Here is a 72089-nt window from a genome sequence, read left to right on the forward strand (position 1 = left end):
TAAATTATTAGTTAAGAGTGAATAATGAAGTTGAAGATTAATGTAGGTCTTACCTTTCATAAAAGCAACTGTTCAAAATGATATCCTTCGTTCTCGATACAGACGTTTCAACGGCGTAAAAACATCTGAAACACGATTATCTCCGCCTCTGAAATTTCACGTATCAGTCGTCTGATTTAATTCTCCAGGGCTTCACGAGTACGTGGATTGTTCTTGTACACTTTCTATTGCAATGAAAATGAAAACCTACAACCTGTTTTCCAGTCATTGACCGGGTCAGGGGTGGAATGAATGAAGCAGATATAGGCTATTAGTACGATGGGGTCGCCACTCCCAAAGTGATTTATTAATGACTGATAGATGCTATGAAATGAGAATGGAGAGTGTTGCTGGAATGAAAGATGACAGGGAAAACCGGAGTACCCGGACAAAAACCTGCCCCGCCTCCGCTTTGTCCAGCACAAATCTTACATGGAGAGACCGGGATTTGAAGCACGGTATCGAGTGGTGAGAGGCCGACGCGCTGCCGTCTGAGCCACGGAGGCTCTTCTATTGCAATGTTCCCCACAAATAAAATCCAGACATTTAAATTGGAGGAACGATGCGGCCGAAGTCCTGATTGATGAGCTGTGTGGACAGTTTTCTTCAGTCAACATTTCAGGGGATGGCTGCACTACAGTATGTTATGGACATAACGTTTCGAGTTAACTTTTCCATAAAATAAAATAGGGCCAATTAATCTGCGTGCAGTAACGCCACACTCAGCATCTGATCGTGAAGAGGAATTTCATGCACTACATAAAGATTGTTTGTGTCCCAATACCTTGAATTCTGAGAATTCCACATACTCGCTTAAATGGGAATAAGTTCGTCTGTCATAATTGAAAGAGAATGATTGACATTACAATAATGAACAGATTGTTGCATCCACCGAGATAAATTTACGTGGGCGGCTAGATCCCATCGTGTTAACTGATGAACCACCGACACTGATAGAAGTGCAGTATTTTCAGTCCCCCTAATGCCGATCTTTGTGGAATACCACATTCCCGCGCCAATCAGAGTGACGATTTCGTCAGGATGATATCCATTCTTACTTGAATATCTAAGAGCTTCTCTGTTAACACCCTATTCTATGGCTCTCTCTTTGTGTTTAAAACATACCCTGGTTCTCGCCATTTCCTGAATAACTTGGTTGTGTATTGTCTCTAAACCGGTCCAGCGCCATAGAAATTAGGTAGAAATTTGCCGGTCATAAGATTCCTTAGGTAGGATAAATGTTTCGACTATAAATATCCGTAGTCCAATATAATACGTCACTGTGAACACAGCGTTCAGCAGTAAGGCTCCTTTCACACTACATTGTTTTTACAGTACGACAAAAGAACCGTATGGTCACATTCTTTTAGTGGCGTGAAGAAGTGTGTCGTGCCATTTCGTCCAGGTGCCATTTCGTCCAAATTCCACGAACAAAGGCAGGTGGTTAACTCTCTACCGGCCTACGAGTGCTATTTCTTCCAAACACCTATGATTGACAGTTTGACAGGTCTGCAATAACTGTTTAATTTCATTGCGTTCCTTGTTAGAAATACTGTAAGTAATTTTTTGATGTTTGTAATAATGGGCGTTACTCGCTCCGCTCGTTCGCAACCAGTCAACTATATTTTATAATCAAATGCTTATAATGTAAACAACATAATGAGAATAAAAGCAAATATTTTCACAAATGAGGTGATAATTAAAATATATCCAAATTGGCATTGCTAAAACATCTGTTTAAATATATCTTGCCATATATCAAGCAGGAATATTTCTTTACTCATTAAAATTACATGGGGACTTTGTCTTTTCGAAACATCCAGGGAAAGTTCCCTTTAATTTGACACCTCAATCATCAAAATCGGGCCTTGGGACATTGGCCTACCAAGCAACCGCTGCTCAGCCCGAAGGCCTGCTGATGGCGAGGTGCCGTGTGGTCAGCACGGCGAACCCTCTCGGCCGTTATTCTTGGCTTTCTAGACCGGGGCCGCTATCTCACCGACAGATACACCCTGCGGGTGGGGGACGCACATGTAGAATACACCCGCGGTATCCCCTGCCTGCGTAAGAGGCGACGAACAGGGGCCCAAGGGGCTCTCAACTTGGGAGTGTGGATTGGCGACCACGGGGCCCTTAGCGGAGTCTTGGCATTGCTTTTACTTACTTGTGCCAGGCTCCTAACTTTCGTCTATCCTGTCCGACCTCCATTGGTCAACTCTTGTTCTTTTCCGACCCCGACGGTATTAGAGCATTCGAGGCCTAGGGAGTCTTTCATTTTCACGCCCTTCGTGGCCCTTTCCTTTCTTCGTCCGTTACTTCATCTTTCGAAGTGACGGATCCCTTCTTCTTCTTTTCTCTCTTTCTTTACCCCCTGTGGATGGGGGACGCAGACGAATAATACGCCCACGGTATCCCCTGCCTATCGTGAGAGGCGACTAAAAGGGGCGACCAAGGGATGATTGAATTAGAACCATGAAACTACTTTTGATCCGTACCATCACGCGGGGAACACCATGGGTTGCCTGTACTTGCGAGTAGTACCACTATATTAGATACGAAATAGGTTTGTGATTAGTAGCAGCAAAGAGGCTGGTCTGTGGGTTTCCAGTACCCGTGCGTCGTACCCACGTGAGCGACACCGCGGGTTTAGGCGTTGACTGTGAGTTGTGTCACTATATGATCGACACCGTGGATCTGAGTTGCCTGTGATTAGTACCCACTATGTGAGGAACACCACGGGAATACCGGCACCCGTGACTAGTACACTTAGGTGAGGAACCCCATCGGTTTGCGTTGGCTATGAGTGGCGCCATTGTGTGAGAAACACCATAGGTCTGCGTTATCTGTACGAAGTACAATACTTGTGAGTAGTACCATCTTGTGTGGAACACCGTGAGTCTTTGCTACTTTTGATTAGTACCCCAACATGACAAATAACATGGTTCTACTTTACTCGCGACATGTACCATTCTGTGGGGCCTTAGACATGGATTTTGGACCCCTTTAGACATCAAGCATCCTCGATTCAGGATTATGCCTTATAAGTGGTCTCTTTGTCAGTAATAGTATTATTTATGATCTTTTTTTTGCGTCGGATCCACTGTTTTTCACATCACAGCCTGCACGGTTTCTAGGTAACATTACGTCACACATTTTACTGAAAGACATATTTATGATCATTAGATTTTCCCGAAGGGAAATTTAATAACATTTTAAAAAGGATTTCTGTGATTTTGAAAACTATAAACGTTTTTAAGAAACTATATCCTATTTCGGTGGCATAATGAGAGCACTGACATACCAAAATTAAAAACACTAGCAAGAGGAAGTAATCATCCACAACAATAATTTAACAAATAATAATAATAATAATGATCACAACCACCACCTCCCACAAATGGTGCTTCCATCTGAAAGCTGCCACGAAGTTCGGACTCGTTCTAGATTAAGGAAAAGCGTCGCCGACAACCAACAAGAGCAGACGTCATCACGTAGTTGCTCTTGGGAGCCGGTGTTACTTGCTCCGCTCGGGACGGGTGTTTGTCACGTGACAAGAGAGCAGCAATCAGGCGGGTTGCATACCGTGGCCGTGCTGTACTTGCCCCACTGGCCTTCAGTACATACTACGTCATGCACTTCCCCTACTTGCTCGCTGAGCTGCTCTCGTTCCTCGAGAGCGGGGAGCAAACTGGCTCCGAAGGCATTTCGCTCTTGATTGACGATGCCTGAACAAGAGTACAGAAAAGTCTGCCAGTTGGCTACACGGTGCGGGTCTTTTAGCTTTAAAGTTGCATTCACTGAATACTGGGTTCGACTTCTTGAGGACTTTCATTTTCACACTAGACAAATGCTGGCTACTGCTGGAGTTTTATTTATTCCAGTTTTATCGAAAATCTGCTTGCGTTACCTTGTACGACTTGAAAGGAACTTGGGAATTTTATTGAAATTTATCTGCGATGTTCGCATTTAAAGCACCTTAAATTCATATACTGTAAATCTTGTGATCACTCTTTCAATCTGCCACTAGCGGTCCGGAAATTACAACATGTTTAATGGATGAGCTCTCGACAGCTCCGACATTCATATTTCTATGAGAGTACGGTTTAGCCATACACGTAAATATTTGGGAACAATCGAGGGATGAAAATAAATCTACTTATAATTCGGAATTCTCCGTCAATAAATTGCCTCCATTGAAATAACAGTGCATGCTTTTTTTTTTTTTTTTTTTTGTATGCAGAGCAGGCAACCGTCTGGAGCAATTCCTTGTTTTATTAATTCTCCTGGGCCATGAATATTTATGCAAATGTAAAAGAAATACATAGAGAAGGAGAAATTATTAACTTCGGCTGGCTATTGCTGTTCATGGACTTACGGGGATATGATTCCGTGTACTTGTGTACTCAGTTCAGAGTAATTCGGATATATCCGCATCTCAGACTAAAGAGAGACCTGCGATATTGATCACGTTAATAACATCGCCATAGGTGAAATAGACTTCGCAAACATGAGGATCCGAACAGCATTCTACAATGCTTACATTGAGCCAGTTTTTCCCTTCCATCGCCCCTACATTTACTCTTTTTTTCTTTGTCACCTAGACCACCGCCTTGTTCTAACGAAATTTCACATTATTGCACTTGTTATAGCCACGATTAGGTTGGTGAGTGAGACTTCAGTGAACGAGTCCCATCTCTCGTTCTAAATCTGGGGCGTGTTCGGCATTTATTCACTCGTATCGAAGATGAATCGAAAGGCTGAGTCAAGGTTCTTTGACCAGTATCTCGATTACCAAGCATATTTATACGGTGTCATCGAAATAACTTTCACTATTATACGTACTTAGCTACAGAGCGTGTTGGTCAGATAACTGTAAGCTTCCATTCGGGAGATGGTACGTTCGAATTCCACCGTCGGCAACCCTGAAGATGGTTTTCAGTGGTTTCCCGTTCTCACACCAGCCGAATGCTGGGGCTGTACTTTCATTAAGGCCACGACCACTATCTTCCTATTCTTTGCCCCTTATCATTCTTACTTCGCCCCGAAAACCTTCGATGTGTTTATGCGATGTTCAGCCACTAGCAATATTCCATGTCTCTGTGTTGACGTCGCGAATAACCGAGCTCACGGGGAGGACAATGGCAGTGACATTACGCTTGAGGAAGTGGAAAGGGGGTTAAGTAAACTCCATTGTCAACTCATTAAGCAACAGGAATAGATGAAGTTACACAAGAAATTGTGAAATGTAGTTGGAAGGCAGGGGTGAAATGAATTAGTATGGAATATTAGTAAGGTATATTATGATTTGACGAAAGCAGCAATTGCACCTATCTGTAAGAAAGGAAACAGGAAGAATTGCAACAACTTTCGAGGCGTTTCATTGATCAGTGTACCAGGCAAGGGGTTCAGCGGCATTTTGGAAAGGAGTGTTGCAATCAGAGGTTGAATGTGTGTGATGAAAACCAGTGAGGGTGCAGGCAATAGAGGGGCTGTAAGGAACAGATTTTGAGTATACGCAAACTAATTGGAAAAGTGCCACGAGAGGAATAATAAACAGTTATGATAATGTTTCGTAGGTCTAGAGAAGGAATATGACAGAGTACCGAGCGAAAAAGCCAGCAGTACTAGGGAATTATGAGATTAAGCGCAGATTATTAAAAGCAATAAAATACATTTATGCTAACAATTAGGCTGCTGTGAGAATTAATGGTAGAAAAAGTTCTTGGTTCAAGGTACTTATAAGAGTTAGACAAGGTTATAATCTTTCACTTTGTTGTTCGTAGTTTACATCGATTATCTGCTGAAAAGTATAAAGTGACAGGGAGGGATTCAGTTCGGCGGAAATGTAGTAACCAGTTTGGCCTTTGCTGACGACTTGGTCTTAATGGCAAATTGTGCCGAAAGCCTGCAGTCTAATATCTTGGAACTTGGAACCTTGATGGCAATAGGTAAGAAATCAAAGGGAATTGATTGTTAGATTGGTGATACAAAGCTGGAACAGGTAGATAATTTCAAGTATTTAGGATGTGTGCTCTTCCAGGATGGTAATATAGTAAGTGATATTGAATCAACATATAGTAAAGCTAATGCAGTGAAATCACAGTTGCGATCAACAGTATTCTGTAAAGGAAGTCAGCTCCCGGACGAAACTATCTTTACATCGGTCTCTTTTTAGACCAACTTTGCTTTACGGGAGTGACAGCTGGGTGGACTCAGGATATCTTATTCATAAGTTAGAAGAAACAGACATGAAAGTAGCGATTGCTGGTACTGACAAATGAGAACAGTGGCAGGAGGGTACTCGGAATGAGGAGATAAAGGTTGAGTTAGGAATGAACTTGATGGATGAAGCTGTACGCCTAAACCGGCTTCGGTGGTGGGGTCATGTAAGGTGAACGGAGGAGGATAGGTTACATAGGAAAATAATGGAGTCTGTTATGGAGGGTAAGAGAAGTAGAGAGAGACCAAGGCAATTGTTAGACTCGGTTTCTAACAATTTAAAGATGAGAGGTCTAGAACTAAATGAGGCCACAATACTAGCTGCAAATAGAGTATTTTGGCGACGTTAGCAAATTCAGAGGCTTGAAGACTGAACGCCGAAAGGCATAACGGTCTATAATGAAGATGTATGTATGATGTATACACCTTATTGTATCGCCTTGGAATAGTTTGAAGTTATTTCAGTAATTAAGAGTGTTTAGAATCTGCAGTATAAGAACTCCTTTCCAAGCGTTTATTATTATTATTATTATTACTATTATTATTATTATTATTATTATTATTATTGTTACCGTGTTTTGGTGGTAGTTATGCATGAAAGAAGGTGCTGGGTGGTGAATGGGTCTCAAGCTACTAAAGTGAAATTAATTTTAAAATTTAACAAGGTTATATTTTCTTTTCAAAATTAGGTAACAACAAATAGAACAGGTACTTAGTAGCCGAAACACGATTGACAAATACATTTACATAGGTACCCCATTTGGGGTTTCAAAAGTCAGAAACATAATTCTTGAGCAATGAGCCCAACCTTACAATGAACACCATACAACAAAGGGGCCGAAAACCCCCAAACATGCCAGAAACATCTGCTTCCAATTACATCCAAAAGCCTCCTTGAGGCAGAAACACAATTTTCAAAAAGGGCAACTTCCCTCTAAAATACAAGCCTATCATAGGCCACTCCGAACTCCACCTTTAAGCCGTCCTCAAAGGACATATACACAGGGGCAAAATACCCAACCTACTGAGGTCTGTTAAATAACAAGAAGATTAATACATGACCTCTAAAATACAATTTGAGAGGAGGCGAACTTGCACTCCTAATACACTTTGCTTAAGACCTACTTGGCACTAGGCCGTTAATACAAGGGCTAATCCCATACTACAGAGGTGACTTAATAGCAATTTACATTACATTACGGAAGAATTGGTTGAGAAAAATAAGTTCACCTCAGGACGATGTGAGTGGGAGCTCGAGAGGGTTAAGCACTCTCTATCCCGATATGTCGTTTTAAAAGAGAATATATGAAAAGAGTAGTTACATTTTAGGAAAAGGTTACATGGTTGAACGCTTAGAACCCGCCCCGAAAGTTAAACTGCTGAGCTAGCAAAGAAAGAAGTTATTAATCGGCCATTACCTTGTTGTTGACCGCTGCCGAAGAAAGAGGCGCTTCCCGCCCCCTGCTATGTACTTAACACTCGGAAGATGGAACACAAGTGGCCCGGAGACCCGAAAATCAGCAGTTTATATCCTCTCGCGGAAGGTTCTAGGCGTTAGGGGAAAGAAAACACCCTCCCACAAACTCTTTATTGGGTAGGACCCCGCAACAGATTCAAGTTGGGGGAAGATACACCAGATTGGTCAGAAATTAATAGAAGAAATTCGGGATTGGATACATTCATAACAAGGGGAAGAAAGGGGTAAATATTGCCAACTTAAACAATGACAGAAAGAAATTTAACAAAGAACAAACTCTTGAAATTAAATTTTCTCCAAAAAAATAGTTCTTTGACTCCGCACTAGGTTGCACTATTGTAGATCTTCAGTAGTGTCCTCTAGAAGAGAAAGTTCACACTTCTTACTTCAAGCGAAACAAAAACACATCAAAAGTGACACAGTTCTAAAACTCGAAAATTTACAGGTAGTGACATCTTCTGAGAAGGTAGAAAATTAATAACGTCAATAAAGTTCAGACTTCCTCCAGCAGAGGAGTTTTAACTGGCGCGCATTTAAATTAGCGGCGTGGAGGTGTACCACCCGGTACAGACCTCCCCCCCCCCCCAAAAGTTCCTCCAAGGGGTAACACAGAAGAACATAAACTTTTGTTTGAAAATAAGGTCCAAGTTTTGATGTTGATATTAAAATAAATTGCAGAAGTATTTGAGAAATTTCTTAATTCAGTTCCAAAATTTTTGTTGTAATTGGTAACGTAAGGTTTTTATGTTTGTAGAAGGCGAATTTCTGAAGATAATCTTTTAAAAGGTGATGAAAATTTTTGCAATGTCCACCAAATTTGTTGTTGAATTCCCAAGTGTAGTCATCTCTTATAGTGACTGTCCATGTAGTTGATGTAGGCTAAGTTGGATGGCCAGACCGGCCGTTGCAGCTTGCGTCCAAAGGAGGCCGCTCGGACCCCTCAAGTACCCTGAGATACCGCTCGCCCGCACTATGAGGGGAGCAGAGGTGTTGAAGCACGCCGCGCCCGCGGTGAACATATACAGGCCGCGGGCAAGTAGCAGGTCGTGCGCCGCACATCAGCCTTGGCCGGGAGGAGAGCTCCGGCTCGCCGTGCACACGTCGTCCTCGCTGGGGCCGAGGGGGCCCGTCCTCTGCTCCAGTAGCTGCACGGCGTCGCGCGGCTGCGGGGGCACTGAAACATTAAAGCTTGGCGGCAGAATTGTGTTGGACTATCATCTTCTTTGAGGGTACAGGCTTGTGGAGAGGTTGAGGGGCCAGTGGCGTGCAAATATCCATGGCATGAGTTAAGCCACTGTGTAAGGTGGAGCAGGAGACGGGAGCGTGGTAATGGCCGAGGCAAGGACAGAATGGCAGTTTAACGGATCGGGGAAGGTTTTACAAGAGGCTTACATATAAGACAAAATATTATAGAAGGGGCAGAAAGCCTTAAAAGTTGAACTCAAAAAAAAATATAACCTTCATATTCCTTTCAAATTATATGAAGCAAGTTGACACAAAATTTACACCGGTTTCACCTGGGACAGGTGAACCCTAAATATCCTCTCGGTGGCTGGATTGCTTACTAACAATGTAACCGGTGTGAGAAAATCGAGAATGATGCATGGCCCATGAAATCTGGGGGCAAGCTTGCCCGCGGGAACAAAATTTTTGACCATCACCTGGTCACCTACCTTCAAAGTGGTGGGTCTCCTTCCACGATCATACTTTTCCCTAACCTTTTCATGAGACACATTAAGATTTGCTTTAGCCTTCCTCCAAAGATCTTTAATGTTATTCGGATCTATTGTCTCGGGTAGAATGTCATTCAGAGACCAGAGGTTAGAGAGCGGCGTGTTGGGAACAAACTTAAACATCAAAGAAGCTGGAGTAAACTTGTGAGATTCATGAACCGCCGAATTCAAAGCAAAAGCTATCCAATGCAGGGACGTGTCCCACCTGGAATGATCTTCATGATGATAGGCAATAAGTGCGGACCTGAGATTACGGTTAACCCGTTCAGCCAGGGATGGTTGAGGGTAATAAGCAGAAGTTGTTACATGAGAGATGGACAAGTCAAAACAGAATTTACGAAAAAGATTAGATGTAAAAGCCTTAGCATTATCAGATACAATATATTGGCACGGACCAAAAGAAGCAAAAATAGAATTTAAGCAAGTAATTGTAGACTGAGCGGTAGCCAGCTTAGTCGGAAATAACCACGAAAATCTTGTAAAACCATCTACGCATACAAAGACGAACTTGTTGGCATTTCCCTTTGACTGGGGGAAGGGTCCTACATAATCAATATACAGGCGTTCCATGGGGCGCGATGCTTGATGCGAAGACAAGAGGCCTACCTTGGTGGACATGGTTGGTTTACTGAGCAAACAAGATTTACAAGCTTTTACAAGTTCACGGATTTCACCGTCCATACCTTTCCGGATGAACATTTCACGAATCTTTTAACGGGTTTTAAAGATTCCAAGATGCCCTCCTAATGGGGTCTCATGATAATACTTGAAGATCATAGGTACAAGAACCGCTGGAACAACAACTTTCATCAACTTATCATGCCTCGAAGGGCAACATAGAACACCATTCCTCAGAACATAAGGGACAGCATGTTCCCCAGAAGAAAGGGCTTCCATTATCGGAGCCAGCGTTGGATCTTCACGTTGGTATTTCTCAATATCCCTAAAAAGCATGGGAGCATCTGTTAAGATGGCATTAACACCAGATAGTATGGACTCGGAAGGTGATGAACTGTCGACCGGTTCGTGGGTCTCGACGTCGTTATGAAACATACGGCTGAGTCCATCAGCAACAACATTTTCGGTACCTCTGATATGTCTAACATCAAACTGGAAGGCGGAAATACGAATAGCCCAGCGGGCTATACTACCAGTACGACGCGGCCTACCTAAGACCCAGCTTAGGGCTTGATTATCTGTTTCCAGGTCGAATTTGACATGTTCCAGATAGAGACGGAACTTTTCTAAGGCAAATAAGACTGCCAACCCTTCGAGCTCATAGATGGAATACTTGGCTTCTTGAGCCGATAGAGTCCTAGATGCATAGGCGATGGGTCGCCTCCCTAGTTCAGTCTCTTGAAGAAGGACTGCAGCTACAGCTGACGATGACGCGTCCGTTTGGACGATGAATTTCTTTGAGAAATCAGGCATAGCAAGGACAGGGGCATTACAGAGAGCTAATTTCAGATCTTCAAAAGCGGCTTGTTGAGAAGGTCCCCACTCGAATTTGATGCCTTTCCTACGAAGAAGGTTTAAGGGCGCCGCTCTATTAGCAAAGTTAGGAATGAACTTTCTGAAGAAATTCACCATACCAATGAACCTGGCGATACCTTTAATGTCCTTGGGAGGTTTAAAATCACGGATGGCCTGTGTTCTAGAATGATCGACTGCTACACCATCGGGTGACACAATATGCCCTAGGAATGACATAGAGGGCTTAGCAAAGGCGACCTTGGACAACTTAACGGTTAACCCAGCCTTACGAAGGCGATCGAGAACTTCTCGCAGATGATCTAGATGTTCTTCAAAAGTCTCTGAAAATACGACGACATCATCTAAATAGTGATATAAGTACTCGAATTTGATGTCGGAGAAAACCCTATCTAGTAGCCTAGTGAGCACAGCTGCTCCCGTAGGGAGCCCGAAAGGCACGCGGTTGTATTCATATAAATTCCAGTCCGTGGCAAACGCTGTAAGGTGTTTAGACTCTTCGGCAAGGGGAATTTGATTATAGGCCTGATTTAAGTCCAAGATGGTGAAGAACTTGGCCTTACGAAACCATGAAAAACAAGAATGAAGGTCAGGAAGGGGCACAGATTGCAACACCACCTTCCGATTGAGAGCCCTGTAATCAATGACAGGCCTGAAGCCTCCTTGGGGTTTCGGGACTAGAAAAATAGGCGATGAATACGCCGACTTAGAGGGCCTAATAATACCATCCTTCAACATCTGATCGATAATTTCTTTCAGAGCCTTCATTTTAGGTGGAGATAGCCTATACGGTGGAAAACGAACAGGAATCGAATCCGTGACCTCAATTTTATATTCAATAAGGTCAGTAACACCAAGAGTATCAGAGAACACCTCGGGAAACGACTGACACAGTTTGCGAATACTATCAGCCTGCTCCTCAGGTAGATGTCTAAGGTCTAACAACATCTCATCCTGGGTAGGCGAAATAGAAGAACATGACACAGAATTACACTTTAATAGTGGTATTTTACAACTAGAAGCAAATTTGAATGTGCACGACCTAGACTGGAGATCGAGCACAAGACCAGTGTGAGAAATAAAGTCAGCTCCCAATATAATGGGGCAAGACAATTGCTTGGCCACAAACAATTTAATTTTCCATGTAAACTTAAAAATACGAATCTTGACCAGTAAGGAACCTAGAATTTCTAATGGAGATGAATTAGCCGAAATGTATTGAACAGGAGAAGAGACATAGTCAGGAAGTTTACAAACCGATTTCAATTTAGAATACCATTCAGCCGAAATAATCGAACAAACACTCCCTGAATCTAAGAGAGCTGTTATAGGCTCGTTATTTAACTCAATCTTAAGAAAAGGAACAGGTGCGGGGGTATCCGCCGCAATCCTAAGACATTCTTTAGGGCATTCAAAAGATGAATTTGAAGGCTGATCGTTCTCTGCATTTACAACCTGTTTACTAGGGGCTGAGTCTCGGGAAGATGGATTAGTCGACTCAGCCGGAGCCACTAGTCACTTTTTATTATTGGCATAGGTGGAATTTGCACCAGAAGTTGAGCAGGAGGGGGTGCTATTTGAGTTGGGACAATTCTTGGCAATATGTGAGAAAGCCCCACATTTAAAACAGCCTTGTGATGACCCGGCTCCATTCCTTGTCCCACTTGACTTGATCAGCGGACACTTGTTGCGCAGATGGTCAGGCGACCCGCAAGCATAACATTTACGGGGATTGACTGGTCGGCGAGGTGGAGGCCGAGTGTTACTAAAGGAAGGCGGGGGTTCTTTCGCGACACGCAAAGAATCGGCGTATCTAACTCCTTCCGCTGAGACGGCCAATGCTTCAAGTTCAGAGAAGGTTTGCGGGCACGCCGCGAAACACAAATATGACCTATAGGGAGGTGAAATTCCCTCTACAATAGCCTGTACAATCTGATCTTCAGGAAAATGAAGGGCAAACACCCTAGTATAAAACTTAATTATCCTGTATGAAATCAGCCAAGTTTTCATCCAAGCGCTGTACACGATAATAGTACTTCTGAATAAGGGAGGACCTGGCCCTAGCCGGGATGAAGTTAGCTAGCAAATGGGCATGGAAATCCTCAATAGAAGATTGCTCGGCAATGGCTCTAACTATTTTGTCAGAGAGAATACCAATAGCATACGGATAGATAATTTGCAAGATTTGACATGGAGAAAGAGAAAAAACAAGGGCATGATCCTGAAATTCCACTAGAAATCTTAAAAATGAAATTACGTCACTGGTGGTATTAACGGAAAACTTAGAAATACCTCTGAGCAACATTGCCAATGGATGAGGCAAGCTACTAAACCCGGGTGACATAGTAGGTAAAGGTTTTAATGGCAAGGAAGTTAATTCAGAACGGATGTTACTCAGCGATGCACGGCGTTCAGACTCGTTGTCCAATGGGGCAGAGATAGTTTGAGCAGCGATGGTTTTCCTATTTACTTGTCCGTTAGCAGGTTCTTCCTCGCTACCTACATTCACTATGGTGGGCTGATCAGATTTGGGAGGATCTTCCCCAGTTAACAATTGAGTGACCTTACTAGATAATTCGGAAATATTTTCCAGGAGCTTACTAGCTTCCTTCCTCTGAACGTCATTCAGTTTTAGAGACAACAGATCGTTAACCCTATTCGAAAAATGATATAGCCTGCCTTGCACACGCTTAATTTGATTCGGAGACGGATCATTTTCATCAAAAAAACTAACTACAGAAGCTAGCCCAGTAACATTCTCCGTGATCGTGGAAAGAGAATCGTCAATTTCTTTCTCTCCCAAATTGGGGATGGAAATGGGCAAATCCAGGGACTCTCTAAGCTTGTTAGTGTCTATTGCAACCGTGCCTCCAGATTGCACATTTCTGATAGTTAATTCATAGATCAACTCCTCCTTGCGCAAATAGTTAAGAAGGAGAACATCGCGAGGGCCGGGCATGGTGACAGAACAATTTTGAAAAACTCAAAAAATTCCAGCAACTGGGAAAATAGTTAGAGTTCGGAACAAACAATATTTAGCCGTCAAAAGGGGCTAAATTGAGACCCATTCAACCACGCTCTGCTACCACTTGTTACCGTCTTTTGGTGGTAGTTATGCATGAAAGAAGGTGCTGGGTGGTGAATGGGTCTCAAGCTACTAAAGTGAAATTATTTTAAAATTTAACAAGGTTATATTTTCTTTTCAAAATTAGGTAACAACAAATAGAACAGGTACTTAGTAGCCGAAACACGATTGACAAATACATTTACATAGGTACCCCATTTGGGGTTTCAAAAGTCAGAAACATAATTCTTGAGCAATGAGCCCAACCTTACAATGAACACCATACAACAAAGGGGCCGAAAACCCCCAAACATGCCAGAAACATCTGCTTCCAATTACATCCAAAAGCCTCCTTGAGGCAGAAACACAATTTTCAAAAAGGGCAACTTCCCCCTAAAATACAAGCCTATCATAGGCCACTCCGAACTCCACCTTTAAGCCGTCCTCAAAGGACATATACACAGGGGCAAAATACCCAACCTACTGAGGTCTGTTAAATAACAAGAAGATTAATACATGACCTCTAAAATACAATTTGAGAGGAGGCGAACTTGCACTCCTAATACACTTTGCTTAAGACCTACTTGGCACTAGGCCGTTAATACAAGGGCTAATCCCATACTACAGAGGTGACTTAATAGCAATTTACATTACATTACGGAAGAATTGGTTGAGAAAAATAAGTTCACCTCAGGACGATGTGAGTGGGAGCTCGAGAGGGTTAAGCACTCTCTATCCCGATATGTCGTTTTAAAAGAGAATATATGAAAAGAGTAGTTACATTTTAGGAAAAGGTTACATGGTTGAACGCTTAGAACCCGCCCCGAAAGTTAAACTGCTGAGCTAGCAAAGAAAGAAGTTATTAATCGGCCATTACCTTGTTGTTGACCGCTGCCGAAGAAAGAGGCGCTTCCCGCCCCCTGCTATGTACTTAACACTCGGAAGATGGAACACAAGTGGCCCGGAGACCCGAAAATCAGCAGTTTATATTCTCTCGCGGAAGGTTCTAGGCGTTAGGGGAAAGAAAACACCCTCCCACAAACTCTTTATTGGGTAGGACCCCGCAACAGATTCAAGTTGGGGGAAGATACACCAGATTGGTCAGAAATTAATAGAAGAAATTCGGGATTGGATACATTCATAACAAGGGGAAGAAAGGGGTAAATATTGCCAACTTAAACAATGACAGAAAGAAATTTAACAAAGAACAAACTCTTGAAATTAAATTTTCTCCAAAAAAATAGTTCTTTGACTCCGCACTAGGTTGCACTATTGTAGATCTTCAGTAGTGTCCTCTAGAAGAGAAAGTTCACACTTCTTACTTCAAGCGAAACAAAAACACATCAAAAGTGACACAGTTCTAAAACTCCAAAATTTACAGGTAGTGACATCTTCTGAGAAGGTAGAAAATTAATAACGTCAATAAAGTTCAGACTTCCTCCAGCAGAGGAGTTTTAACTGGCGCGCATTTAAATTAGCGGCGTGGAGGTGTACCACCCGGTACAATTATTATTATTATTATTATTATTATTATTATTATTATTATTATTATTATTATTATTATTATTATAGCTCCTCTTCCTTCAAAATATCTATTGAAGGAATAATGTCCGTACATTAAAGTATGGAATGTATTTAATAATGAAGCACATCTTGATATTAGGAAATACTAGTCTAATATTAGCACAAGTCTCACTTTCCATTATATTATACTTACGTATCATTAAGTTTAAACAATGAATCATGCTACTTGATCCTTTTGTTCATGTTCTGCTATTTACGGTTCAGCCCGTACCGATGTTAAACTACACTAGACATAAGCGTATTTGAAGCAAGGTAACGGAATGTTTCCTTAGCATTGCTATATATGCATATCTAGGTATGATACACATTTTCGACCACGTCCAAGCATAATTGGTAGTGTTTGACCAAGCTTAAAGCGATCCTGCCATTAATGCACAATGTGCAGTTCGCGACATCATTAGTCAACGCATGGCATAAGCTAATGCCCATTAGCACCGAAGGTGTGCATTTCGAACCCTCTAAGATGTTATCAGCAGGTGCTCGACCGCCATTAGCGGCTGTAATGGAGGGGATGTATCAGTTCCACCTGTTCTTGTTACACGAGGCACTAGCAAACAGGGGAAGCTAAGTTATTACTGTATTATTATATTTATTGAGACGATTTACATTCATCTTCATGTTAACAGTATGTAACTTTTTTGTACGGTATTTTTATTTCATTTCTTTTATTCATATTGCTGTAAGGTATTGTTTGTTATATTCTGGTTCCCGTGGTCACGTGTAATTGCAGACTGATTGAATATTGTCAGGGATCTGATGTGATGGGGTGTTATCTTTTAACTGGTGCTTCATGGACATTGCTGACTTACATTGAAGTCCTGATTGTGGCCCTCAGATTGCAGAAATGTATTTATTACGTCATTTTTTTTTCTAATTTTGGAAAGGCATTCTTGGTAATGCAGATTTTAAACACTCTTATTTATTGAAATAACTTCCAACTGTTCCAAAGCGATTCAGTAAGTCGAACAGAATAAAATTATACATTATTTATAGTTGTGCCTTCACGCCAAAGAAATGCTGAGACTATACCTTAATTAAGGCCACGGTCGCTTCCCACTTCTAGCTCTTTCCTAGCCCGTCGTCGCCACAAGACCTATCTGTGTCGGAGCGACGTAAAAGCAAACTAAAAAAAAAAAAAAAAAAAAAAAAAGTCCTTGAATGCAAACGAATGTAGACAGACTGTCTGCAGTCGTATTCTTGCACATTGAAAAACACCACTGTGCACGGGACCATCTGATTTGAGTATTCAAAGTAGTTAAAAAAGCTCTGACGGTGTTCGAACGTGCTATTTCCTCAGCGCAAATCCTTTGAAATTGCCATCTAAATAATGCAAAAGAAAGAAATTAATTAAAAATACGAAATAAATAATAGTAATTAACTAAGAGATATCTTCTTGCTGATAGCTGCGTGACCCAGCAGCATTCGAGAACCTTTGTATCATTATCATAAATGCGGAATGAGCTTAATCTTCTTCGATATGTTCTCATTCGGTAATACGTTGATTAGAAAACGACGCAATTCTTCTTTTTAGATCTTTTTCCAGTTAGGGATGGCATATTGTCCTAATAATGACGCCGTACGAATATTCATGCACTTTGTATTAAATAGAGGACTGACCGTCTCATATGTTTCCTTTTATTATTATTATTATTATTATTAGAGCCTCCGCGGCTCAGACGGCAGCGCGTCGGCCTCTCACCGCTGGATACCGTGGTTCAAATCCCGGTCACTCCATGTGAGATTTGCGCTGGACAAAGCGGAGGCGGGACAGGTTTTTCTCCGGGTACTCCGGTTTTCCCTGTCATCTTTCATTCCAGCAACACTCCATCCTCATTTCATAGCATCTATCATTCATTAATAAATCACTTTGGGAGTGGCGACCCCATCGTACTAAAAGCCTATATCTGCTTCATTCATTACATCCCTGACCCGGTCAATGACTGGAAAACAGGTCGTATGTTTTCATTTTCATTTTCATTATTATTATTATTATTATTATTATTATTATCTTAACTCCTCAAAACGCCAGTTTAGCTTATGTTGATTATCAGGTCGCATCAGCTTTCATTCCAAATGTTCACTGGCTGACTTATCTCCATTCTAAATATGACATTCATCCGGATATTTTTGGAATCCCTTGCCTGTCTTCGATAAACGCGTTTCAGGACTTCTGAGATTCCTCAACAGTGTCTTCAAGAGTGCTTTTGAAGTCTCGTGAGATTTCCTAAGAGAACAAGGCCACCATGTCCTAGACCTTCTATAATAATAAGTTTTGCTGCTTATTTGTGGCGAAGTCACTTTAGAAACAGTCCATGTCCCTGCGGCCACTCGTTACGGTGATTGGGAGCGAAGTCTCGTCAAAGAGGTCGCTACGGTTGGCGAACCTGGGCATTCAAAAGTCCTGTACTTCCTATCTTAGGAAATGCTGCACATCCAGATTTTTGCTTTTAAAACTGGTTCTTCGAATGTACAGTAGATTCAGCAGTGATGGCGTGGCCGTGTGGGAGCGTTGGGAGCAGGTAAATTTCATCCCACGTTGTGTCTTCGTTGGTTGCTCACGATTTTGAGACGTGAAGCGCGTCCCACAGTATCAACTGTAGAAGCAAATGCACGCTTTCCAACAACAAGAAATTTTTAAGATTCTAGTTTGCAAAAGCTGCTGCATTTAACGGTCTTCCAATATAAACCAGATCTAACCTATTCATTTTTAAAGACAGTGTCTTAGGGTTGAACATATATAATTTAACATAATATCGAATTACACAAACATTTCAAATCATGCTGCTAACATAGATAAAACTTTTCGGTGTTAATGTCAGTCCTATGTATGTAAATAAATGTGACGGAGAATCCATAATCAATCTGCATTTGGGGCTGTCATCCAGGTGGCAAATTCCCTCTTTTATGTACCTAGTCTTTCCTTAAATGATTTCAAAGAATTTGGAAATTTATCAAATATCTCCATGGATAAATTATTCCAATCCCTCTCTTCCTATAAACGAATATTTGCCCCAATTTGTCTTCTTGAATTCTAACTTTATCTTCATTTTACGATCTTTCCTACTTTCAAAAACTCCACTCAAATCATCTTCGATATGTTCTTATTCGGTAACACATTGATTAGAAAACGGCGAAATTCTTCTCTTTTTAGGTATTTTTCCAAATAGGGATGGCATAATGTCCTAATAATGACGGGGTACGAATATTCATGCACTTTGTCAAATACTTATGTCATTCTGAGCCATTTCTCCACCGACAGCTCGAAACATTCCCCTTAATCGAGCTTTTTGTCTCCTTTCTTCCAAATCTTCCCCGCCAAAGTTAGCAACATTGTCGTAACAATACTCTTTAGTCAGAAATAATCTAGAATAAATCGTGCCAACTTGAACTCAGAAGACTAGCGCTCTCCCATTTGCGTTAGCCCCGAGAAAGAGAGAGAGAGAGAGAGAGAGAGAGAGAGAGACACTAAAACATTAGAGGTGAGAGAATAATACCGGGCGTAAGACTCGTAATATTGTCAACATTGGAAAAGATAGAGAACTGAACGTGGGTGGTCAGACTAAAGAGGTCTGCGACAGGAGGATAGACGTAAATGGTAGTAATGCCCGAGGCTCAACTACGAACTCATTACCATCCACGTTAGAATGTGTTGAATTGTGAAATTGTACACTGGCATGCCAAAAGTCATGGGGTAGGGGTCTAGTATCGTGGAGACCGTCCTCTAGCTCGGCCTAGTGCAGCAAATCGTCGTGGCTTCGATTCCACAAGTGGAAGAAACCCCCAATGCCGTTGGTTAGTTACAAAAGGCTTTCTGGTATGTTTAGGTGCAGGGTGTTGAGTGTGATTGAACCTCACCACCACGTCCCATAAATGCTCGACAAGTTTCATATCAGGCGAACAAGGTGGCTACAGCAATCGTTGACTTTCCCGAATGCTCCTCGAACTACTTCTGGAGAACTTGGACCCAGTGACACTGTACACTATACTGCTGGACTTATCGTTGTACTCCAGGGCCACGCGAAATCCATGAAGGGCTGCAAATTGTCATCAAGCAGTTCAGCGTAGCAGTCATTTGTCAATGGCCTGTTCGAGTGGATGAGCGAATCCAGCCCATGTCACGTGAACACACCGCACACCATTATGGAGCTACCACCAGCCTGTATGTTGCCTTGTTGGCAACTGGGGTCCATAGTTTCATGAGGCCAGCGCCATATTCGAACCTCTCCATGAACTGTGAACAACTGGAGCAGTGACTCATCAGACCAGGCTATACGTCGCCGGTCCTCCAGGATCCAAGCAAGGTAACGCGCCCAGGTGAGACGCTGTGCCCGGTGTCGTGGTGCTAACAAGGGCACTTTGGTAGGTCTTCTGCTCCCATATACCACTGACGTACTCACACTCCCTCTCAGATCACACTTGATATAAGTCTGGACACTTCCACGTCACGGTACTATGGCACCACCGACTGTTACCTTTAAATACTGCTAAGCCATGACTTTTGGTATATCAGTGTGAAGGTAATTGAAGAGTCCGGCGCAAGAACCAGACAGCTCCACTTTTTGGTCGAACAATGTTTTTGGACTACTCAACTCGCTTCAAAACCTTCTTCAAAACAAATGTCAGTCCTCCTTAATGTGCAAGAACTGTGCTGCTCCACTGATTTGGTGCGTAGCAGGAGTAAAAGGAGCTGTCGGGGTTGTTTTAACTGTTTCTGCCGGCGCATGAACTCCAGACAGCTTCTTGCAGCGGCTGTAGTTCAGTGTTCGACCACTCGGAGCTGCGCACCTTTGGTGTAATCGAGAAGGAAAAACTATCAATGCGAGTACCATGGTAAGGGATGTCTTTGGTTTGGAGGAAGCAGGAGATATTCTTCCCTTACCAGACGCATCAAGTGTTCTACATCGCAGTGTCTAAAAAAGAAATGAAAATAAGACAAAGGATGTCAAAGATATAGCTTCGAAATATGTTCCACCTGACTGTATGTGGTTCTACAGCCAGATATTTTCAACAGGGAGTGATGAAGCACCCGGTGATGATGATGGTGCTGAATAATGATGAACTTCCTGTAAATCTCATTTTCATGGTGTGTATAAATCTTGTTGCATTGTAACGATACTTACTCTCACAATAAGTCTACTGTATAAAGTATCTTACATTGATAACTCAGGTAAATAGTACTGGTTATTGCATTCTCCATAGTCGATATAGTTAACTGGGGCATGAAACAAGACAGCTCCAGCAGTTATGTGATAAACTGAGAGGAGTCCAGAAGCACAACGCGTATCATTTCCATTTCAATATGTATGTTACTACTGCTTCTAGATAGTGTACATAGATAACCCATACTTTTTCAACATGAAGTTTTTTGTCTCTCCTGGAAATGTTTATATTTTGGAGTTGTCTGGTTCTTGCGCCGGGCTCTTCAAATTGTACATTTCCCTTGCGTACTTTAATTAAATTTATTTTCGAATATTTCACTATTTTGAAGATATCCTAGGATTAGATTCGTTGAGATCTTTTGTATACCAACTGTACTTCTTAACCTCAAAACATTTATCCCCCATCCTTTCTCCTGTATCGGAGGGTTTAGGTCAACTACTTCAGGGATCAGTATATTCCCACGAGAACCCACTCCGAGGAGTGCGTTAAGTTATGCAAATGTCGAACTTCGCTACCCGATAGAGAACGAAAAAGGGTCGATAAATTCCTCCCGTATAAAGTTTGGACCGTCATTCTGGTTCCGATTTTATACTACCCTGGTTAATTTCCTTTTCCTATTCGCGGTCAGAACGAGGGTCACTGATCTCTTCTCTCCCCCCACCCGAGCTACCGGCGTGACCTCATAGCATTTTCCCTTCCTTAGTATTTTTACGATCTACTCTTTCTATACACTGGTGTTTCTATCACGTGAACCTGTCTCTCGTAAGAGGCGACCAAGGGATGATCGAATTAGAACCATGAGACTACTTGTAATTAGTACCACCATGCGGGGAACACCATAGGTCGCTTTTACTTGCGCGTAGTACCACTATGTTAGGCACGGTTACTAGACTAGTCTAGTAACCGTGATGTTAGGTACACAATAGGTTTGTGATTAGTAGCAACAGAGTGCGCTTCCGGCTTTTACAGTACCTGTGATCAGTACCACTATATGAGTGACACCATGGGTGGGCAATACCATGGTTCTGGCTTGCCTATGATTAGTAACCACTCTATGAGGAAGACCACGGAATAGTACGAGTCCCTGTGGTTAGTAGGCTACTCTTCTGTGATGAACACCATAGGTTTGCGTTGCCTGCAAATGGCGCCGCAATGTGCGAAACACCATAGGTCTGTATTACATGCGCGAATTTCATTACTTGTGAGTAGTACCATAATGTGTGGAATACCGCGAGTCTACGCTACTTTTAATTAGTACCGAAACATGACACATACCATGGTTCTACTTTCCTAGCGATAAGTACCATTATGAGGGGCGGATGACTTGGATTTTGGACCCCTTTAGACTGCAAACATCATCTTTTCAGTATTATGCTATAGAAGCAGTCCCTTGGTCAGTAATACTCTTGTTTTACGTCAGTTTCTGTGAATGTGGGGCATTGCGGGTCGGATCCACTGATTGTTTTAAATTCATTTCCATCCATTCATTCTTCGTCCTCACGTTTTGAATTCTGAACAGTGGAGGACTTTGGACTTTTAATTTTTCATTACATTTCGTCTCATATTGTACCATTATGGGCCGATGACCTAGATGTTAGGCCCCTTTAAACACAAAGCATCATGATCATCATCATCATCTATCACGTGAATTCCCGTGAAAATCTTTGCTCTTTAGAGAAATAAATTATTATTATTATTATTATTATTATTATTATTATTATTATTATTATTATTATTATTTGCCGTAAAAAGTTAATTGATTAATCAGGATGAAATTCGGGACACTCCCGAAATTTTTCGGGACATGTGGTCACCGTATATTTAATTAAATTTCTAACATTCCAGATTGTCTATATGCTTTGTGTTGGCCATGACCCATTGGGGTATTTCTCGTCGTACGTCATTCCTGCCGCACGAGAGTGATCGGTGAGCCTTAGAGGAGTGAAGGCGTAAATAATGGATGGGTTGAGCTCTTCTCGTATAGCTCTTAGTGTGATGGCGGGGCTCTGAAGACTGCTCCAGAAGATCTAATAGAGAAGTACCTTTACGTAGTGAGGAGAAGCAAAAACCCACTTTTTTATTTCTATAGGAACTGTGCAGGCAAATATACTCTCCAACGTTTCGGGTTATTCGGTCTATTAAACTCTCGGCTACTCTGAGTTTTTGTCATGACGGACAGGATACACGGATAACATAATCCCTCTTCAGTCACGGTGACACATAGCTTTTAAAAAAACGTTGTTTAGGTTTCGAGATGAGGTTCATGTTATTTCTTATTTTAAGTCTCCATTTGATGATTTGGTCTAAATGAACATACTGATCCACTTGTCATTTCTGACTTTATTCTTATTTTAGATCCAGGGCAATACAGATTGACAAAAACCGTAATCTTTTTGTCATTCATTTTAAAATTACTTTCATTTTTTAAGTTCTTCCTTTCTTCTCTTCTAATTTAAGACATTTGATGACACTGTCATCAGCAAAGCGAAAGCGATTAATTAGCATTTTGCCTGGATGTGTGGCTCAGGCGGTTGAGGAGCTGGCCTTCTGACACCAACTTGGCAGGTTCGATCCTGGCTCAGTCCGGTGGTATTTGACTGTGCTCAAATACGTCAGCCTTGTGTCGGCAGATTTAGTAGCACGTAAAAGAACTCCTGCGGGACTACATTCCGGCAAATCCGCGTCTCCGAAAACCGTAAATAGTTAGTTAGTGGGACGTAATATTGTGTTCAATTATTGCATTAGTAAAATCATCTGCGTATTAGGCGCACTATCCTTGGTAACGAACAACAGACCGTTGGTAATGGCAAGCGTCTGTTAGCATAGTAGTGGAACCTAATTTCTCCTCATCGCACCAGTAATTTGCGATCATTCGTCCTATTCTCCAATAGCAATGATACAGCAGCATCCTGATGTTTAAATGTCTACTCGACGTGGTGTGAGCGTTGCCGTATTTCATGATCACCGTCCGCCTCCATGGCTAAATGTTTAGCGGGAATTTTAACCATAGTTGGTTAATTCGCTGCCGCGGGGGCTGGGTGTATGTGTCGTATTCATCATCATTTCATCCTCATCACGACGCACAGGTCGCCTACGGGTGTCAAATCAAGACCTGCATCTGGCGAGCCGAACTTGTCCTCGGATACTCCCGGCACTAAAAGCCATACGCCATATTATTTCATGATCAGCGGTGTTCGCAACAACTGCTTCTTGTAGTCCATGTCCATTTAGATGTCTGGTTAACAACCGCGTAACACGAGCTTATAAGGAAAATTGATACCGATGCATTCTTCCGAGTATTCGGTAGTAGGTGACCCAAACCTGGATTGCTTGATGTGACGCTCTCTGTAGAAAGTAGTGCGCGAGTACTAGCTATAATTTTTTGCTTAATAATTATTGAAAGTGAATAAATCAACTGTAGCGTTGAAATGAGCTCTCTGTTCTGAAGCTAGTAGTGTAAATAGTTACGTAACAATTTTGTAGATGATATAAGTAGCTAGAGAGAACACTCTCTCATGCTCCCAATATTGTGTTCAATCAGACACCTCTCCAGTTACCAGAAAAGCATATAGCAACAACGCTATTTCTGTGACCTACCTGATTTCATGGCAGGTAGAATAGTGGAGATGAGTGGCAGCAATTGAAGGAACAGAACCCCCCTGAATTAGCAATACCTACTCAGAATAATATTACAATAATTATTCATTTTTGAGTCTTAGGATATGTAGGCCATCACCTCTGTGAACCTACAGTAAGTGTGTCGAAACTTGTCTGATAAACGGTGCTGTGATTGTAGTCATATGTGAACCATAACACTAGGATTTGGGTAGATTCCCCGAGCCCTGAAATAAAATAAAATTCGAGCATTTTTCTAAAGGGCATGGATTACTTCGAGAGAAATCCACTCTTGGTACAGCCACGTCATTAGTTCATTATGATTATTCGTACTTTCAATATGGAAAATATCAGAAACAGATTTCCACAACTATAGGCCTATCAGAAATAACCCCTACTGCCATAAAGTGTAAAATATGTTTTCTACATTTTTGTATCATGTTTTTTCCGTAAAAATAACCGTTGTGGAAATAAGTGCAAGAATACTCACAAAACCTTCCGCTCAACGTAAGAATTAGTAATAATTTATAGCCTAGATCTCTCTTCCAGTATACAGAAGAGCTATTTCAAGGTATATAGGCCTACAGTAATATTAATGTAATGGAAATTTCGTACTATTTCATTGTACAGTAGAGTAAGAAGATATATAGACACAAACCTTCAAATTCAAGAGATTCACTTGGCTGTAAAATAAAATTATATATAATAATAATAATAATAATAATAATAATAATAATAATAATAATAATAATAATAATAATGTTATTGGATCGTTCCTTTAGGTGTATTTCGTGCGGTCCATCATGAGTTAGCTGTTTGCCTTCTTCATGTCCTCCAACAAGTATGTTCGAAATACTGAAATATGCATTAGCTATATTTATTTCCAGCACTGAATCAAACTAAATAGCAAATAATTAATTGCAGGAACATGTCAAAACAATTATTCCTGCCCTTAGATTCGCTTTGATAACATGGCTCTCATCCCTGTTTGATTGCTAAAGCCTGGAGGTACGATCCAATGCCAATGCAATCGTTAATTAGCTGTGTATGCTTCCTGTATGACGGCAATTACTGCCGTCTAAACCCCTGTCGTAATCATTTAAACTGCCAGTGTCCAAACACTGAATACTGTGAAAATAGTGAATAGCCAATTATGAGTAATTTTAAAATTGTTGCTTGGGGATTTTTTGGCTCATTTTGTCTGAAATACTTTTCCTCATCGGCACTTACTGCATATTTCCGACTGAAGCGTAAAGTGCCAAAGTTCAGTGAAATCTAAGTAAATGCATTTTTTCTGTACACTTCGCACTTTTGCCTCAAATAGTACTTAGTTTATATCTTCAATTAGGCACATGAGTCGAAAGTACTGTAGGTTGAGTTCAGTTTTTGTTCGTTTGTCGCGGCAGAATTGCTCGAAACTTTGTATTTAAGTTCAGGGATAGCTTGGTTGTGTACTAAGCTGTATCCTGTATGATTAAAATCAGTGGCGTGGTATTAAGGGGGCCAAAACACCAATGTAACAGTTAGATCCCTCCTGGTTTGTGTTACAAGAAGATGGCTGCCAAGTGTATTTTGTCTTTAAGCAAATAAATACCACCACCATCACTAGTTACTAAATTAAAGAAACTCAAAATTAAATCAGCAGTACAGTATATACATGGTTATCAAGAAAGGTGGAAAAATGATGATCGAAAAATGATTACAGCTTTTCGGAAGTTGCAAGGGTGCCAGTCTGGGTTGACTAAACTGCAGTATTGCTCAACAGGTACAAGCGATGGTGATATTGCTGTATGACTGAAGACAACAGGGAAACTACTGCCATATTTTTAAATTACATGCAGTTAGTTTTCTGAGATGAACTGAATAAATTACTTCCTCCATGATAAAATTCGTATCTCCGGGTGGGGTCGCCCTACACGTGAGAGGTTAATGAGAGCACTAAAGTAATGTACGTTAATTCGGCTAAGGATTATAGTTAGAAACCACCCACCCACAAAACCCACAGCGTACAGTTATCTAAAAGGCAGTAGGGTGCTATATATTATTTTATTTGAACTTTTTTTTGTTTTTTACTGTTTGCATGAAGAAGCTATACCAAATCAATAGAGTTGCAATAGTTGCCCCAATGTATAAAGGAAAGGCGATAATTGCAGACCGTTCAGCTGTGGGAAAGCATTATTCATAATTATATTAGACACGTTTGCGAAATTTCTAACTGGCTTGATAAAAGGCAATTTGGGTTTCAGAAAGGGTATTCCAGCAAGGCTCAAGTTATAGGATTCCAGCAAGATATGTCACATATTTTAGATTCCGGAGGTCAAATTAACTTTATCGCTATTAACCTATCCGATGGTAGATCATGGGAGGCTACTGATGAAAATGAGGGCTGTTGGGCTACGCAAGAATGGTTGAATGAGTGGCTACATTCTAGAAAGTAGAGAATTAGAGTAGGTGAAGCGTTATCTGACCTAGTAACGATTAAAAGGGTGTCCCGCAAGGCACTATTGTTGGACCTTTGTTTTATTATGTATATAAATTATGAGTAAAGAACTGGAATCCCAGATGAGGTTTTTTTTTGCAGATGTTATACTGTATAGAGTAGTAAATTAGTTACAGGATTGTGAGTGACTCCAAAAAGACAATGTATTGATATGGACAGCAGACAGTGTATGATGGTAAACGGGATGAAAAGTGAGGTTGTAAGTTTCATGAAGAGGAAAAGTTCTGTGTTGTGGTCAAAGTATCTCACGGCGATCACTTTAAGTTCTTAGATGTTAATATAAGGAAACGTCTTCATTGGAGCAATCACATTAATGAGGTTGTAAATCAATGTTACAGATTTCTTCACATGGTTGAGGATAGTAAGGATGGAAAGGAGGGTTTATACGTCTCGGGTAAGATCTCAGAGTATGGTTCCGGTGTATGGTATACACACCAGGATTACTTGGTACAACAAGTAGAATAGGTCCAAAGAAACGCGGCACGGTTTGTTCTGGGTGATTTCCGACAAAAGAGTAGTGTCTCGAAAATGTTGCAAACTTTGGGCTGGGAAGACTTGGGAGTAAGGAGACAAGCTGCTCGACTAAGGCCCGGTTATATAGACATCTGACTGGAGATCAATTAAGAACTTAGTTCTGAAAATGAACTCGGATTACAACTTCATAGCGTTGTATAAAACTGAACCTGGTTTACACATGTGTAGTTCAAATGTAATCGGAGTTCATAAAGTGGACGTGGCAACACCGCAAAACAAATGAAATACGAAATAGCTCGGCCCGTTGGATAATACTTAAATGGTGGGATTGACCTGGCCGTGACTGTCAACAAATGAAATACGAAATTGCCATGACTGTCCAAGAAGGAGAAGAAGATAATATTGTAATCTCGCGAAGTAAACATGGAAGGAGCTTCAAAGGAGCGTTCTGCGAATTCCACACCGAAAGAAAAGGACAATCTGGTGGATATTGTACTATCAAGGTACAAACATATAATAGAAAATAAAAGAACCGATATGGTGACATCAAAGTTGAAAGAGAAAGCCTTTGACTTGTCAGTGTTAGAGATCTCCATCAACCATTTGAAAACTTCCTGTAGCATAAAACCTAAGAGTTATTAGTAACATACACATGGGTGACAGGGGATAATTTATTTGAGTAGGTTTTTGTAGTGTGTCCCTTAACTTCAGTTCCAGTCGTTCCACAACATCTTTCGATAAACGAAATCTCATTTTGAACATTTGATCACTCATTTCAATCATCGGATTCCGTCTGTGCCGAAAGAAGCGAGGAGCTCGTCGTAAAATCAACTCTTCTTCATCAGACGAAAAGTCGGAATAATCTGGCATCCCTTCATCAGACGAAAAGTCGGAATAATCTGACATCCCTGCTAAAGAATATATATTACGCAATTGCTTTGTTTCGTAAACTTGAAACATAATTTAAAATAATTAATTATTGAAGCAGTGTCATAAAACTAATTAACAACAACGTGTTGGTATTGGAGTAGGCTATTGTTTATGATATTCACACAACCTCACTTCTGAAAAAGTCGAGCGATCTTTAGCAATATTATTTAACTACTAGCATTCAAGATATTTGTAACTCACCTCGATATTATTAAGGTACGGTATTCTTACGCAGATACGATACAAGGAAACACTTCTCGAGTTTTCAGGTCTAGTTCAATGTTTAATATGAATGATAATGATCTAGGTTCAAGGAGATTAACCGACGAATATTCGGCAGTCAAATCTGAACTTAGAACGAGACGAGATGATCTTAGATTAGCGTTTATACAACGGAAAATCGAAGTTCAACTTGACTGGCAGCCATTTTCCTCGTTAAACTTAGATCAAATGTTTTATACAACCGGGCCAAAGCGGGATGTTTCTTGCTGTCAGTGGAGAGAGGGCGTGGAATGACATAAGTAAAAGAATAAGCTTGAGTGTGGCTTTCAAAAGTAGGAAAGATAATAACATGAAGATACGGGTGGAATTTAAGAGGCCAAATTTGGGCAAATATTAATTTATAGGACGTGGAATAAAGAATTGGAATAATTTATCAAGGAAAAATTTCCATAAATTTCAAAGTTCTTTGAAAATATTAAAAATAAGGCTTAGTAAACAATTGCTAGGGAATATGCCACCAGGGCAACAGCCCCAAATGCAGATTAGTGGTGATTATTTATTTATTTATTTATTTATTTATTTAGCGAATTCAACGTGTCTGCAAAATACTTGTTCTGAGATAATTGACACGGTAGGTTTCGAGCTGTTTTATTTCTCACGCTCACGTAAATCTTCGTTAGCAGTTTTGCTGAATAAATAAATAAATAAATAAATAAATAAAGAGAAAGTGGTTAGCTATTTTAAATCTTTGTTGACAAAGCACTGTTTCTGAAAAATAAAAATTAAAAAACTGGCTATTTTCAAAGCTTAATGCCATGCCACCTCGTGGTAGCAGCTGGAAACTACATCTACCATTCCTTAATGCACTTCTTGTGTTGGTTAACCCAAGGAAATGCAATATACGCCATTTCACCTAAGTTTTACGTAATCATAATGTCTCTAGTTTGGTTGCAGTACATTAATTTGGCTATAAAAGTCGTTGAAAACCACTCACAAAACCCATGGGACACATTTATCTCAAATACTCTAATTCTGCAGATACATATTAATTCGCTTAGGTCGGCAGTGTAGGAGTTATGTAGAAATGACAAGGTTAGCACAGGATAGGGTGGTGCGAAGAGCTGCATGATAAATCAGCATGTGGACTGATGACAGCAACACAAGCTCATATTAGTAATATATCTTTGAGGGGGTCATCTGAGACTGACCTTCCTCCAGTCTTACTGATTTATCTGTTATGTTCGTTCTTAAATCAGTAAGCTGATGTAGTTATGTTTTGCTGAGCTAGTATGTATTACGAAACGCGCATTTAGTTTTGCTTGCTCTTGTCTTGCGTTGGTGACCGTACACTCAAAAGGCAGGTCATTAGAAATCATAAAGTAAAGGTATCAAAAATCAGTTAATTGCCAGTGTCACCGAACGTTCGATGTTGGTAGATTAGTAACACTGACCATCTTGCCCAGATATAGTGCGTGCGGTTACGCGCCGGAAGCGACTGTGCCGGATTTGACCACGCCAAAATTGTGCCGCATGAGACGAGTTGTTACGTTTGAGTTTTTACCTCAACCCGGAGTCCCTGGTATAGGGAGCGTGCACGGTGCTAGTAACAGAGCGCTCTGGCGGAGTTCCGAGAATTAATACGGTGAGAGTGCGTTCCGCTGGAAAACTTGCTTCATAGTTACGGCAAAGAATATCGTTGCATCTTGTCAAGATAAATATGAAGTAATGCTATGGAAGTGGTAATGATGTACATATAAAAATACATTTAACCTTGACATTGTTGTCACAGGGCGAAATGAATAACAATATTGTAACTACCTCATATCTATGAATCTGTGGAAACTCAAATTTAGCGAGTGAGATTTCCGGTGAAATTGACTGTGCTTTTGACAAGCTATTGACGGGCAGCATCCAGTAAGCAAATAAACAGGAATTCAGTTGGAATAAGTAGATAACACGTCATGTTGCTAAGCGAAGTTCTGATAAGATAGATTTATACGAATGGATTATGTACAGGCGTTCTTTATTATTGGTGGCAAGAAATTAGCTAGCACACAAGCTACGTAAACAATGTCGCTGATATACGGAAACAGATCTTTAGGAATGTTTTTCAAAATTTTGAAAAATCTTCACCCTCCGTATGCATCTGTCAGCATGAATTCGCACATTTGCTACACTCTGAGTTTGTAACACTTCATCTTCTGTAAATCTCCCATTGTGAAGAAAAGGCGGCATAACAAGTAAAGAATGAGGTGACTGTGTTTTAAAACCTGGGAATCCCTTGTCGGCTAATATAACGTCCCCTTCACTCAAAATATTTAGGAAGTCTGAATTGTTAACAATAAAAGTATCATCAGTTCTTCATTTTTTAAGGAGATTCCAAGTACCAATTTTTAATTCTGTAACATCTTCATTTTTTTGAGATATATGTATCCTCATATAAATAATTCAACTCCTTCCTCACCGTCGCCATAAGACCTATCTGTGTCTGTGCGACGCAAAGCAAAGTGAAACATAATACAAATAATTCTTCAGAACTGGTAGGTGACACAGATATGATCGCTTGATGTGCCGTTCGTTAACGAAGACACTGCGCGGGGAATACCGGTGACGACCAGTGGCGTATACTGAGGGCTACCAAGGCTATCGGTGAAGCCCAAACATCAAATGAGACATTGGAAATCGTAAAGCACATTATAATGTAAGCATCTCACACATTGTTCCATTTACAAACCTTGAAAGCAGTGAGAAAAAACGTCGCTCGTAGTTCTGAGTGCAAGGCATCGGAGACCGATATTGCAGCTACCATTTCCACTGATCAGGTGTAGGGTATTGGCAACGGCAGAAGCCAGGGCAGTAAGTTTTGAAACAGCATCGACAGCACAGCAAGCTACTGCGGTGGCTCAAAACACTTACGGCTTGACGTTCGCTAAACAAACTATCGAAAAGGAGTAACCTAAGTAACGACTTTCGAATTCACAGTGCAACTCAAGCACAGTACCTCCAAGTATTTCGGAGAAGGTGGATAAAAGTTGTGGTCCCAACACACCCCTGGATATATGCAGAGGATTTCATGGGTATCAGAGCATGAGGCACAATTGAAGGATTTAACAAGTGTTTCATTTCAAACATTCAGTTCTTTACTTTCTTTATTTGTTTCTAAAGTGTCTATAAATATACTGTAAGTAATAACGATGTTTGTTTACTCTTTTTAATGAAAATGAAATTGGACCTTTGCTTCCTTGGTAGTCATATTTGGTGTACACCGGACTACTGCTGCGCGAATATTTTTTACTGCTCTCGGACTAGTCAAGAAACGCACTTCTAATTTTGTTTTCTGGTCTAGCAAACTATCCGTGCAAAATACTTTGCCTAGCGATTTTAAAACATTTTATCCTGACGCACGAGTTATAATAGATTGTATAGAAATGAAATCAGAAACGCCAGCAGGAATAGATGAGATGTTACATGTATTCTTCGTACAACATTTAAATTTTTATTAGCTGTGGCCCCAAACGGAACCATTGTTTTTGTTTCCGCTTGTTATGGTGGAAGCAGCGAAATTATCTACAATAAATCACAAAAACCTAACATGTTACAGACATGAAAATTGATATTTGGAATCCCCTTTAAAAATAAAAGAACACAAATATTCGTTTTCAGAAAATCCACTTAAAGGGTGGGGGTGAAAAGAAGTGAGGAAGGAGTTGAATTATTTATATGAGGATACATATATCTCAAAAAATGAAGATGTTACAGACTTAAAAATTGGTACTTGGAATCTCCTTAAAAAATGAACACTCTCTTTTTGGAAAATCCAGTTAAGGGGGTGAAAAGAATAAAAAACGGGTGAATTTTTAAAATGAGTATCTTCTTTTATCGCTTTACCCACACCTGTGGGGTTGCGGGTGCGAACTGTATAGCACAATGTGGAATTGACCATGTTTTACGGCTGGATGCCCTTCCTGACGGCAACCGTATGTGTAGGGATGTAATCTATACTTCTAATATTATGAAGAGGAAAATTTTGTATATTTATTTGTAACGGATAGACTCAAAAACTACTGAACCGATTTTAAAAATGTCTTCACCTATAGAAAGCTACATTGCCAGTAACATGGGCTGTATTTTATTTTCAAAACAATTCGAGTGAAGGGGGGGGGGGTGACGGGGGAGATGTAAAAATATTAAAATAATAGGCTAATATAAGCGAAATCGAATTTGTCGTACAACGTCGAGACAAAGCTTATTTTAAGCCCCTTGATGCAAAGAACAAATCTCGGTAAACCTTTCGAGCCCAAAAACCATGTTTTAAGGCCCTAAAACCAACCGTTATGGAGATATTGAAACCACACTGCCCGTGCTCTAGGAATCGGATAAAGGAACGAACGGCCGTAACTATGGCAACGTCAGCTCCAGGATTCTACAGCAGCTAGATTATGCATGTACGTTTGGGCATAGCTGCCAACCAAAATTGATACACATATGACTTACTATCTGGAAAAAATAAATTGTTGTGTAAGACGCTCATATCACTCCTCTGGGCGGGGAAGGAAAGGGAGTGAATATAAAAGTAATAGCCCCGGAGATCTCCGTAGTACAGCGAACAGCGGTTGCCGACGGGCCTCCGTTTTTACGCACTGGCTTAGGTTTCAGCATTTTGCGGAGTCTGTTACCTATAGTTTAAACTATTTTCTATCAAATCATGGAGTAGTAGGATCACTGATGTTATTAGTGCCGATATTTTGGTCCACTTTTACGATCATTGTAACTATGAAAACAACCTATATACTTGACAATTGTCAAGATGGTGCGCCCGTGACTTGAGAAAATTTCTGAACATTTGTACTCAGATTCATGATATGATGTGCGTCATGAGTGACAAGCCCTGAGAAATATAATTCTCGATAATTATAGTAGTTTCTTTTACGGATCTCATATTTCCTTGATCATTTGTAATAGTTACGAAATGTCGGATCAAACAAATACATTCAATAATATTTATATTTGTGGTACTATCTAGCGGAAGTATGCTTACACTAAACCTGCAGCTTTGTGAAGGGAGCAGGTATATATCTAGGTGGGAATGAAGGAAAACATGGTAGCAAAAGATCTTAGAGGTTGACGCTAATTAGGAACTAATATTTAGAGGCCGCCATGAAGAAAATAAGAAGATACACTATAATTCCAAACATGACAAATAATTTGGAAATAAAATTCAGGAAACTCAATCGTCAAAAGTTACCAGTGTTTCGCCCAGAGTGCGGCATGGGCTCATCAGTTGGATACCGCACCTTCTTCAAGACACTGGCCGGCTAGTACGCCGGTAGCGACACCACTGCAGGCCATACATGTGATAAGCACAATGCAGTGCCGACCTACTAGGGGAGAATTGCATCTCCACTTGCTATACTGCCCTCCCGGGCTAGCATGACCAAAATATGGCTTCCGATTGAGATAGCTAGGAATAGCTAGTAGTGGTATAATTGGAAGTAACACGTATTTCTACTATAGTTTTTTTTTTACCGATTACAGTTAATTGGCCGTATTTACCTAAGTAACTTAGCATGTGTGGCAAGAGGAAACGAAGAACAGTGTGCAAGACCACCACAATATTTCCAGCTTCTATCTCTTAGATTTGGGAGGAACTAGTACCAACCTCACATGAGGTCAAAAGGAAGTGTGGAGTTATTATTTTGCACTCAACCTAAAAGGGAAATAACAAACGGCGCACTGAATTAGAAATATATTACGGACTTCGTATGGTGTTTCTGCGCACAAGAAGGTGCTGAAAGACTATGGAATTACTCTCGAACCTCGATATCTCGAACCTCCATTATTCGAATTTTGAGTATCTCGAAGTGATTTAAATTTCCCGGCCGTATGTCCTATTCTTCACACTTACTTACTTACTTCTCTATTACTTGAAATTCGATTAAACGAATTTCTCGATTTCTCGAAGCAAACATTTCCTCCCTTGAAGTAAAAAAAAATACTGTAACTCGAATTTTGTGCAGCATTAACTGTGCAATACGGCATTTGTGGTTTCTGAGGAAAGAAAGGGTTACAGCGATGCTGGGAACTAATATAACGGGAACTGAAAAACTAAAAATCTAGTGCTCGGAAATTCGGCGAAGCCTCGCTGTTCCTCGGGTGTGAATCAACGAAAGCAACACCCGAAGTCGCGGATAACAAGCTCTATTTACGAATCTCGGCTGCGTGGTATTGACGAGAAGTTTCAGCCCGAAGGAAGGAAAGATTAACAATAACAAACAGAAGAGTCTAATGATTTTTTTCCAAAGGTGTTAACGGAGGTATGTTTCTTGTTTCATTACTGTATGTACTACATCCTGTCTTCTATAAAGTTACTATAATAAAGGTTATAATTAAAGTGATGCCGTAACATAGTGCATTTGTATATTTTTTACATACCGCTACTATTAAAAGTAATGTATTTTAGCATTGAAATATGTATTTCACATTGTGAAATTTTGTTTCATATTTTCAAATTTTGAAATTTCATGTTTTGCCAATCTTATTGTTATTCCTGTCTCTGAGATGGATTGTATTTAAGGAAGATATCCCGCGTTCCCTTTCTGTTCACTTCTTGTTTGTTGTTGGATAAGAGTTACGGACCATATGGCTGCATTCGGGAGGAGGTGGTTCAAAACACACCATCGACAGCTCTCAAGATAGTTTTCCATTTTAACACAAAGTAAATGTCAGTTAAAGCCGCTCCCGTGATGTAAGGGTAGCGTGCCTGCTTATTATTTGGAGGTGGCGGGCTCGATTCTCGGCCAGTCAATGCATTTTAATTCTGGAATACGAGAGACAGCGGATCCGGTCAAGGAACTAAGTAATAAAACTGATTATACACACTGACCAAGTGAACCCGTAAGATCTGCAGGCCATCTGGCTGGACAGCAGGCATCTTGGTAGACCAAGGACCGCAGATTTTCTTCTTGGCTACGGCCGCTACCTTACCAGACCTAGTCCTCTAAGCCAGCGTTGCGTCGTTAAACAGCTAGCAGAAAACAAAAAATAAGCGCTTGTTGCTATTGTTAGGCTTGGTTGCGACTTAAATTTTCTTTTGTTTGGTTATTTTTAAAGTAGAATGATGTTTGTTGATTTTCAGGAGTAGTTTCGTTAGAGCACAGTCGATAATTAAGTCAGTACAGCGTCTTGGTTCATTACACTCTCGGTAATATAGCGGTATATCGGATTAAGCAATTTACTTTCATTTAATAGTAGCAGAAGAGTGGAGGTCAAATTAACAGTAAGTTGACTTTTCAAGTTAAGGATGTCCATATTATTCATAATCCTAAGTTAGTGTTCAATTCTTTAATACGTGATGACCAGTACATATCTACGCATTTTCCTGTCAGTCTTGAACAATTCTGATGAAATCCACAGATCATAGGTCTATTCAACCACTGTGCGCCTTAACACATACTTGTAATATCAGCATCGTACCATGAATGGTCGTCTCTGCTTTAATCGTCGTAGATATTGTCTTATCTTCTTTCTGTCTTTTAGTCAAATTGCAGTATTCGCCCCTGATAATAGACGGTTTATATTGTAACTTACCCAGATCACGTGTGTGGGTGGCTCTTTGTGGTGTGCCTACTGGGATGCGTGGAGAGTGCGAGTTTGTGTTGAGATCTTATCAGCAAGAAGTCTGGTTAAGTCGTGTCATGGGACAGGGGAGACGAAGACAACGCTTTCTCTCTTGGAAAGAACAGGACGTGCAAGGGCAGCGAGATGTGGGGGGGGCTCCTGAACGAACATTCAGCTCTGTCCAGACTTTGTATTGCCGCTGTCCTAGGATGTACGTGGGGTTGGCGCCAGATCCACTACTTCGCCAACCTTTCCTTTCGAAGCTAATTAGGACTGATTTTTTTCCAATAGGTTAATCTTTAAATTATTATTATCATTATCATTATTATTATTATTGTTATTATTATCTCCCTTTATATAATCTTCAGTCGAACTCTGGTCAGTTCAGCTTATATCAGGGCGGTGACTTAACGTAGTCTTCCCCTGTATTCCACCTGCATCTTAGCCATAATTCAGATAATACTAACAGAACGAATTCTATTGCCAAGTAAAATTAATTGTTCATGAAATGGAATTATGTTGATTAGGTTTTAAAAAGCAGTTGATGCGCACATTGCTGGGAGATAGATTTAAACCGTGTGGCGTAATAAAATCGCTTCTTACACACAATTTACCAGATACTTCCAAGGTCGATGAATTTCTGAGCGTATGGTGTCTACCACGGAGCACCTAGCTGAGTCTGGCATTCACTTGTCAGCCACCTTTCATCGTTTTTATCTGACCTCCTTTCGTCAACTCCCGTTGTCTTCGACCTCAACGTTAATCGGATTTTCGAGACTTGGGGAGTCTTCTGGTTTTCTTAAGGTCTGTTCCCTTGTTCTTGTCTATACTGTCATTCTTAGAATGCCATACTTACTACGACGACGTTGGGATAGGAAAGGGCTAGGAGTGGGAAGGAAGCGACCGTGGTCTTAAGGTACAGCCCCAGCATTTACCTGGTGTGAAAATGGGAACCAATGGAAAAACACCTCCCGGGCTGCCAACAGTGGGGTTCGAACTCGCTGTCACCCAAATGTAAGCTGATAGCTACGTGGTCCAAGCTGCACGGCCACTTGCTCGGTACACTTCTTGCTCCTATGGGTCAAGTTAGGAAATGGTCGCAGCGCTCTATGTCCTCTTAAACAACCACCACCCACCACGTTACCGCACGGTTGTTAAGCGAGTGCATTTGGCTGGTGAGCAGCATATCCTTCGTCCCTCATTTCAAGTTATATTCCTGGCTCTGACTTCTTAAAGTGAGAAATAAGAGCAAACTTGGTTTACATTACTGCTGATATTGTGGTTATAAACGAGACCTACAATTGTTCGTAGAATTCTAATCGTAGATAAAGTAACTTTTTCATTTAAAAAATGACATCCATTGACCAGAATTCGAACTGTGGTCGCTTTCATGAAAAGTTCCCTCCGATGTCAAAAATAGTGTATCCAGCATTTTTTTTAAAGTGTTTGCATCATGGATGTGGTATCTAGGAGCTTTGATACTCACTATAGACAGAAGCAAGGTGACCTTATCCTGATGTTCAGGGTATTTAAGCAAGCTAGCTAGCTTTGAAATACTGTTATTTCGCGGCTGTTGACATGGTGGTTATAGCCACGGGACTTTCAGTTTTACGTGGAATCAAAACCACAAGAGCGTTATGTTTCTTTCCAAAAATCCCACATTGTGTTTGCCGCGATTCGAACTGCAACATCCCGAACGAATTGGCTGTGCGGTTAGGGTAGCGCAGCTATGAACTTGCATTCGGGAGATAGTGGGCTCTAATCCCACCGTCGGCATCCCTGAAGATGGTTTTCCATCCTTTCCCGTTTTCGCACCAGGCAAATGCTGGGCCTGTACCTTAAGGCCACGGCCGCCACCTTCACATTTCTAGCCCTCCGTCGCCGAAAATCTTGTGTTAGTGCGACGTTAAACAAGTAGCGAACCGCGGCTGTCTTGATGAGATTCGGTTCCTCACCACCAGGGAAGGTTAAGGGGGGGAGGTTGATGTAAAGGAGAATAATCCCTAGATTTTTTTTTTTTTTTTTTGCAGACAGATAGGTCTTATGGCAACGATGGGACAGGAAAGGGCTGGGAGTGGGAAGGAAGCGGCCGTGGGGTTCGAACCTACTATCTTCCGAATACTGGATACTGGCCGCACTTAAGCGACTGCAGCTATCGAGCTCGGTACCCCCAGATTTTAAAAGCACAGAAGCTACAATTTGAGACATAGAAAACCGAAAGTTTATCTAGTTATTAATTTAAACTTCACATATAATTGAGTACAGTCAACTCGATTGTCAAAATAGTGGCAATACAGTAATGGATAAATATTCATTGTATGGCCTGAAATATGTACATATTACGGCGTAACTGCTGGTAGTATCAGACTGATACTTTTCAGGCCGAAATTATACATATTTGACTTTATGAAGAATGATGAAAAATGCAGGCAAAAATGAAGTTTCTATGGTGATACAATTTTGGAAACAGGAAAATATAGTACAGTATCACTACCTGAATAGATACGCATTTCTTCGCAAAAACATCTACCAACTCATTATTTATCACTGAATCCAACCATTAGCACTTGCAGTTTCAGAGGAAAGTACACGTTTGTTATAAAAAATTGAAAGCTTCGGAAACACAGCTTAAAATTCCTAATGGTGTGGTTCTGTTAATCCAGCAACAAATATAATCATTTTTAAAAATATTCCCCATTGAGCTACAAGGTTGAAATGTTCGCTCAATGTGAATAAATAAAATGTAATTAAAAGAACATAATCTTCAAATTGTTGCTTGTTTAATCTCTGAACTGTTACATCCACCCACCACCCCTCCAAAATGGCTGGTAAGTGTAGGTAGTGTACATTGGTTCGGGAGTTGGGTGGATTTTAATTGTAACGTTATTCGTTCTTATATCATTGACGAATGCTGGGATTATACTTTTCTCACTGTCAGTTTCTATCCTCTAATTACATCACAACAGACCCGTATTTTAATACATGCTATGGCCGATATTGCATTGGTTATTCTGTACGCGGTACTGCTGGTTACGAGATCCCTACCTCCAACAGCGAAGCAACAACTACAGCACCAGCACACTTGCGATTTCTTAATACCCTCAGAGTGCAATGTAATTAAAAAAGGTTTTTGGTAGTGGTTTAACGTCGCACTAACACACTGAAGGTTTTCGGCGACGCGAGGATGGGAAAGTGCTAGGACTAGGAAGGAAGCGATCGTGGCCTCTGTTAAGGTACAGCACATGCCTATTGTGAAAATAGGAAACCACGGAAAACTGTCTTCAGAGCTGCCGACACGGTGAGATTCGAACCCATCATCTCCCGAATGCAAGCTCGCAGTTGCGCGACCCTAACCGCACGACCACTCTCTCGGTGTTGTTTTTGTTGTCCGGCTCCTTGACTGAATAGTCAGCGTCGAGGTCTTCGGTTCTGAGGTTCCCGAGTTCGATTTCCGCCCGGATTGGATATTTTAATCGCGTCTGGGTTAATTCTTCTGTCTCGGTGACAAGGTGTTAGTCCCAACTCTCTGCTCTTCATACACATACAATACACCACACTACAAGCAACCACAAGTGTACGCAACATTGAATACGTCCCTTCACGTAGGGTTGGCGTCAGGAAGGGCATCTGGTCGTAAAACTGGTATAAGACCACATGTACTACACAGTTCGCACCCATGACCGCAGCAGGGTGTGGGGAAAGCAATTTAATAATAATTATTATTATTAAGGTCTATCAAATATAAACGAGATTTTTGTTCCTGAATATCAACAGTTCGTAGGACTGGCCCCGCGCTTCTGCTATGCTTAGGCGGGACCGTGAAGTGTGGGGAGAGCGTGCTGTTTGATATTTCCCGCCGTTTCGTCAGTAAAGCTCACGATGTCGGAGCAACAGGTGCACCCCTCCACTGAGCAACGCATAATTATAACATTTCTTGGTCGTGAAGGAGTTACAGCGGCGGGAATTTGCCAGAGGTCGACTGCACAGTTCGGTGATCAAACATTGTCAAGGACGCGTGTGTTTGCTTGGCATAAGAAGTTCAAGGAAGGACGAGAACATGTGGAAAATCAGCAAAACGATCGCCGTCCTTGGACCAGCATTACAGACGAAAACATTCGTGCGGTTAAAGACATTATTGCTGGTTGAATTTTTGCATTAGCGACGCACAATCAATGCTGCTTACTACTGCAAGCTGTTGAACAAGGCGAGGGTTACATACCGCCGCAAAAGACGAGACCAACAGATTCGACAGGTCATCTCCTCCACGACAGTTGTGACTTCCCCTCTCGGAGAACAATCATCGAACGAGAAATGCAACCAATCAAGCTAAGGGCGCCAATCTTTAAGTTGAGGACTTAAAGATAAAAATTTATAATCAAGCTTGGACGGACTCTTATCACAGGGGTGGGGTGATAGTGCACTAATCATTAAGCAGGAGAATTAGAAATCAAAAGGCTAATTAAGGCAGATTGATTAAAGTGAACTAGAAAAATACTATTTATTATATTTAATATAAATGACGACGGTTTAACGAGAACTGAATTTAAAATAGAAAATGAATTTAACAAAAAAAATTGAATGACTCTACTTCGCGAAAACTTGCAATATCTTTAACTCGCTTGCTCACCATGTAGTCTTGTTCTGCTGGTCCTTGGAAAGCTTCCATCCTTGTAGCTGGAACATCACCGGTCGTCTTTGAGATCTCTTCATCTGCAGCTAAGTACCATTCCTGCCTTGCAAATTGCACCTCCCACTAATTGGAAGATGACTTCAAAACTAACACTCCCTATTATGCTCTATCCCATATATTGGAGATAAGCCCTAAGTCATAGTTAGAAGAACCACCTTGGGTTTTATGGAGAGGATACTCAATTAAGAATCCTTCCAACTTTACTGAAAATGTGCTCTGAAGTTTCATTTCTATCCAGATTAATACTACCTATTGACTTAGACTGGTTCAAACCGGTCTCGTAGCCGAGCTGTACGTACTTCCTGATGAGAGTGGCTATACACCCCTCATTTAGAATTTCTAAGTACCACGTCGTGGTAAATTAATGTAGAATACGAATGCAGAATCAAACGAAGAATCCGAAGAATCAATAAGAAGAATCAAGTAGTAGATTGTAGAAACTCAATAAGAATCACGTAGAAGGTCAAGTAGCAGGTCAAGCCAAGAGCTCCAACACGCCCTTTTATAACCTTCTCTGGCTCTAATTACAGGTCGCTACACGTGGTCCAATCAGATGACACGTCTCTCCCCACTCCAGATATTAGAGTTGACGGGTCTTAACCCTGATATCAACTGTTCTTCTATTAGTCCTTTCACTCAGTATCCATGGCAACATGACGCTCCTTTGAAAATATAGGCGGTGATCAGTTTGAATAATTCTGGTCGAAATACGGTAGCTATCATTAGAACGCTTGAACACGTGCTCGCTTTTCCCAGAACTTGATGTCTAAATTTGTCCTTCCTTCTTCCTCGGTGATGTGGCAAGATAGAGGAAATCTACTGCAAGTTAATTTTAAACAAATGTCGCAAGAATCTAAGTGAATATTAGGATATTCAGCCCTCGTTTACAAGTCGTAGTTACAAAGTAATGAAATGATAGTGAGCAAATGATTAAACATGAATTATAATACAATTACATACCAAAATAAATATCATGACGTTAAATTCCTGAATTAATTACACATAATAAAATTAACATAATTACACTGTAACGTCTGGAACGTTACACAATCATCGAACGAGAAATGCAACCATTCAAGCTAAGGGCGCCAATCTTTAAGTTGAGGACTTAAAGATAAAAATTTATAATCAATTTTGGACGGACTCTTATCACAGGGGTGGGGTGATAGTGCACTAATCATTAAGCAGGAGAATTAGAAATCAAAAGGCTAATTAAGGCAGATTGATTAAAGTGAACTAGAAAAATACTATTTATTATATTTAATATAAATGACGACGGTTTAACGAGAACTGAATTTAAAATAGAAAATGAATTTAACAAAAAAATTGAATGACTCTACTTCGCGAAAACTTGCAATATCTTTAACTCGCTTGCTCACCATGTAGTCTTGTTCTGCTGGTCCTTGGAAAGCTTCCATCCTTGTAGCTGGAACATCACCGGTCGTCTTTGAGATCTCTTCATCTGCAGCTAAGTACCATTCCTGCCTTGCAAATTGCACCTCCCACTAATTGGAAGATGACTTCAAAACTAACACTCCCTATTATGCTCTATCCCATATATTGGAGATAAGCCCTAAGTCATAGTTAGAAGAACCACCTTGGGTTTTATGGAGAGGATACTCAATTAAGAATCCTTCCAACTTTACTGAAAATGTGCTCTGAAGTTTCATTTCTATCTAGATTAATACTACCTATTGACTTAGACTGGTTCAAACCGGTCTCGTAGCCGAGCTGTACGTACTTCTTGATGAGAGTAGCTATACATCCCTCATTCAGAATTTCTAAGTACCACGTCGTGGTAATGAAGTAATTAATGCAGAATACGAATGCAGAATCAAACGAAGAATCCGAAGAATCAATAAGAAGAATCAAGTAGTAGATTGTAGAAACTCAATAAGAATCACGTAGAAGGTCAAGTAGCAGGTCAAGCCAAGAGCTCCAACACGCCCTTTTATAACCTTCTCTGGCTCTAATTACAGGTCGCTACACGTGGTCCAATCAGATGACACGTCTCTCCCCACTCCAGATATTAGAGTTGACGGGTCTTAACCCTGATATCAACTGTTCTTCTATTAGTCCTTTCACTCAGTATCCATGGCAACATGACGCTCCTTTGAAAATATAGGCGGTGATCAGTTTGAATAATTCTGGTCGAAATACGGTAGCTTACGTTAGAACGCTTGAACACGTGCTCGCTTTTCCCAGAACTTGGTGTCTAAATTTGTCCTTCCTTCTTCCTCGGTGATGTGGCAAGATAGAGGAAATCTACTGCAAGTTAATTTTAAACAAATGTCGCAAGAATCTAAGTGAATATTAGGATATTCAGCCCTCGTTTACAAGTCGTAGTTACAAAGTAATGAAATGATAGTGAGCAAATGATTAAACATGAATTATAATACAATTACATACCAAAATATCATGACGTTAAACTCCTGAATTAATTACACATAATAAAATTAACATAATTACACTGTAACGTCTGGAACGTTACACAGTGAGCGGCCCCATACTGCAGTTCTGTCTATAAGCTACAGGAAATGCACTGGACTACACTTGATCATCCTACTTACAGCCCAGATTTATCATTCTGCGATTTCTATTTGTTCGGACCGCTTAAAGAAGCTCTACGACGGCAACGATTTGAAAATGACGAGAATGTGGAAGACTTCATGAGCAATTGGCTGGTGACACGAACCTGTTCTCTTTACGATGAGGGCATCAAAAAGCTGCCCATACGCTGGGACAAATGCATTTCCAAAGCAGCAAACTATGTGGAAACATAAATTGTAATTGCCTTTTGTTTTTCAATAAATGAATTTACATAAAAAACAAAATCTCGTTTATATTTGATCCCCAATAATAATAATAATAATAATAATAATAATAAAGCAGTGCATATAACAGAGTGGCATCGTCACTGGTGTCTCACCAAGGCAGTCGCCGTTAGTCACGTCCATGTGTTTGAGAATCCACGTATAACTGGAGGTCCTGCTGCTATGATTACGATATCAAATCATGTGAAACTATAAGCTTCCGTTGCTTTTGCTGTAATATTCAGCATGGTGACTGACGTACCAACCATCCAAGCCTCGAGTTCAGGCCCACCACTGTAAAATCTCTCAGATCACTGACGCTACCATGCTGAATTGTAACGTCTCATACCTGATTAATGTCTTTATGGTGTTCACTCGTGCACAGTTTATAATTTATATTGTTTTTGCATCGTATGCATTATGTTTTCACTGCTCTAATCTTTTGAAGTTGTAATAATTTTAAAAACTCAGTTTAACAGTGATAATGATGGGATTTAGATATAAAATGCAATTATTCGAAAGTGCCTACTTCATTTATATTCAGTAAAAATTGCCTCGGAGAATGGATCGTTATTTCACGTTGAGGGACTGTATGGTGTAGTGCGGTCTTGAAAGGTCTTGAAAGGTCTTGAAAGGGACTATCAATCCGAGGTAGCAAATACATCCTCGGTTCTCTGGGAAGGATGTGGTTCCGAATCCCCTCCAGGAACACCAAACATTTACAAAACTGCTAGGGAGGTAAATTGCCCTGAGGTTCGCTCAGCTAACTTCAGAAATGACTCCCATGTTAATTCCTAAGGACAAGGGCGGCTGGAAGTGGAGTTAACAACTCTATCCCACGAGGTTGAAGATATTAGAATCTTTACCTTCCACTTCTCCAAGGATCTTGATGGCCTGTACATAAATGACATACAAAGTCGCTTCAAAAAAATAGCGTAGCAACTCTCACAGATGACATTATCCCTCGTGTCCAAATTTCCTGCCAGGACCGAAACAGTAGTCCACAGCTTCATCGTCACAGTCACAGTCGAAATAGCGACTCCTCTGTGTGCTCCCGTGAAAATTGGAAAGGTGGGACCGCCGACCCATAGGTCGTATGTCCCATGACAGCTGGTTGGTGAATTGCTTGATGAGACCTTTTAGCTAACGTTCAGTGGTAGAGACGAAGATACGTCGTTGCGGCATTTGTAAAGGTCCTTTGTTTCCATTGTTTCAGGAAAAGTTGGTGCGACAGTGGAGTGGAGTGTTTGAAATGTGGGGATAGTGAAGTGTAGGTGTACTGAAGAACTGGGCGAGGTTTTTAGGGGGGCGGGGCTGCTAGCGTACAGATAGGCATCTGCCATCCATGTAGACACACATGTGAGAGGCTATGAAGAGTAGAATGCGGGGTAGTGAGAGCATGCGGTATTTAAAGGAAGAAGGGAAGGGAAGGGAGATTTCCTTGGGGAGTGGGGGTGGGGAAATTTGGGTGTGGTTAGTTGCTATTTGTTAGGAGAGGTAAGAGTGGTTTTTAGTAGTTCTATGGTAGAGTGAAATTGGTTGCGATCGGGTGTGAAGGGGGACTACTTTGAGGAGAGACGAGGGTTGATTTTGGAGGTGCAGTAGTGAGAACTGTTGTATTGTAGCGTAATGTGCCTTAATAGCCTTCTTGAAGAAAGGCCAGCCAGGAAACTAAGCGGCGTGGTTGCCGAGGCACACTTGGCCTGCTCCGTGGTACCGTACATACGTAGTGGAAGTGATCACCACATCTGTTACAGTGGGTGGCGTTGGTGCATTCATAATCTGAATAGTGTAGTTGTAGGCAATTGTAACACATGATCGCCATGGAGGGGCGGTTTTGAGACTGGTGAGCCTTTCTTCGGTTGCTCGGGGTTCGATTTGTTTTGGGTGGGTGAGTTTATTTGATGCGATAGTAAAGGCGTGGGATGGATTAGTTGTGGTATTTGAGAGGCTGGAGGTTCACTGGTATGGATTGCGATGCGTCTTAATTTGGGCTGTTTGTGCGGAGGATTTGGGTCTCCTGATGGTTGGTTTTGTTGGGATTCTTTTGGAAGGTTTCGTTCGTGTGAAGACATAATTGATAAGGGGGATGTAGTGTGGGTTACGGTGGTTTCGATGTGTGGTGGGAGGGTAGGTTTGGGTATAGTGGGACATTTGTTCTGGTTTGGGCGGTTCTTCTCTGTAGCAGGTCTGGGAATGTCTTGAGGTGGGACTATGCTTTGTACGATATCTTGAAGATAATAGTTGCGATTGGGGGTGTTCATAAACATTGTTGTGAGACTCTTCAAAGCTATGTGACATGGGATGATGTCGGTGCTAGAGATGGTGTATAGGCCCTACGTTGCGTCAGACCATCGCGATATTAGCTGAAAATGGCTTCGCGCACGGAAACATGGTGAAGAGCTGAAGTGCGTTGTATGATTCAGTTTTTTCGTCTAAAGGGCACTTTATCAGCAGGAATGTATCGGTAACGTTTTGGAGTGTATGGTGTGAATGTCATGTTACGGGAACAAGTTTTGCATTGGTGCAATGCACGCGTGAATCGTTAAGGTGCTTCCATTGGGAGGTACTGGATCATCCTTCCTACAGCCCGGATCTGGCTCAGACTGATTTTCATCTCCTCGGACCGTTCAAGAAACACCTAGTTGGTAAGCAATTTAACGATGATACGGCCGTCAAGCATGCCGCCATGACGTGGCTTCGGGAAATGAACGCTGATATCTTCCATCCCAGCATCGATGCGTTGGTTTACGGTTGGAAGAACTGCTCGGACAAGAATGGAGATGACCTACTACTGTGTATCTTTAGGGCTATATCTGGCTGTAAAATAAAGTTTCTCCGTGCGAGCTCTTGTTACCTTACTTTTTGTTGTACTGTAAATATAAACCCAAACCCTACTGTCAGTAGCCCAGAAGATGAATGCCCGTGGTTTCGCACTTTCACACCAGGTAAATGCTGGGGCTGTACCTTAAGGCCACGGCCGCTTTCTTCCGACTCCTAGTCCTATCCCGTCATCGCCGTAAGACCTGTCTGTGTCGGGGCGACGTAAAGCAAATTTTAAGAGGGGAAAATATAACTATACCCGTAGCCACCTAAGAACTGTGTAGGAAGTGCATTTAATGTACCGCATTTGCCAACGCACAACAGGCACTATTTTTCCTCCCTTACCTGGTACGGGTTCGCTTTTGTATCATAAATGATACAACAGGGTTCCAGGGACCCAGGTTATAATGTTGAGTTTAAATACAAAAAAGAATTACATTTTATTAACATACAAACTTATTTAGCTCAACACACTGTTTACATCAGAAATAAACAACTTTCAAGTATTCTTAAACTTATTAAACCAATTAATGAGTGACTTTTTTGTTTGCATACATTTTCAAATGACTAATGTTGCCTTGTCAATTTTGATCAATAATCCAGTATTATGATTTAATATTTTTCAATGCAATGACACAAAATGACAAAACAATGTCTACACTGATTCATAATAATGTCTTATGGTATAAAACATTTAACAGGAAAATTCTGACAAACCACCAACTTGTAGTTATAGTTGTCTCTTGATTTCTTACGTCACCCACTATTTTCACATACTTTACACACCTTTTGTGCACATTCATTTCATATTGGTTTGCTGCACATCCTGCAAACAATAGCCGTTTTTCTGTCCTTGCTGTATGGGCAGGTGGAACACCTTTTTGCGTTTGGATTTAGGTGTTTCAGGTGCTTGAGCATAGCGTTCCTTTGGCACCTCCATTTGCAGAACTCTTCTAAGTCCTATCTTAATTTCCCTTGGAATATTTCTGGTGTAAAAACGTTTGTTCATCTGAAGAACAGTCAGTTCACTAGAAAGACCCTTCAAGAAATCATTCTATAAGCGAAAATGTGCGAAGGAAAGAAAAATGTCAAACATGAACTTGAGAATACCTGAAAAATATTGCATTAATGGTACCCCAGGATCCCGAGGACCCTGTGTTAATAACTTACCTGGGTGTGCAGAAGAAATTGACCACGTCCACATCTCACAGCTGCTTCTCATCAGCTAAAATGAATTTACATGGAACAACAATGAACTACTGTTACAGACGGAAGAGTAACGTAAATTCAAAAGATGCGCGGGGTCCTCAGGACCCAGCCGTACCAGTTAAGGGTTAAAAATTCGAATATCTCTGTTTGTAATTACTCTCGTATGTATTTCTTGCTTTCCCGTGTTGTACTGCAATTTTACAGTTACGTAGAGTTCAAGGGATTACAAAAATGCCCTCACTATTGGATTTTTAAAAGGAAGGTGCCCAAAGAAAAATTGCCTGGAGTGTGTTTGAACATGTTCCCACAATTTGTTGCATGCGTCTGGGAAGAATGAAGTTTTGGATAGGTACAGTTTGGTCTAAGCGCCCTGGCGGGCTTTAGTTGGCTGTTTCGTTTTCACAAAGCAGAGTATATTAAAAAATAAACTCAGTGAATTGAAAACTTCCTTGTCAGCTTCTGTGTTAGTCTTTGAATGAAAGGAATTGATGAAGGATGCAATCCTCAGATCAGTATCAGTAAGAATACCATTTCATTGCATTTTGAATAGATCAAAACTTCATTGCGAAAACAGAGTGATTTAAGAAGTACAGTGTATCATTAGTAATGCAGTGAGTGGTAGAGGTTACATTTTTATGTGGACTCTGATTTTGATTTAGACCAGGTTTCAAGTGTCGCCTCATTTACATTTGCTGATTAATCTTCGCCAAAACCATTGCATTAAAATATTTTTCTTAGTTGGCCAGTTAGTTGAAAGTAAACCTACGCATTACTTCATTATGTCGAACACTTATTGATGTTAAAATTCATTATATAACTAAGCGATTAATTTCTTCCCTCAAATGTGTGCAAAAAAGCGGTGGTTTGTGGGCCAGTTTGTGACCTGCCGCTTAATACGGTAAATCTTTTTAATTCTCACTTCATCCGTGTGGCTTGGCCGGACGGTCAGCGTAGTGCTCTTCGGTTCAGATGGCCCCAGGTTCGATTCGCGGCAGGGTTGGGCATTTTAACCTTAAATGGTTAATTCAATTGGCTCGGGGACTGGATTTTTGTACTATCCCCAACATCTCTGCAACTCACCTACCATTCACAATACTCCTCCTCTATAGTAACACGCCAGTATGCTATAGACAGCAGATGATACCCGCCATCGTTGGAGGGTCTGCCTTACAAGGGCTGCACTAGGCTAGAAATAGCCACACGAAATTATACTTCATCAGTGGTGAATGTAACAACATCTGCCATGACCGTGGAATGGGTCCTTGTGGCATACCAATGTTACTATCAGAATGTAACCAAAGGGCTGATGTGTCATTGACTTGTGTGCGGTGGATGAGAGAGAGAACAACTGAAAGTGTATGAATGTTGGAGCAAGTGAAACGAGACGGCCGGCTGTTGACCCCGTCCCAAGAGGGTTTCCGCTCTGCTGACCCGTAGTTGTCCCCTCAGAGTATGAGTGATATTGTGTACAGTACTATGGCTCACCACTCGACTCCCGCCCATCACGCGATCATTATAAAGTACCCAGCCAGGAATGTGAAGGTCGGACCTTTCTCTCTCCAGCTTTATCGACCTTGACCACGACTCCAATCTGCAAGCTGTAATGAAACACGTGGTTGGCTCGCAGACTACACCTTCATCTTACAAGTTTACCTCCCTTTCCTACGGAGACTGCTCCAGTCATCCTGGAATTCTTGTACCGCCTGTGTTACTTTACATGTTACAAGAACAGCAACATCTCAGTCCATCACCCTAAAATCAAATAGACCAATGATTAAGATATTATCATTATTATTTCTGTCTTTCTCTGCTGGTTTTCCGATACTATGGTGAGGTTGGGGGTGAACTGTGGCGAATTTAACATGACGCAGTTTTTTCGGCCGGATGCTCTTCCTCACGACAACTGTATGCGGAGGAATGTATTCAGCCATTACGCGTGTCTGTAGTGGTTGTTAGTGTCGTGTATTGTGTGGAAATAATGTTATTTTGGGGGATGTGTTTAGCGTGGTGTATTGTGTGGACATGAACAGAAATAATTTTGGGGTCGCCAGTCCATGGTCTGGATTGATGCGACCTTTCATGCCACTCTACCCTGTGTTAACGTCTACGAAAATACTGCTTCCTACATGTTCTCTCATCTTCATGCCATACTCGTGTATAGGCTTTTCTCCGGAATTCTTATGTCCAAAACCAACATAACAAGTCCTGAATGTCTGTCAATTGATCTGTTCTCCTGGTCAAATTTTACTAAGTTACAGTATTCTCCTCTCATGAACGTGATTCAATATTTAATTTGTGATACGATCTAACCTCCTCACCTTCCACATTCTTCTCGAACACTACTTACCACGGGCTTCTGTAGTCATTCTTTCCCATCCGCAATTTGCTATGCTCCACTTCCCCACTATTCCACACGCCCCATAAACGTCTTTCTAATTTGTATATCTATATTTGAAGAGAACAAATGTCTTACGAAAAGCCTGTTTAGTTTGTTGTAGTGTATATGCCCTGTCTTCATTGTTTCTACCATCATTGATTATTCTGCCACCACAAAAGCTACATTTATCTAAATAATTTTTGGACGAGATAGGCTATGTATCTTCAGAATTAAAGATCTATCGAAAACATATTACCTAATTTAAATGTATTTCTTGTTGAGACAAAAATACAGGTATAGTGTTTCCTTTTCTTCTAACAGTCACTCTAAGCACTGACTTGTAATGATGTACTGTATGTGTCTTGTTCTGCTTCTTCTTCGTGGCCTCTTTCCCGATATATTGCAGTCCGCAGTTGATGTGGATTTTGCTCTGTTTTATAGCCGGATGCCCTTCATGATGCCAAACCTATGTAGAAGGATGCATTCACTATTGCGTGTTACTGTGTTGGTTTGTAATGTGGCGTGTTGTACGTGAAACGGGACGAGTATCAGGACGAATACGAACACCTAGCTCCCAAGGTACAGGAATCAACCAAACGCGGTTGAAATCCCTATTATCGGCATGACTATTCTCCGTCGGTGTAGTCTGACTGTCATGACAGCGGGTGCGGTGACCGAGTGACGTCCTTGATGGGTTCTGATCAAGGCGACCGTGGTTCGAATATCAGCCGTTGAATGTGGGATTTTTACAATGAAAAGTCTCATATGTGTAGTTCGAGTTTCCTTTTTGATCCTGTGAATGCATAATCTTAACTCTCATAATTTATTTAAGGAGCTTCTTGGCACACTCAATAAGAATAATTCGGTCCTGAAGTTTCCCATCTTACTATTCGGTTGGAAACGTTGGGCTCTGCCAGCTGAAGGGGGAGAATAGAAGTTTCATGTGTCTTACGCCCCTGGATCGACAAGTACACGTATGTCAACCACAAGGTGGACCAACTATTGTGCGCACTATAGACAACGTCAGGAATTGTGAGCAATTGAGAATATCTCCTTAACCGATCGAGTTGATTACGCGGTTTGAGTCACGTAGCTGTCAGCTTGCATTCGGAAGAGAGTTCGAACCCCACTGTCGGCAACCCTGAAAATGGTTTTCCATTGTTTCCTATTTCCACACCAAGTGATACTGCGGCTGTACCTTAAGGCCACGGTCGCTTCCTTCCTCATCCCTATCCCCTCGTCGCCATTCCTGTCTGTGCCGGTGCGACGTAAGCTGCTTCCTGCCAGGCTGAGTGGCTCATACAGTAGAGCTCTCGCCTTCTGAGTCATTGATGTGGTCGATCCCGCTTCTGCACACACCAACACGGGAAGCGGGAGCGGGAGCGAAACCTAAATCCCGCGGTCGCTGCGAAGTTAGTCTTTGCCTTCAAACCGGAGCGAGAAACGAGGTCGGTTTAGTCCCTGCAAACTTGCAAACGCAACTGGGCGTGGTTAGTTCCTGGATGAGTGACCACCCAGGACTACCGCAGCCGACACATACGTTACCGCTGTGTCAGTCATCACTAAACGAAACCTTGACCCCTTGGTCACTTACACACTAATTGTACACAATACACTTACTCTCAACACACACACACATACCGAAAAACCACAACTACACAGTTAAGCAACATCGGGCGTGGTCACCCACTGGAGGGTGGCCAAACGTTCGAACATACACTGTTTACTAAAAGCCAAACTGGATATAAAACCAATAACTGTTTTTTTAAACACAACACACAACAGATACAGATTTATTACAGACCGACAGAGGAGACACCGGCATCCCCCCGTAGATAGATGGAAAGCACGGATAACCAGGGTGGAGCGAGAAACAGTACTGTCGCTGAAATGGACTCCTCTGATGAGGAAGTACTTCTGCTTGTAGCAGTTGCTGAAGATGATGCACGACGAGTACTCGCTGTAGCTTTCGCTGATCATGAGGAATTTGTGGAGTTCTTTGGCATGCATAACAACAGTGTATAGATAGGTAGGTTTAGCGTACGTCTTACATGCAGTAGCGTTGATTGGGAGTTTGAAGTGGGGGAGGGGGGAGGCACAAACATGTACAGATAACAAAAAGTACCAGAGTCTGAGGGCTAAAGCGGTGGTGGTGGTGGTGGTGGGGGGGATTTTAAAAACTCCTAAAATAATACATTTTTATGCTCTTTCTTAGCGAATTTTGGTAAAGACGTAAAGGTTGAGTCTATCAACTTTAGTGCGGGAATAATAGTGCTATACAATAAAATCTCCACCAAGGAAACAATAATTACGCATGTATTACAATTAAACAGATGTTGGGTGTGATTATACAATTAAAATGTTATTTTTATTTAGTATTTGATTACACACTAACAAGGTAAGACACATTTACTGAGTGAGACTGCCAGACTTGACGAACGTGCGCGACAAGCGGGTGGGTCATACCAAATACAGTGTCCGTGACGCTGTACGAGTCGGTTAGCCGCAACGACCGCGATGTTTTGTGCGTATTTCCGTTAAGTATTTTTCTTAACAATGAAATAAATTAAAGGAAGGAATTAGCTGAAAAGACAATAGAGATTGTACAAATTGCGTTGTTTATAATTCCTAGTTTCAGGTGATTTCTATACTAATATTATAAAGAGGAAAAGTTTGTATATGGCCTATTTGTTTGTAACGGATAGAATGAAAAACTGCTGAACCGATTGTAAAAATTACTTCACCTATAGAAAGATACATTACCAGTGAGTAACATGGGCTGTATTTTATTTTCAAAACAATTCTTGGTTAGGGGCACCGGGGGGGGGGGGCTATAAAAATAATAGGCTAATATAGACAAAATATCGAATATGTCATACAAGGACGAGGCATAGCTCAATTTAATCCCCTTGACGCAAAGAGCAAAACTCGGTAAGCCCTACGGACCCGAAAACCATGTTTTAAGGCACTAAAACCAGCCGTTACGGAGATATTGGCACCACACTACCCCTGCTCTATGAATCTGATAAAGTAATTAACTTCCGTAACCATGGCAACGTCAGCTCCAGGATTCTACAGCAGCGATACAATACATCACAAAAATCTAACATGTTACAGACATGAAAATTGGTATTTGGAATCCCTTTAAAAATAAATGAACATATTCGTTTTCAGAAAATCCCCTTGCGGAGAGGGGAGGAGGGGAGGAGTGAGGAAGGAGTTGAATTATTTATACGAGGATACATATCTCAGAAAATGAACATGTTACAGACATTAAAATTGCTACTTGGAATCTCCTTTAAAAATGAACTCGCTTTTTTTTTTTTTTTTTTGAAAATTCACTTAAGGGGGTGAAAAGAATAAAAAAGCGGGTGAATTTTAAAAATGTATATCTTCTTCTACCGCTTTACAACACCTGTGGGGTTGCGGGTGCGAACTTTGCAGCACATGGGGATTTGACCCTGTTTTACGGCTGGATGCCCTTCCTGACGGCAACAGTATATGTAGGGATGTAATTACTATTTCGTGTGCCTGTTGTGGTTGGTAATGTGGTGTATTGAATGAAAATGAAGAGGAGAATGTTAGGACAAACACAAACAACCTGTCCCCGAGCCAGAAAAATTAATCACACGCGATTAAAAACCCCGACCTAGCCCGGAATCGAAGCCGGAACCCTGTGAACCGAAGACCTGAACGCTGACCACTCAGCCATGGAGTGGGGCTGTTTCTATAATGAGTATATCTACGTTATATCTCATAAACGTAACATGTTACAGACGTGAACATTGGTATTTGCAGTCTCCTTTAAAAATAAAGTAACACTTTTTGTTTTCGGAAAAAGATAGAGGTCGAAAATACGCGAAGGAGTTGAATTCTCATTATGGAGGTACTTATATCTCAAAAAGTAAGATGCTATAGGCGTGAAATTTGGTATTTGGAATCTCCTTTAGAAATAAACAGTTTTTTCGAAGTTAAAAAAAAAAGAGGACTGTTTCTCACATGTAGAGTCCCATGTCCCGTGTTCCAGATTTAGCTCTGCCAGTAGCCTGGTCATCTTAGCCCCAAAAGGCAATGCCACAAACGTGGTTTACAAAGAGGTTCTGGGGTAAATGCAATGCAATTTTTCGGTGAGTTTTTATACTTTAGGGATTTACAGATAATGTCTTAGTGCACTACCGAGGAACAAGGAATTTTTATGAAATTAGGAAATCCTCGCGAGCGAAGCCGTGGGTAACAGCTAGTTTAAAATAACTTAGGTTCTTTAGTACCCGAAACTTAAAAAAAAAAAAATCAGGTGGCCAAAATGGAATAAAAATGATTTTTTTCTCCACAAAGTGGGTGGGGACAACTTCTCCCCCCTCGCCCCCCCTCCCGATCGCCATTACTACTTACATGTATCTGGAAGCTTAAACCCACAGCTATCCCATACAGACACTCACACACAAACGAAGAGCAGACCTGCTCACTCAGTACCACCTCGGAACCGAACCCAGTCACTCACTCCCACAAACATCCCTCATAACACAGTGCTTTAATTGCCTAGAATTGAACCATACAGCAGGTTCTTGCTCTAAATCCACGTGCTGCAACAGGTGTGGCGGCCCCCACCGTCACACAGATTGTAAAGTGCCAAGGGGCCAGGCGAGGTGTGCCAACTGCCAAGGCAGTCATGCCGCCTCGTTTCCTGGCTGCCCATTCATCAAAAGACCAATGAAGGCACACTACAGACAATCCTGGCACTCACATCCAAACACGCAACCACCCCCGTTACTCAGCCTACCGGTCCCACCACCCCCGCAATCGAACCCGCGACCCATCACAACCCTCCCTACCCCGCTCACCCCAGATGCAACCACTCTGCTCCAGCTATTACTGCTAAACCTAATTTCGACCCAAACCAGGCCACAGCCATCAGCGCCCATCCCCGCAACGTCATGACACCCTTAAGTAACCACCCCCACCAAGCAATCAACCCGCCAAGCCAGCACAAACCACAAAAGTTCTCACTTCCTCTTAAACAATGGTCTTCTAGCCTAAAAACAGTAAATCCACATCCTACCAAAGCCAAAACCCTCAACAAAACAAACACATCCTCACGAAGTTGCAACTATTCACCACCATAAACGAAGCACTGGAAACTAATCCGGAAGCCGAGGCGGGATACTCATACAAGCTACAATTGCAAATGCTGTTTTTTTTCTAAATTTAAAGTGTCCTCAATAACTGACACACATGAATATACGTATATTCTAGCGAACAATCCAAAGGCATGGCCCGGATAAGGTTAAGCAACACCGGGCGTGGTTAAGGTTTGGATGGGTGACCACCCAGGCCTAGCCCTTGTCGCTGGCACCACATAATTTAGAAAAATTAATTAAACACCTAACCATGGTCAAAAACGCACGCGAAGGTTAAATTGACCCTATTTTCACTCTACAGTATATAACGATACAGATCTCGCTCTTACCAATTTTATTATTATTATTATTATTATTATTAGAGGAAGATGTGGGAATATGGAACCCCACTTTGTTTTTAAGCCACATATTAGACGATAAGCTCGATTCATTCAAACGTATGGAATTTTGTATCCATAATCTATTGATTTCCAATCCCTTACTTAATTCCTTGGTATACCAAACAAGAAATTTTATATTTAAGTTTTTGTGAACACACAGCAAACTCGTCTTCAGACTTAAGGTGTGGGTAATATGGACCCCAAAGGTGTCATCCGGAAAACTTCACATTAAACACACATAAATATTTGTAAATGACATTTATTCACAAAATATTGTTAGAATTGTGAGTTTTGATCACAAGCACAGTAGAAATTATAAAGTGATGACTGTCAAAATGATTTACAGTAAGTTCAAGACCGTTGTCCTTTTAACGGCAATAGTCACACACATACGTACTTCTTTCAGCTCCAGCACAATCATTGTGAGCCCACATCTCACAAATCATACATTGGACCCACAATTCCCCTTTTCTGTCATCAGAAAATCTACCATCACAGAACGAACAAGATGCATCTTCTTTATCAGGTTGAGGCTCGCCGATGGGCAGTTCCAAAGAACAATCAGAGTGATCTGAAGGAAAGTTTACAGATTCATCGCTTGAATCCTCACTTGCGGATTTATCCTGTCGAGTCTGTTTTGTTCTTCCTCCTCGTCCAGATCCTTTACCTCCAGGTCCCTGTCCTTTACCTCGACGTCCACGCCCTCGCGTTGTAACTGGATTTTGTTTTTCACTTATTTTCTTAACTGAGACCTCTAAATGAGCTTTGTACAGTGATCCAGTTACAAGGGTTGCGGGGCATGCTTTTCTACCCCTTGTCTATTTCTTCTTTCTTGAAATGAGCACAGGGCGGATATCTCTAGGTAAAACGGTGAGAAACTGGGATCGGTATTTTGTAGCAAGAGAGGATACTGGTGTTTCGTTGGGTAAGGAGTGGTGTGAACATCCAGGAATAGCAGGATCCGAATGCGCGAGTTTCATAGATGAAGCAGCTGTGGTGGGTTCTTTGTCTGGTGGAGGAGGTTCTTGTCTTTCGGCTTCTTGCTCGGCGGCGAGAAAGTCAGCGTCAGTGAAGATCCTTCGATTGAAGGGCCAGATTCCTGTTACCTTAAAGCCATTTACTGCAATGGCACCAGTTGTACACTGCACGTAGGCTTTCCCAAAGAGTTCTGCAATATCATAGGGTCCAAGAGGTTTTCCATGGTGTACCATCCACTGCCGAATGTGTTCACTGTAGTGAGTTTTAAGGGGACCCATGAATGTACGGTCCAAAGGTTGGAGTTTATGGGTCGTATGGGACGGCAGGGAAAGTAGATAGGCGTGATGTCTTCTAGCCATGTCAATTATGTCAATGTTTCTCGTATGAGAATAATGTCCTTCGAAGGTCAGCAAAATCGGAGACGTCTCTGTTGACAAAGTCTTCTCAATAAAGTGTTCAGAACAAACTATGAACAGCTGGTTCTGTACCCATTCTGGGGGATGAGCTCTCCCGATTGATCCAGGGGGAGCCCCTCTCATCAGAGTGTCAGTCATGTTCTTTCTGGGAAAGATAATCATTGGTGGAATATATGAGCCCCCGCACTCGTCGAACATATCACTGTGACCAAAGAGCCTCGCTCAGCAGCAGTAAGAGCGCATATTTGACGTTTCCCCTTCAACCCAACAACTTGGGGAATTTTACTCTGCACTATGTTCCATACTCTGTCAGGAGGAAACCCGAACTGATTATACAGCGCCTCTAGTAGATCATAAAATACTGCAACAGTCTCGCGGCTAAACCCCTTAGCTCGTGCATACGACGTCCCGGTTGGTTTCCTGATGGCTAACTTGTCACAATGACGACGCATGAAATGGTCAAACCAGGCTCTGAGCCAGCTTTCAGTGTTCTTCATATCGACTGCCGATATACTATCTACCTAGATATCTCACCACAGAACCTCGTACACAGAACTGAATTCCGGCTCTGATTCGCTCCATGTGGCCCAATAGTACTTATATCTTTGCGGATGGTTCCAAATTCGCCGACTCGGTAGGATATGCATATTACTGCCAACAAACGGGAGAATGTGGTAGCTTCAAACTGCCGCCCGAAACCTCTATGTATACAGCGGAAATTTTAGCTGTATGTGCTGCACTTCGTTTTTGTCAAAACAAGCGATTCGATTCTGCTCTCATCATTACGGACTTCCAAAGTGTTCTGAAGAAATTACAAAATCTCAAGTGGAATCTCCAAACGCATGGTTACTTGTATGACATCGTGGAGCGAGCTGTTAACATCTACTCGTCTGGTTGCTCCGTAGCATTTCTTTGGGTCGAAGGACATAGTGGAATTTTCGGCAATGAAAAAGCTGATGTACTAGCCAAACGTGGTGCATCGGAAGGGCTATTTACTGCGCTGCAACTTCCATGGATGGATTTTATTCCCACTATTCGACATCAAATTCGTCACAAATTGTCTACGGAATGGGAAACATCTCAACTGCATAAAGGCAGAGCTTATGCTCTCGTATAACCCAACATCCCTCCTAAGCCATGGTATTATAAGTTTCATCGGTCACGAGGTCTAACGGTATCTGTCATCCGAATGCGGCTCAATCATGGATCATTCCCTTCGCATCTCTATCGCATAGGAGTTTTGGCTTCACCACGCTGTCGATGTCAGTATGCGGAGGATGGAGATCTCAACCACATTTTGTTTAAGTGTGGCCTTTACGAAGCTTCTCGCAGCCGCTTTTTATCTGAACATCTGCTCTACAAGTGCCGTTCCCGACCAGCGCTGCATTGGTGTTGCACGGTGAAAACAATTCAGTTCTCAATGCTGTGATGAACCGCGGAAATAAGAATTTGACTTTGTGCTCTTCGCATTGTTGCCAGAGTTGTGTAGTGTTTTGTTTTGTGTTTTGTTTGTTCTCCCCCTCTTCTTCCGGAAGAGAGATTAAGTGTGGTATTCTCTACTTGAAGACTGTGACAATCTGATTTTCATTCTTGTAGCCTATGTCCTTTACACTGACAATTTATTTTTTATATGTGTGCAGTGAGTGTTCCTTGTACATAGAGGATGACCAAATGTTGTACCAACAAAGGTCATTTAAATCAATTTTTTAAAACCAGGCTCTGCCTGCACATTCCCCTCCAAAAGGATTTTTCACACCATTTCTGACTGCTAGCTGGAATTCCATTTTACGAACGTCCATGCGCGTGAATCCATAATATTTGGCTTCCATTAGGAGGCAATCCACAAGTTCATTTCCTATACACTCTGGAAGGATAGGTTTCGTTCCTAGTTTTTTTAGTACCACATTCTCAGGGGAAAGCACAGTATCGAGGGCCAGTCTCCTTAATGTTGTTTTTGGAACAGGATACTGCTTCGCCGCTCCCTTCAGTCCCATTTTCTTCTCCCGCACAGCCATAACGGCCTCTTTCATCTCTTCCTTATCCCATAACTTCCTTTTTTTACACGATTTCGTCTGAAGCGATGTTCGTGGCATCTAAAAAAGTGTAAACACCACCATTCGGATGGAGTTATAAAAATGTACTGTAGTATGCCTGTAATATGGAACCCGGTTCCATATTACCAACATTGAAGGGTTCCATATTATTGACATCGGCATGCTGAAATGACCACTATATATTATGACCTCAACAAATACAACTATAACATTTGGAACTACATAATGAGGTTAATTAAAGCCTGTGTAACAAGCCTTCACATTTACAAGATAGTTGAAAAACGCAAAGACAAAGAAATAAACAAAACTTTACATACCTTTTAAAGTTTTATGAGGAGCCGAAAAATACATGTCATGCTCACTAGAGATCTATTACTCAACTGGCGCCGCCAGCAGTTCCACTAACCATTGGGCACGTAAACAACTAGTTCCGGCTGTCACCGCTAGGGAGCATCTTATTGTTCTAGAGATAATTAGGGGTTCCATATTACCAGCAGGGTTCTATATTTCCACCTCTTCCTCTATTATTATCACCATTCTAAACGTATTATTCTTATACCTGTTTATCTGAACAGACCAGGTGAGGAGCGCAAAAGCGCACCGGTACTGGACCCACACTAGGCCCCCCTCGGGGAGCCCAAACAGAAACATTTGGGAGTGGAAAAATATGTGAAGGAAAAAAAAAAAAGTCACAAACAGACATTGTTCACAATAAAGGCGGGGTGCGGGAAAACGCTGTATGCAGCGAACCGAAAATGGTCCCGCTATGTAGGCGGGAGAGTGACGCTCGGTGTGAGTGGATTCATATCCCGCTGTACTCATTGTAGTTCGTTGGTATGTGCAGACCTTGAAATCCTTGCGGGACAAAGTTCTACCTCCTCGGTATTCGTTAGTGGGACGTAAACCAATGACAATATTTTTTGCAATAACTGGTTTGATATGAAATGAAGTTAGGGCACAGAACTAGGTAGCTACGCGTGCAACCGTAAGCTTGTCTCCCGGAGATAGTGGTTTCGCACCCCATCATCGACGGTCTTGAAGGTGTTTTTCCGTGGTTTATTAGTTTCGCATCAGGCAAATGCCGAAGCTGTACCTTAATTACTGTCACGATCTCTACCTTCCCAGTCCTCGTTCTTTCCTACTCCAACTTCGCCGTAAACTTCTTGGGCAGCTGCACACTTATCTGTAATACAGTGAGTGTAAAAAGTGTTCGTACGACCCCGCATATTTTAGAAAGTATTGATTTTTCATACGTTTAGGTAGGTTTATGGATTTAAAAAAATCAGTCATATAGTATTCAAATATCTTTATTCATTCCATAAACAATATGAAAACAACACATTGTCATAAACTTGTAAAGAAATCACAGACAATACATTTTTGTTTGAAACCTGCAAAAGGTATTCGTACGACCCCCGTTTTCGCGAGTAAAATCAGCCCTCCACTCCCTGCTAGTGACGTTGTACAGTACATGCTGCTACGGCTCGGACGTACCCCCATTCACTCATTTCGACTCGGATGTTGGCAGGACAACGTTCGAGTGTATTCAGAATGGGGCGGAAGAGTCCGGAAACTGCTCCCAGCGAACGAAAAGTCATCATCCGCCTCCACAACAAGATATGGCCTCTCAAGAGGATCGCAGAAGCAGTTGGGAGGCCTAGGTCAACCGTGTAGTCGATCATAGACCGCTTTTTCGAGACAAAAAGCTACAGTAACAAGCCTAGAACAGGACATCCCCGCACCCTGACCCAGCCAGACAGGCGCTTCATTGTCCGAGAAGTGAAGAAAAATCCGCAATGCAGTGCCCCGAAAATTTCTGCTGACCTCGAACGGCGAGGTGCTAGTGTGAGCGAGTCGACAGGACTAAATCTTGGAAGCCCTGAAACTAGAAGTTAATGATAATAATTTCATTTCAAGAATGTCTGCTTGCTGACAGAACACGTAATGCTACCATTAATACGTGCATCCATTAAGTACTGTCATGGAGTAAAACTAAAATTGCGTGCTTCACGAACACGTTCATTACTGAACGACAGATTGTGAAATTGAAGGAATTTCGGGTTACTTCCCGGCTTTACATTGTGTTGTTGACTGGCAGGCCGTATCAACAGGCCGCAGTTCCGCTGAGTAACACTTTCTCGTGTTGTACTGGTCCGCTGCTTTTTGCTGTTTACGCAACGTTCCTCTGCATTGACTGCAACCCTTTTTTTGCTGAAATTGTGTGATTTCTCTTAACCTACAGGGCTCTTTAAATGGCCCGAAATTGTAATGATGCTGTTTGTTTAGTGACTTTTAAGACACTTGTACTAGAAGTTTGCATTCATGTGCTCCTAAACGTGGCAGTGAAATGAAATGGCATGTGGATTTTAGTGGCGGGAGATCCCAGGATGGGTTCGGCTCGCCAGGTGCAGGTCTTTTGATTTGACTCCCTTAGGCGACCTGCGCGTCGTGATGAGGATGAAATGATGATGAAGACAACACATACACCCAGCCCCCGTGCCAGGCAAATTTACCAATGATGGTTAAAATTCACAACCCTGCTTGGAATCCAACCCGGGACCCCTGTGATCAAAGGCCAGCACGCTAACCATTTAGCCATAGAGCCGGACAACGTGGCAGTAACTGTCCACTGCTACGGATCTCACGCACGCTCACGTCGGTTTACCATGCCGTATTCCGGTCTCGGACCCTTCAGCAAGGAAAGCAAGCGTTATACAACTGGATGAATGTCACGAATATCGTCACAATTTTCTCTTATATACAATGTTCATCTTTCCACGGACATTTAAAAAGAGCTAATGCAATGATACAATGTTTGATTTGTTCAATATTTTGTTGGTGGCAATTCATTCAAATAAGGAGGAAAAACTTCTCACCGCTGGATACCGTGGTTCAAAGGTAGGACAGGTTTTTCTCCGGGCACTCTGGTTTTGCCTGTCGTATTTCATTCCAGCAACACTCTCGAGTACCATTTCATTTCATTAATCATTGCCCCAGAGGAGTGCGACAGGCTTCGGCAGCCGGCACATTTCCTATCCTCGCCGCTAGATGGGGCTTCATTCATTTCATTCCTGACCCGGTCGAATGACTGGAAACAGGATTTGGATTTTCAAGGAGGCAAAACGCAAACTACTTCGAAATTGGAGTATTACTGACCCTCCTCAAAACCGCATTTTGCAACAACCCTAACGGGCCTTGGCCTATCAAGCGGCCGCTGCTAAGACCGGAGGAATCAGATTACTGACCTATGACCATTAACTTCCTACCTCAAACACTTCAGTTCAGTGCCTTTTATCATTTCGTGAAATATACATTTTTGCTGAGGTGACTAAGCGCTGGCCTTCTGACACAAGGTGGCAGGTTCGGTCCCGGCTCAGTACCAGTGGCATTAAGGATGCTCGAAAACGCCTGCCTCGTACCGTTACATTCGGAGGGGAAATAGTTCAGGCCCCTCAGTGTCTTCGAAAACCGTGTATGTAGTTAGTGGGATGTGAAACATTATTATTATTATTATTATTATTATTATTATTATTATTATTATTATTATTATTATTATTATTATTATTATTATTATTTTAAAATTGGCTTTACGTCGCACCGACACAGATAGGTCTTGTGGTGACGACGGCGGGATAGGAAAGAGCTAGGAGTGGGAAGGAAGCTGCCGTGGCCTTAATTAAGGTACAGGTCCAGCATTCACCTGGTGTGAAAATGGGGAACTACAGAAAACCATCTTCATAGCTGCTGAAAGTGAGGTTCGAACCCACTATTTATGATTGTTATTATTATTAAATTTCTTTCAACTGAGTATTCACTTTTTGCATTTCATCGTACCAATGTATGAACGAACTAAAATCTCATCATTTTTGTACATATATTGTAAATGAATTGAATTCATTATACAGTCCTGCTTTACGTGGAATAACATGGGGAGTAAAGTTCCTTGCCGTTATATCTGTTAACGGAAATATTTCTCTGTGCCGGATGGGCCAGCGCCCACACGACGTTCCTATCGGTATAAGGTTAATACAATGTAGGCCTATGCTTATTCCAGAGAGCGACACATACCGTGTAGTACAGCGGGCTTCCATGCTAGAGAGACAGGAACTATGACCCACAGTACGATGTTCCATGTTTCCCAAGCCGGAACAGGCCGGCCAGTTTCCTCTGTCCATATTTTGTCTCTTACTTATATGCTCTATTTTAAGTCTTAAAGGGCCATTTTCTCCAAATCGAGTTAAACCTGGTATAAATTAAACCCGTTTAACTTTAGTACCTAGTTTAAAGTTGCGTCCATTTTCTCCACCAATTTCTGACACTCGTTTAGTTTAAACGGGCGAGCTGTCGTTGGCGCTAACGTTGGCTGCACTGAAGGAATAGTCGAAGGCATGGTCGATTGGAATTGGCCAATCAGAGCCAAGTAATTCAATGACCGACATTTTTGTAATAATATCAGCTGTTTGTGGCGAATTAATGCTATCGTACGTAGTGAATAAAGAACAAATTCGGCGGGATATTAGCTTTACTGATAAATAAATTGTTTACATTTGTGCGAAGTGTTGTATCATATAATTCTACCTATTGCTGTCTACAATTTATTGGAACGCACTTTTATTTCTTATTTTTCTCTGTCATGCTTTACCATAAACAAGTACTGTGGGCCTAATACGTGTCTTTTGATGTCTGTATTGTCTTACGGAACACACGGGAACGTTGAAATATTAAAATCCTGGTCTTTCAGCAATAGGCCTATGGTATTCCTTTCCTCAGAAAATCAACATTTATGTGAATTTCAAGTAAAATTCCAAGCATGCTCGGGATCTATCTCCTATCAAAATCCATCGCCCTCGGCCGGGATCAATCTCACAAACCTTGCATCCAGCAGACAGACCACTGAGGATGTATAATTTGGAGATGTATTACTTGATTCCATATTCGTTTATAACATAACCAAGTTCGCGATATGTCGTACTGTATGCATAATACTCTTCTCCCTATAGCATTAATATTTCTATTGCTGGTATGCTGGCAATAGATACGATGAAACATTCTTAACTATAATCTATTCTATTACAAGTTTACTAGCAAGCATGAAATACTTTATTGTTTTTCTGATCCTACAAATATATAATCTAGCGATTAGAAATTGTATACCACCGCCTCTCCTACCGTGCCGGTCAACATTCTGATGGTAAAAATATTTTCGACAAATTAGATACGAACCGCCTTGTCATGGATTCGGACGATGCTGACATCACGCTTTAGCGACCACAGCCACCAGGTACCGCATGAAGAGCGGACGTATTACACGTCTTAAGTAGGAATATTTTTATGCTTCACATTACAGTATTCATACCACGAACAGTATTTTACAGTATATAATATTATAAGGAGACTGCAATTTAAGGTCTGTGGTCCCCGTTGTTAATGAAAAAAATGCCTGCTGCATCATATCTTAAAGCAACCAGAATCATTGCTTCTAGCGAAATAGCATTATTTCGTGCAGTTGACGTTTTAAATGAATCCTTCTTCGATACTAGACAATCCTAGCTGTTCGCTTATGAATTATAAATCCATCAAAGAACTCCGTTACATCCGATTTTCCAAGATTGTAAACTTTTGTTGGAACGCGGCTTCTTAACCTCTCTTGCACATCAAAATTATTTCCTATTTAACCAAAGACTTCAATAAATTCTCCCATTTTTCTAATGCTAATACTAGGTTATAATTTTAGTACGTTTTTCATTAAAGTGCTGCAGTACTGGTAGTCAAAACTAACCCTTCTATTAGGAAAATCACAGATACGTTAATAAAATGTCAAGAAAGTTGAATATAAACAGCAGTTTAAACCAACAATATAGAACGTTTAACTCTGAGCCAGGTTTAAACTTGATACCAAGTTTAAACCAATATGGGGAAAATGAATGTTAGTTTAAACTCAGACTTAAACCAGATTAAAATAAACCTTGTTTAAACTCATATGGGGAAAACGGCCCTTAGCTGCTACACCACGATGTCTAGCTCTTAATTGTAGAGACCAAACTCCATGGCGAAACAGACCCTAAGGGCCTTGGCGTACCAAACGATCACTGCTCAGCCCGAGGGCCTGCAGATTACGAGGTATCGTGTGGTCAGCACGACGAATCTTCTCTGCCGTTATTCTTGGCTTTCTAGACAGTCAGATAGCTCCCTAGTTGTAATCACGTAGGCTAGCCCTCAGATCCAGGTAACAAACCCTGACCTGGCTGGGAATCGAACCCGGGGCCTCCGGGTGAGAGGCTGGCACGCTACCTCTACACCACGGAGCCACCCTAATTGCATAGACCTTCAACTTCGCAGCAAGACCTGTGCTTGAGCAGTTCAAGAAAGTTACCTCCTTGCTTGTTCCGCTGGAGTGTGGACACACAACAGACTATCAAGAAGTGTTAAGCTGTTGACATGTCAGCAAAACGAAGAACAATTCAATCATGTTATAAGTTTAGTGGGTATGGAGGCAAATTTGTGAGGCTATGAACATTTTCCATTCACCATCTCTGAATTGTATGTACAATTTGTGGAGAATTAATAATAATAATAATAATAATAATAATAATAATAATAATAATAATCGTAATCCGTCTGAGAGTAGAAACTTTCCTCTTTGCAACTTTTTGAATAAATTAAACTAGAAGAAATGGGATACAAAGCTTCTGAATTTATCATCAGAGTAGCATGCATAATACCTACTGAAAAATAGACAGCTTTAGTTCTTTTACTTACGTCCAGTCGGTAATAACATTTTTGGTCAAGTCTTCCTGCATCCATGTGTGCATCCATATGCAAACTTGCAGCTTCCTAGGCTTTTTAGAGATATTTTTGTTTCTACAGAGGAACTGGTTATGATACAAGATGATTCCATGTGGAGATATTAACGTTGTTTTTTTTCTCTTTCTAGGTACGTATACTTCATTTTATCTGCAGGAGTGGTGAAGGTTCTGCACATGTAAGTTGTCATACGATTCTACACTTACCATGAATATATTTCAGCTTTTTAACTAAAAGTATAGGTTAATTAATATGGAAAACACAACTACTCCAATTTCTTTGTTTGAAGAAATGCAGGACACTGTCATCTATATTATTATTATTATTATTATTATTATTATTATTATTATTATTATTATTATTATTATTATTTATTCTTGTTGTTGTTGTTGTTGTTCTGAACAGTTGATGTAGAGAAACGAGCAGACCGAGCGTGAGTAGCTACACGATTTGGGTCACGTAGCTGTCCGTTTGCATTCGGGAGATAGTGATTTCGAACCCCACTGTCGGCAGCCTTGAAGATGGTTTTCCGTGGTTTCCCGCTTTAACACCACACAGATACTGGGGCTGTTCCTTAATCAAGGCCACTGTCGATTCCTTCCCACTCCTAGCACTTTACTGTCCCATCGTCGTCAAAAGACGTATCTGTACCGGTGCGATTGAAGAAAAATAAAACGAGCTGTGTGCAGAATTTGTGGAGACTATTAGAACAAAAAATACGTTCACTTGTATGAAACTTGAAAGTTTGAAGTTTATGGTCTTCTTTCGGAGCAAAAGGGACAGTCTATAATCAATGAAAATCCACAGCCTCTTTCCAGTTTCAACGGGGTAGGAATATAATGAAGCCCCCATCTAGCGGCGAGGATAGGAACTGTGCCGACTGCCGAAGCTTGCTCACTCCTCTGAGGCAGTGATTAATGACTGACAGATGAAATCATATTTGAATGTGTTGCTGGAATTAAAGATGACGGGGAAAACTGAAGTGACCGGGATTTGAACCACGAAACCCAGCGGTGAGAGGCCGGTACGCTGCCGCCTGAGTTGCGGAGAGTTAACAAGTCTCAAATACTGTTCTCATTTTCTTTAAAAGGTTTAAACTTGATGAACAGAAAATGATGGGCATCTGTGAAACCATCTTATTGGATTCTATCAAAATAATCACAATATATACGAGACTTTTTTAAATGCTATTTATTCGAGGCGTCGACCTACGAAGATCTTTTGCCCCTACTTTGCACCATATGTTGTGAACCTGCGTGTATTTGGAAATGGCGGAACTGTAAAGTGTTGAATATGAGGAAATGAACATTAAGGACGACACAAACACCCAGTCCCCAGGCGAGGGATATTAAATATCATCATCATCATCATCATCATCATCATCATCTGTTTACCCTCCAGGTTCGGTTTTTCCCTCGGACGTAGCGAGGGATCCCACCTCTACCGCCTCAAGGGCAGTGTCCTGGAGCTTCAGACTCTTGGTCGGGGGATACAACTGGGGAGTATGACCAGTACCTCGCCCAGGCGGCCTCACCTGCTATGCTAAACAGGGGCCTTGTGGAGGGATGGGAAGATTGGAAGGGATAAGCAAGGAAGGGGGAAGGAAGCGGCCGTGGCCTTAAGTTAGGTACCATCCCGGCATTCGCCTGGAGGAGAAGTGGGAAACCACGGAAAACCACTTCCAGGATGGCTGAGGTGGGAATCGAACCCACCTCTACTCAGTTGACCTCCCGAGGCTGAGTGGACCCCGTTCCCTCGTACCACTTTTCAAATTTCGTGGCAGAGCCGGGAATCGAACCCGGGCCTTCGGGGGTGGCAGCTAATCACGCTAACCACTACACCACAGAGGCGGACGATATTAAATATACGGGACTTAAAATCAACTCTTAAATCAACCTTATTTTTCAGAGGCGGCCGGTAATGAAATGTACTACCATTATTAGTGAGAGGCTGATGGTTTCTTAGTGAGTGATTTGGCAACACACCACACATCCCTCAATAAAATGATACTCTCCTTCACATTCCAGTCATCGCACAATCGATCACACATCGAAAAAGAGCTAGGTGTACAAAATAAGTCCGCACTATCAGATCTGGTGTTTAAAATAGTAAATTAACCAATTATCTTCGTGTAATATGCACATGCACAGACCTATACTATGTACTGAATTTAAAACGAAAGTAGACGTACTGCGTTTCCAGTTAAAATTATTTTCTGAATTTAGTCTACCAGGTGAACATTTTGCGATGACCTGATTAAAGTATACGATAATTGAAATCCATGCGCCGCTCTTTCTTGTTAGCAAATACGTCCACCATTTTCGTTTGTTAAAGTTGTCCATTTCATTAACAAAGGCCTTTTTACAAGATAACATACCTAGTGCCATCCATCTTTCTTCTCTCATAATACTTAATGTTGGTATGAGCCTACCTAACAGTTTCACTTTGCATTTTATCATCATAATGATAACGTAGAAACGGACTCCTGAGAAGAGCACCTGCTGAATTATTAATGGTATAAAACATAAATAAAAGCATACGAATCGCACTGTTGTGCCAAGGAGGCTCTGTCACACACTCAGCTTTCCAGGCGCGGGATCTACAGGCAAGGACGCACACGCGCCAAATCTTTCTCGCCAGGCCAGAATCGCCAGCCAACGTATCTGCGTGACAGTCACTCGAATGCGAACTCTTGCAGAGGGAAGTTGTTACCGAAGTTTTCTCCGATGTTTAACAATGCCGTATACATTTTTACCATAAATTAGTATTTTCTTTATCAAGAATCTGGGGAGAGACATGTCACCGTGTTACTATCCCTAGAGCCGCCCCTGCTGATTTTACAAATTGGATTCCAACAAATGTAAATTTAATTTTAGTTTTCTCTCTGTTGTTAGTTTTAACTGATTAGTAAGCTGGGTATCATTGCTTTTCCTGAATTATTATTATTATTATTATTATTATTATTATTATTATTAACACACCCGTGCTTTACTACCGTTTAAAATTAAAGTTATAATTCAAAGTTTTAAATTTGAGGCAGTCCATTGTCGGCTAAGCCTGTAAAATACACCCTCAGTTCGTACGTCAAACGGTTTTGAAGGAATGATTATTTCTTCTTCTTGTTTCGTATAGGCCAGCTAAGGACCACGACATTCAACTATTGCATTTTGGAATGGGGTTTGATGTTTGCCCAGTAGTTGCGCATCCTCAGGCTGTGTTGCTCCTTCCTCTCCTTTGTCCAAAGGGCACCAGTCTTCTTTGTTGGTAATCTGTCCTGGAACTTCTTATGTTTAAGCATCTTCCTGAGTGCTGTACGATCCTTTAAGATTCCTTCTGTTATTCCCAGTTCCTGTAGATCTTTATCCACTTCCATCAACCATGGTGACTTGGTCTTCCTATTTTGCCAGTAGCTGAGAATCCGGTTGGTCAAACTGGTCAGATGCATCCTGTAGATGTGCCCATAGAATGCTAGGCGTCTCTTCCTTACTACATTCGTTATTCTTTCACAGTACTTGTAGAGCTCTTGGTTAGGCCGTCTTTTATAACTGTCCCCCTCCGTGACTGGCCCCAGTATCTTCCTTATTATCTTTCTTTCCCGGATTTCAAGTTTTTCCATGAGTCCCTTCCTGTTGAATGTTAAACATTCTGAAGCATATAAAGCTTCAGGGCGGATGACTGTCTGGTAGTGCTTCATCTTAGTATTACGAGAGAGACACTTTTAATTATAGGTATTCTTCGTCAGATGGTAGGCCATTTCAAGCCTGTTAACTCGAATTGACAAAGCTGCTCCTTCAGAAAGATTGGATTCCAACCATTCTCCCAAGTACTTAAACCTGTTGGTTTTCCTGATCTCTCCCTGTTCCAGATGCAACGCACAAGGAGATTCACCGATGTTCGTGATGAATTGTTTTTTCGAGAGACACATGTAGCCCAACCTTTGCTGCTTGTTGTCTGAGAACATTTAGTTGTTTCACTGACGTTTCTATTGAATTAGATATCAGGGCCAGATCATCGGCATACGCCAGACAGTCAACACTGAGCTCATTGCGCTTATGTCCCAAATAAATGCCACTTGGAATCTCCATTCTAGCTAACTCCTTTCGCCACTCTCTTATTACTTTCTCCAAGGCACAATTAAAGAGGAGAGGGGACAGACCATCTCCCTGTCTCACTCCTGATTTAATTTCAAAACTTTCTGATATCACTCCTCTGAACTTTACTCGTGACCTGGTGTTGCTTAAAGTCTGTTTGATTAGGTTATGGGTCTTCTCATTTAGTCCTAGTTCCTGCAAAATCTTCATAAGAGTAGGTCTGTCTACTGAGTCATACGCCTTTGTAAAGTCGACGAAAATGACAACGTATTTCTTACCGGCCATTTTTGCTTGATGTAATACTGATTGCAGATTGAGTATCTGTTCTGTACAAGAGCGTCCTTTTCTAAATCCTGCCTGGTACTCTCCTAATTGTGGGTCTAGTTGAGGTTCGGCTCTATTTAATAAGGCTTTAGAGAAAATTTTGTATGTGACAGGTACCAATGAGATTCCTCGATAATTATTGATGTCAGTCAAGTCTCCTTTCTTGTGCAAGGGATGAATCAATGCAGTGGTCCAATCACTAGGTAATGTTTCGGTCTCCCAGATGTTTTGTAGAATTTCTGTCAGCTTGCTTACAGTCTTGTCTCCAGCCTGCTTCCATAGTTCGGCTACTATCGAATCTTCTCCGGATGCTTTGTTGTTTTTCAGAGACTGGATGATTTGTATTACTTCTTCTTTGGATGGTGGTTGCGAGTTTGGTTGCTTGATGTTGTCTTGGTAAACAAAAAAGGTATCAGGTGATTCTCAATTAAGGAGATCCTCCAAGTACTTGGCGAGAAGGTGGCAATTGTCAGTGTCATTATAGGCTATCTTCCCATCTGGTCCACGGAAATGGAGACTGGGTGGACTGTAGTGACTAACGTTCCGTTTAAAGCCTCTGTAAAAGTTTCTGGTATTGTTCTTCTTGAAGTCATCATCCAACTGTGTCAATTGGTCTTTTGTGAATTGCCGTTTCACTTGTCTAATGATATTGGCAGTTATCTTCCGTTGCTCTATGAACTTCTCTCTGTTGTCTTGTGTCTTCTGTGATTTCCACTTTAACCAGGCCATCTGCCTCTGCATTACCGCTTCTTCACACCTAGCTGTCCACCAGGCATGCTTCTTCTGTTTTAGTAATGGCGCAGTCTCTGTTGCTACTTTTACTAGATTTTTCCTCAATTCATCCCAATCTCTGCATTCTATTATTTCCAATTTCTCTGTAAACTGTTTGCAAGTTGCAAGTTTTTCTAAATCAAACTTAGTAAGTTTAACTGACTTGGTTCTTTTAGTGTTCCTAGGTAGAAATTTCAGCTTTATTTTGGAGAGGTAGTGGTCGGAGTCCAAATTCGCTCCTCTTAACACTCTTACATTCTGGATCTCTCTATGGGCTTTCCTTGCAATGGCAACATGATCTATCTGAAATTCCCCTAAAAGGTTGTTGGGTGACGTCCAGGTCTTCTGTTTCCTTGGTAGTCTCTTAAAGGCCGTTGACTTCATTACCAGGTTGAAGGCTTTGCTGAGACCCACTAGACGCTCCCCATTTCTATTTGTTCGTAAGTGAGCTGGGTATTCTCCCACAATGTCTCTAAATTTGCGCTCTTTCCCTAACTGTGCGTTGAAGTCCCCGAGTAGATTATTTATTTATTTTGTAATGATTTAAAACCCAATCATATTTAACATCTAGGTGTAGAAGAGGCCATCCTTTGAAATTTTTGATTTCGCACGTCGCACAGACAGAATGAATGAATGAATGGTTTGTTGTAGAATTTAACTGTTTTAAAATGTAGAATTTTAAGTTCATACCTGACACGGTTTAGGAAGAATGAATATTGTGATTTTCAGAGTCAACTTCCAGATAAACTCATTAGGGGAGACATACTTTCAAGTATATGATACTCGACACCTAGAACATAAAAGAACAACCTCCTTGTAAAATTACAACTTCGTATGAAAACGATCTTAGAGGGATGGTTACCGGTAATTTCGCTTCCGGAACTAACACTATTATTAACCCCTTAGGGGGTAGAATGTTCGAAAATATTTCCTATTTTACACCTAGGATTTAAAATATATATCTCAATTTGGAATTGTCTTCGTACGTTAAAAGATTTTGGAGGAATGAATATTTTTGGTTTTCTGAACTTTATCACCATTTAACTCCCTGAGTTTGTTTTTCAAACCTTCTGTTATTTAACTCCTAGGATATAAT

The sequence above is a fragment of the Anabrus simplex genome, chromosome 1 (genome assembly GCF_040414725.1).
Source record: "Anabrus simplex isolate iqAnaSimp1 chromosome 1, ASM4041472v1, whole genome shotgun sequence".
Classification (NCBI taxonomy): domain Eukaryota; kingdom Metazoa; phylum Arthropoda; class Insecta; order Orthoptera; family Tettigoniidae; genus Anabrus; species Anabrus simplex.